We start from the raw sequence: 72,089 nt of genomic DNA, 5'->3' as shown, positions 1-72,089 counted from the left end.
ATCTAAAAAAAATGAACTAACTAAGTGTCCTTAACCCTTGTTCCTTTAGTCTTCTTAAGCTTTTCCCGCCAAGGTGTTTCTCCAAGAGTGGGATCCTTAACTGCCTCCACGCCTAAGTCACGTGGCTTCTTAAAAATCATGTTCGCAAATCGGCGCGCACGCGCCGTTGAGACGTCTTGTAATGTGCGCGGAGGCGTGATGTACGCGTGCGCGCCCATGAAGCTCCTGGCTTAGCCGCTTCTCAAGCCGGCTCTTGGCTTTGGCTCTACATTGCCCTATCCGCGCGGGCGCGCAAGGTGCGCGCACGCGCCCATGCGTAGATTTCCAAGGCTTAATCCTCATGCTTTCTTCCTTTGTACCCGTCTTCCTTCTCTCTTTCGGTCCATTCCTACTCTATATCCTGAAACCACTTAACACACAAGTCACGGCATCGAATGGCATCAAGAGAAGATTAGAAATGTATCCATTTTAGTGCGAAATAAGCATGTTTTCATTCATGAGGCGAAACTAGGAGAGGAATGCAAAATCTTGTGTTTTCATATAGAAAGTGTGTGGAATCATTGATAAAACCCCTGAAATCATACAAAAATGAATTCTCGTTGCAAGTATAGTTCCTAAACCAAACAATAATCCTTTCATACAAAAAGATTGTTTGTCACTAGTACAAACCCCTAAAATTTATAAACCGAAGTATTGGACCTCGGGTCGTTCTCCCTAGGAATTACAATAAAGTATCTTGTTATTGGTTATGAGTTATTTTGGGGTTTTGGATAAGGAGCATGAAAAGTAAATGGCAATGAAAATAAACTAAAAACTATAAAAGGCTCTTGGCAAGATGTGAGAACTAGAAGTCCTATCCTAGTTATCCTTCTCAATTGTGATAAGAATTGTTCATTGCTACCACTTAGTTAACCCTTACTAATTAAAGGAAAGTCAAGTGGATGAATGGACTTGAGCCACAAATCCTAGCCAACTCCCAAGGAAAGACTAGCTTTAGTGCACTCCAAACCAATTAGCAATCTCTCCAATTATCAATCAACAAAGGAATTAGATAACTCAAGTGTCACTAATTACTCTACCTAGGCCAAGAGGAACAAAATCTATACTAAAACTAAAAGAGACATTTCAACAAACACATAAAGTGCAAGAGGAGTAAACATTATTAAATGCAAGAATTAAAGGAATCTACAACTACAAAAACAAGAGATCAACAATAGAAAAGCAAAGAAGAACAATTATTATGAATTATCTCTTATTGAATTGGAAGAAAGTATAAGGAACAATACTAGATCTACAACAAAATATAAGAACAACATAAAGGAAATTACAACAAAGGAATAGAAGGAGAATGAATGTAGCAACAAAGAATTGAGAGGTAGAAGGAGGTGAAAGCATAAATTAAAGTCTAGATCTAAGATTATTAAACTAACCCTAATCCTAATCCTAGAGAGAAGTGAGAGCTTCTCTCTCTAGAAACTAACTCTCAAAACTAAACTAAACTAAAAAAATGATTAGTTGGTTGGGAATGATGATGATCATCCCTTGTGATGTTCTTATGCCTTCCCCTTAATCCTTCATCCTTTTATTCCTTTCCCTTAGAAATTTGGCGCCAAAAATGGGTTCAGAAACCCTCTCAAATCGCCAGGCACGTGTTGCATTAATGAGGTCATGTGCCATCATCGGCGCGTGCGCGCATGGTACGCGTGCGCGTCCCTGGTCGATTCTGCAATGTGCGGGTGAGCGCCTTGTGCGCGTGCGCGTGCATGGCTGACTTTGCTTCTTTGACTTTTTATGCTTCTCTCCACTTGTATGCTTCCTTCCTTGCTTCCTTTGATCCATGCCTAGCCTACTTCAATCCTGGAATCACTAGCAAACACCTCAAGGCATCTTATGGAATCAAAGAAGAACTAGAATTCATCAAAATAAGGCTTAGAAAGCATGTTTTTACACTTAAGCACGAATATGGGAGAGATAACAAAATCATGCTAATTCCTGGGCTAAATGTGACAAAAGGTTATCAAAATACTCTGAATTCAATGCAAAACAAACCGTCAAATTAAGGTTTGTCACCTGCCTCCACATAAACTTTCGATAATTAGATGAGTATATACTGGCCAGTGGTTCAGCCTCTATCCATTTGGTGTAGTAGTCGATAGCAACTATGAGATATTTGACTTGCCCCGGACCAACCGGGAAAGGTCCCAAGACGTCGACTCCCCATTGTGCGAAAGGCCGGGAGGACATCAATAGGCTTAGTTCAGTTGCCGGCGCTTTGTGGAAGTTGGCGTTCTCTTGGCACTTGACGCATTTCCTCACGAATTTTTTGGAGTCCATCGTCATCGATGGCCAGTAATATCCAGCTCGGATGAGCTTTCTTGCTAGGGCTCTGCCCCCGATGTGGTGACCACAGCACCCCTCGTGGACCTCTCTGAGTACGTAGTCCGTTTGGTCGGGATGCAGGCACTTCAATAAGGGTTGGCTAAGTCCCTTTTTAAACAGTTGATCTTGTATGACCGTATATTTGGTCGCCTCCCTTCTCAACGCTTTAGCTGCCTTCTCGTCGTCAGGGAGTTTTCCGTTTTCTAGGAAATCAGTGATGAGGTCCATCCAGGAGGGGCCAATCTATGTCAGGTGAAGGGCAACTGCTGGTTCTTTTATCATGCCTTGAATGAGAGACCGTGTGTTCCTTTCCCTCGGAACGTGCTGGATCGTGACCTCCTCGAATTGTTTGCTCAACTCTTTGACCTTCTCCAAGTACTTCTGCAACAGTGAGTCTCTGGTTTGGTAGCTTCCATTCACTTGCGAGGTAACGACCTGTGAGCCACTGCACACTTCCAGCCTCGTAGCTCGACTTCTCGAGCTAGGATTAAGCCGCCCAAGAGGGCCTCGTACTCCGCTTGGTTGTTCGATACGGGAAACTCAAACTTGATTGATTGTTTGTATATAACCCCGGCAGGGCTTTCCAAGATGATCCCAGCCCCTCCGGACGTTTGGTTGGAGGCCCCATCCACATGGAGCCTCCACCGTATGCCCGTTTTCTTGGTTGGGTCCCCCGTTACTTCTACCAAGAAGTCTGCCATTGCTTGTGCCTTAATTGCATGTCGGGGCTCATATCGCAAATCATACTGAGATAGATCGATGGCCCAAGTCATCTTTCTTCCCGCTAAGTCGGGTTTTTGGAGCACCTGGCGAATGGTCCGTTCTCACGACCACTTGGTGACCTTGGAAGTATTGCCGTAGTCTGTGGGAAGAGGTTAGGAGTTCCAGTGCCAGCTTCTCTAATTTGTTGTATCTCAGTTCTGCCCCTTGCAGTGCTTTACTCACAAAGTAAATTGGTTGTTGAACCTTCCCTTCTTCCCGCACCAAAACCGCTGCCAACGCTTCCTCTGTTATGGCCAGGTACAGGTAGAGCAGTTCTCTGACCTTGGGCTTCCCGAGTACAGGTGGTGTTGCAAGGATCTCTTTGAAATGATTGAATGCTTCCTCGCACGCTGGGGTCCATTCAAACGCTATCCCCTTTCTCATCAAGTTGAAGAAAGGCAGAGCTTTCGCTGCCGACGCCCTGAGGAAGCGGGATAGTGCGGTGAGCCTTCCTGCCAGCCTCTGAATGTCTTTGACACAGCCTGGGCTCTTCATTTAGAGTATCGCTTGACACTTTTTAGGGTTGGCCTCCACCCCTCTTTGGGTTATCATAAATCCTAGGAACTTTCCAGCCTCCATGGCAAAGGCACACTTGAGTGGGTTGAGCCTCATGCCGTGTTGTCGGAGGGAAGCGAACACATTTCCTAGGTCGCTTAGGAGGTCCTCAGGCCGGGTGGTCTTCGCAAGGATATAATCCACGTACACTTCCACCGTCTTACCTATGAGGTCGCTGAATATCTTGTTCATTAACCTTTGGTATGTGGCCCCAGCGTTCTTCAGGCCAAACGACATTAGCTTGTAGCAATATATTCCTCCCGGCGTTATGAACATTGTTTTCTCTTCGTCTGGCCGGTGCATCGGTATCTGAAGCATCCATAAAGCTCAGATACCGATATCCCGCCGCCACGTCGACAAGCGCATCAATGTTGGGTAGGGGATAGCAGTCCTTGGGGCATACTTTGTTGAGATCGAAGTAGTCCACACACATCCTCCATTTTCCATTGTGCTTTCTTACTAGAACTACATTCGACAGCCAGGTCGAGTAATCGAGTTCTCGAATAAACCCCGCTTCGAGGAGGCCAGCCGTCTGCTTGGCCACCTCCGCCGCTCTTTCTCGTGACATCTTCCTTCTCCTTTGACCCACCGGTCTGGCCTCCGGCTTGACGGCCAAATGATGTGACATGAGTTGGGGGTCTATCCCTGGCATGTCGGCTGGTGTCCAAGCAAACAAATCGCCATTAGCCCTGATCATTTCCACTAGAGGTTCTTTCAATTCACGTGGGAGGTTTCTGTTCACGAAGGTGAACTTCTCCTCCGTGTCGCCGACCTTGAACTTTTCCAGGTTCCCCTCCGATTCGGGTCTGGGCTTGTCGCTGACTCTAGCGTCTAGGTCGGCGAGGAACACTCCTGATGCTTCTTTAGATTTCTTTCTTAAGGAGAGACTGGCATTGTCGCAATCGACTGCCGTTTCCAAGTCTCCTTTTATGGATCCCATGGATCCGTCATCAGCAATGAACTTCATTACCAATATCTTTGTATTGATCACTGCCCCGAGATCGTTAATCATTAATGGTTTTCCTCCCTGGTCTTATGGACACCGGCAGGGAGATTATCCCGTCTGGCTTGATGAAGTGGTCGCCTAGTCCTACAACACCGTGCTGGTGAGTCTTTAAGTCGGCATCCCGTAGACCCAAGGCATCGAACACGTTGCGGAACATAATATTCGAGTCCGCCCCAGTATCTACAAGGATCCGCTTGATGAGGACGGTTCCCACTCTGGCCGTGATGACCATGGGAGGGTTTTCTGCAACCTCATCGAACCATTGGTCTTCTGGTCCGAACGAAATGGACGGAAGCCTTTTGGAGCTTTGCACGGAAGACGAGGAAACTGCCAGGACTTTGGCGTCTTTCTTGTGTGCCGACTTCGACCTCGGAGCCGCGTTCCTTGCTGTTACCACGTTCACTATGGTAAGACCGTAGTCGTTGTCCTCTGGCTCTTGAAGTCACTTTACTGAGCGGGTCTTGTCCTCTCCCTCACGGTCACGATCTCGTCTCCTCGGCTCCCTGATGAGGTGGGAGAATTCGGCTAGTTTTCCATCCTGGATTGCTTGTTCCAGCTCGTCCTTCAAGTCAAAGCAGTCCTGTGTCTTATGTCCATAGCCCTTATGATAATCACAATAGAGGCTCTTGTTCCCCCCGGTTCGGTCCTTTAAAGGTTGGGGCTTCGACAAGATTTCCTTCTCGACTATCTGTTGATAAACTTCTATGATGGGGACGGTGAGGGGAGTGTAATTGGTGAACTTCCTGACTCAAGGAAACGGCTTAGGTGTTTTGCTCGGACCGCCATCTCTGGCGTGTTCCTTCTGCCTTTCTCTGCTACTATGCTGCCGGGGTTGATTGTAGGAGGGCTGCCGCTTGTTGGTAGCCACGACTTGACTGACTTCTTCATCATTAATGGATTCCCTGGCTACACTTTGGATCTCCTGCATTGTCCACACCGACTTCATGGTGAGGTACTTTCTGAAGTCCTCATTCTGGAGTCCGTTCGTCAAACACAGTCTAACTACCGAGTCAGTTAGCCCGTCGATCTCAAAGCACTCATCGTTAAACCGGTCTAGATATTTCCTGGTCGGCTCGCCGGACCTCTGAGTCACCCCGAGCAAATTGATCGGGTGTTTTGCCTTTGCAATTCTAGTTGTAAATTGGGCCAGGAAAGCACGGCTGATGTCCGAAAACCTGGCCACCGAGCCCTGCGGGAGGCTGTTGAACCACCGTATCGTAGGTCCCGCCAAGGTGACCGGGAAAGCGCGACACCTCACCTCGTCTCCAACTCCCTTCAGGTTTATCCTGGCCTCGAAGGCCGTGAGGTGTTCCTGTGGGTCTTGGGTTCCGTCATACCTCATGTCCGTCGGCTTATCAAAGTGCTTTGGTAGTCGGACCTCGAGGATGGAACGATGAAAGGGGGTTGCACCTATTATCACGGGACGGCGTGTTCTCCTTGGCCTTTCTCTTCCGTCTTCCCGGTCTCGCTTTGTAGTGCTCCTTTCAGGTCGGGTGTATATCACGGGGTCCCGACGTCTTCTTGGGCACTCCTCTTCCTCCAAGACACTCTCAGATTCAGATCGTGGGCTACGTGTACGTCGGGAATGACTTCTCTGAGGAGTTCTTCCCCGTGTCATCGGAGAATGAGAATCACTTGGCTCGGGAGTTCGTTGACGGCGTTCTTGATCTGCCAGCTGGCGTTCCAGGTTTTGCATTCTATGACGCAATTCCTGTATCATCCTGGCGCTATTGTTGCCTGTTCCCCCGAAGGGGCGTCTCTCCTGGGATCATGTAACCGGCTCGGTACGTCGCGGTGGGGACCTCGTCCGCTCCCGGGGAGAAGCGACAGAGGCTGCCCCCCAGGGTCCGCTCCACGGCCATGGTCCCCTGGACCCTGTACGATGTCCATTTAGCCAAGTCCCCACAGACGGCGCCATCGTTCAGTAAGTCGGGTACCGGACGGTTCGGAAAGAATCCTCGGGTTAATAGGTGGGGTGCGGCCTGGTTCCGAGTCGCAAGGGGTGAAGCTGAAGTAGCTGACGTCCCGAGCTCTTCGTGTGGAGGGGGTGTCACCTGCAAAGACACTCCGACGCTCTAGTCAGTTAAGTGTGCATGCGAAAAAGGGATAAAGTGATGTGTGTCGTATCTTGGGGGAGGGGTAGGACCCTCCCATATATACTTTGTTAGAAGTGGGTCCCGTAAGAGCAGACCTACCTTCCTCGAAGCTTCCTCATACAGCTGTAGTGGAGAGCTGTCAAGGACACCTATCCAGATCGGAGGCTGAGCGTCTCGCACCCAACCGTTCGGGTCGGATGGTCTATGGGTCAGGTTGGTCCACAAGCTGTTTGAGCCAGGCCGTAACACTAACTATAAAGAATTGTCAGATTTAATTACTATTGTGCTATTCAAATTCAATTCAGCTCTTCATGTTTCATTGCTTGCTTCCTTACTGTGACCGTATTAACACCTCTCCCAGTCAACACAGTCAACAAACCTAAAAAAAAAAGGAAAGAGGAAAACTTTGAGTTCTGAATAATATATTCCATCAACTTATTCATTTGTATATTTCTTGATATGTAGTTGAACTAAAATTAATCGGATCTAATTCAATTTTAAAAATTAGCTTAATAAAGAATATTAAAATTATATTTAGCAAATATATCATATTTTCTAAAACATCTAGAATTGAATATTTAAAATTAAAATATGCGATATACATGTGACTTAACAAATATAAAATAGAATCTGATACTATATGTCTATATTATAGTTAAACAAATTAAAAGAAAACTTAAAGAATAGTAAAGATTAAACATATTTCATCATTGCTAAATTGTATTAATTATAACTAATCAATTATGTAATTTGATTTGATTAGGATAAATATTTCATAATTTAATATTTTATTTGATTCATTAAATTACATTAATCATAACTTCAAATATTTAATTTAATTAGAGTAAATATCATATTATTTTAAATTTTGTTTGATTCATTAAATCAAATTAATTATAACTAATTTATTATTTAATTTGATCGAGATAAATATTAAATTATTTAATAAATAATATATAAAGCAATGAAATAAATAAACTCAATTAATTCAATTTATTATCTTATTATTTTATATATCCCTTTTCTTCTTCCCTTTTTTGTATTTCAGGTAAAATATTTGTAATTTTTTTTTATTTTTTTATCTTAATTTTGTTAATATTTTTCTATGATTTTATTTTATATTAATTATTTTGTTATTTATTTTGATTAATAATTCTTAAAGGTATTATTATTTTATTTAAAGATAATTTAATTTTTTTGTAATATTTTTATAAAAGTTGATTAATATGTTCTTCTTTAAAATAATTTTTTTGAAATTTTTTTAATAAGATCGTATTTTAATTTTTCTCTTTCATCCTTTGTATTAATTAATTATATTAATCTTCTATTGTAATACATTTTTTATCTACTCCATATATTATCTTTTCTATCTTCTTTTATTTTTTTTAATTGCTTTTTTTACTTTATTTTTAATTATTTATTTTACTTTTACTTCTCATATAAAGATTAATTATAATTCATCACAGGTTCTTTTTGAATTTAAGTGAATTTTTAGGTTATATTTTACCATTTATGCTTTTATTTTGTTTAGTGTATTTTTTTAGTCTATGTTTAATATAATAATCTGTAAATATCTATTCTATTATATAAAAATTAAATTTCTGTACTTAATGATAAAACTGTCGTGGCATGTTTTTAATGGTGTTTTTCAATTTATTTCTTTTAACTCATTAAATTCAATTTATTATAATAAATTAATGATATCAACTAATTGATTTGGTTAATTATTTAAATATCATACAATTTATTATAATTTCTATCAATCAATTAATTGTAATTCAAATTGAATAATTATTTTGTTAAGAAATTATTATTTTCTAATCTATTTATAGGCAATACATATATTAATTATAATCGCAAATTAAGCTATTTTATATTAAATGACTTATATAATGGTCATCTCATTTATTATCATAAATGCTGAATTAAATAAGTCATTATTACTTTTGATTTATAATTAAATGAAAAAAACCAAAGATACTATTTTATTGGGCTTTTAGGGTTTAATGGGTGTCACACTCAAATATAAATAGTGACTTTAGGATTTTGGTCTCCAACACATCAAAGCTACCTCCGTAACTCTTTTTTCATAAAAGGAATTGCGATTCAACTCTATTAGGGATACAGAAGGTTTTCAAAGAACAAGGGAATGATCTAAATTTGCATGAATCTAAATGTTCGAACTTACAATCTTATTTTAGTTGGTTGTCCTTATGAGAATGACTCTAATCTATACGTGTCTAAGGACTAGAATAGATTAAATATTATTTAAATAATTTATTTCTAATATTGGTATTTGATTAAATTAGTTTTAGAGAAATTTAAATTGTTGACTCAATTTATATATTATGACTATTCTTTTTGAATATATTATTTTTATATTTTTTAATATAATTTTTTTCTGATTTTTAAGTCTATTTTCTTTCTTGGATATATGTATCACCTTTTTTTTTCTCATTTGATATTTTAGATTAGTAATGTAATTATTAAAAAAATATATTTAAAAAAAAAATATTAAAACATCACTATTTAAAAAAAGGAAAGATACGTGAAAAAAAAGAAAACGAAAAATTAAAACATCAGTATTTAAAAAAATTGTTAATATGTGTATGAATGGGGTCGGGATTGAGGAATATATATGGATATAAAAAATAAAAAATTATTGCACGATTATAGAATAAAAAATAATCGTATATATAAAACAAAATAATTATAACAAAAAATAATTAATATATGTAATTTAAATGTTTTTAGTTACCAATAACATGGAGTTTAACGCCAATGAGTAATAGCTCAAATGGCATAGTCTCCCCATACTCAATTAAGAGGTTGCGGGTTCAATTCTCTTATCTTTGGTAAAAAAAAAATAACATGGAGTTTAACAAAATATAATTCATATATTTTTTATTTATGTATATGTATACAACTATTTATGTATATGTATATATATTAAGAAAAACTACGTTATATATATATATATTTAATAAAATTAATATATACGTATACATAAATACAACAACAACAAAAAATAATTCTTTTTTTCTCTCAAATAAATTTATTCTAATTATACTACAATTAGCTCATGAATAATGCATGATTATATTAATTTAAAAAATATCTCCATTATAATTATATCAAATCAATATTCAATGCGTTATTAAACTACTTATCAATCATCGATATTTTTAATCATTCTAATCATATCAATTGATATAGCTCTAATTCTCATTCAAGTGCAATAATTTTATTATGATATAGTTGATGCACACATTAATAGTGACCCATTTAATTTGATATCAATTAGTGGATAATAATAATAATAAAAAGGTCTACACGATACATACATTATATTTTAAAAAGGTAAAATATATTTTAAAAAAATTAGGGTATCAATAATTAATTTTGATTAATATCAATATCAATAATTAATTCTTATAATTATTTTTGTACTACTAAAGGCTACATATAGTATTTTTTTTTTGTAGAATAAAAAAGATTGTGATTCATAACATTTTCGTAAAATTATATCGTATGGATACAAGATTAATTAGATAACAAATTGAATTTTAATTAATATGTTTTATTTTCTATTCATATTTTTTTATTAATTATTTTACTTTTTATATTTACAGTAAATATTGAATGTAAAAAAAATATTGAATGTTATCTATTTTATTTATTTAGAGTCATAATTAAATTTGATATAATTATAGCAAGTATCTAGAATTAATAATAGCATGATACTATAATTTTAAGTTGTATAATATAATAAAAAATATAGCAATTTATGTATGCTTCCTATATATATATATATATATATCCTTTTTTAGCTCTTTTCTAAAAATATTGGCATATAATTAATGTAGATAACATATATATTGAGTAAGTATCTCTATTGAATTAACCATAAAGGTTAATAAAATATAATGACATAAATTTCACCTAATTGCAGTAAGTATCTCCATTGAAAATATTTGTTAATTATTACCGTGTATAGTTAGTGTATGTATATGTGTATATATATATATATATATATATATAATGAATTGTTACAATTATTTATCATCTAGAAAATTTGTACCTCAGATATATATCTTCTTTTGTTTATTATTTTTCATACCTAAAGATTACTAACTACGATTTTAAGTGCTAATAGCCTTTATATTTGATTTGTTTTGTAGTGTGATAACAGTCAATATATTTGTCAAAAATTAATTTCTAAATGGATAACACAATGGTGAAGTGCAGATAAATGGATGCATGGTGTGATGTCCACAAATGTGGACCTGTGAAGATCAGAGACCTACAAAACGCAGGTAACGTTTTGCAAGCGTTGGAATAAAAAAATGCAGGCCCCTGCAAAACGCAAGCTACGATTGGTGAGGGAAGGAAACCAGCAAACGAAACGTGCCCTGCATGCCGACAGGAACAGTGCTTGACCAACTTCGGACTGTGCAAAACGCAGGATGCGTTTGTCAGTAAATCAGAGCCAAACGCAGGTTGCGTTTTGCAGGCTCCCTAGCTGCATGCGCGCCACGTGTTCTCGGAGGGGGTTCAGCTGGGTCCTTATAAGTGAGAAATGCAGATTGAGAGGGAAGCAAAGTTACTGAAGCAAAACTAGTTACTGAAAAAATAGTTGAGGGAGAGTGAGGAAGCTGTGAAAGAGCTTGTTGAAGAAGAACAAGTACACAGTATAAGAAAAAAAAATGGTGCGTGACTATACCAAATCAGAAGATCATATTATTGAGTATTTGGATCATCCTCAATTTGTAAGTAATTTTTTTTAATATGTAACAATAAATATAAAGATTTATTCGAATTTTATTTATTTGTGTTGTAATTAATAGTATTGAGGTTATTAATATTATTATAATTAATATTATATTATTATTAATTTCTCGTTACGGTTTAATTTTTTTAATATTGTTATTATATTATTATTATTATTCATAGGCAAATTAATCTCTGTATTGTTAGTGACATTATTATTATTATTATTATTATTATTATTATTATTATTATTATTATTATTATTATTATTATTATTATTATAATAATAGTGGGTATGTTAATGAAAATAATTTATTAATAATTTTTAATTAATGTGTAATAATTTATTATTATTTTTTAGTGATTTATTATTATTTTATATGATAGTAATAATAATAATAATAATACTGTTAACAGTAAATGGTTTTTTTTAATAATGTTTACGTAGAAAAAAGATTTATTACGTTTAATACTTTAGTAATATTTTGTAATAATAATTACGGGCCTGCTACACATACAAGCAATAAGGCCTTACAAGTGTTACAAGCCCCCAGCCCACAAACATTCCACACGTGCACTAATTATATTGAATGGAGCGTAACATTCACGCGCTCCCACTCAAACGGTTACGCTTCGCTTCGAGTAAACCACCACTTAATGGGAGACTCTTCCACTTCTTCCACTTCTCAAAGCAATTCAGAGAAAACGCAACCCTTCCATTTTCGAGCAAAATTCGAAACTCAAGATATACAACTCGTCGCTAACATTCGAAACCTCCATCAACACACCATAAAACTCTCGATCAAGAATCTCCAGAGAAAACAAAGCTATAATACTCAAGGTACGTTACATTACCATTCCTATATATTTTCTAGATTTCAAACTAGGTTTTACTGTTCTTCTACGTTGTTGTATGTTTTACTGTTCTTCTTGCTCTACGTCTCATTTTACAGTTTATAATGTTCTAGGTTTTACTGTTATTCTTGCTTCTATGTTACACTGTTCTTCTTCGTTCTTGTAGGTGTTACTGTTCTTGTTGTTCTAGTTCTTCTGGTAACTGATTTTTGGGGGGTATATTCCGTAGATTGGTGGGTGTATATGGAGTAATTTGTTGGGTGTATATGGCATAAAATGTAGGGTGTATATTTCTGAACTGATATACTGTAATAGTCAGCACTTGCTTATATTTGCTTGTCCATGGGTGTATATTGCTTGACCTTGTAATGTTGCTTGATATTGATGCATGTTTGAGTGATACCTGACTGATATATATGGATGTATCTGAATTATATTTATGGGTGTATCTTACGGATATCTTTGGGTGTATCTGACTCATATATGGGTGTATCTTACTGTTATCAATGGGTGTATCTGACTCATATATATGGGTGTATCTTACTAATATCTTTGGATGTATCTGACTCATATATATGGGTGTATCTTACTGTTATCAATGGGTGTATATGACTCATATATATGGGTGTATCTTACTAATATCTTTGGGTGTATTTTTCATTTCAGAAAAAATGGCAGCGAGAAACCAACCTAGAAGAAATGTAAGAACAAATATATGTCTTACATGAAATCAGTTTTATATAATAGATATATATCTGACTATAATTTTATTTTTTTTTATAGCAAACCAAAGACCTTAAGTGTGCAACACATCTCCTAAGTGATAAATTCAGAAACATGAGTGACAAGAAGAAAGCGATTGTGAGGGATCTGGGATTCGGTGGCTTAATGCACATCCCACCACTAAGGGTGCATCACCAAGTGTTAAGGGAGCTGGCTAACAACTTCAAACTAGGGGAGAACAGACTGGAAACAGGATACGGTTCTTTTAAAATAACACCAAGAAAAATAGGTCATGCGCTTGGCATCAATGCAACAGGTAACTCGCTAAAAATTATAGGTGTATATTAACTGATGCTTGGGTGTATTTAAGTTGATGCTTGGGTGTATTTGAACTGACTTTGATACTTTGTTGTTTTCCTTTTTGTAAGAGATCTATTTCCTCAGAAAGTCGATTATAAGAAACTTTCTGAGGATGACAAAGTAATTTTTAGAAGATTCCAGGGTAAGACCCTCAAAAGTCTTACAGATGAGTAATTTCTTTGTCGAGTTGGGTGTATTTTGTGGAACCATTTGGGTGTATTTTGTTGATCAAGTTAGGTGTATGTTGTTTATTAAGTTGGGTGTATTTTGTTTGTTGTGTTGGGTGTATATTATCCATTCAGTTGGTTGTATCTTGTGCATTCATTTGGGTGTATTTTATATCTTTAGTATGTTCTAAATAATGATTGTTTGCCTTCCAGAATGGACTCCAGAAAAAGAAAGAAGAGTCAAGAGGATTCAGATTCTGATTCAGAATCTGAATCAACTGATGAGTAATGTTCTGAAATTAGTACTCCTTTCTTTTGGCTTCATTATAAAGATTTCGTGTATTAACTGAAGTGTCTCTTATTAACTTATAGAAATGAAGAATCATCACCGGTGGAGAAGCAAAAGAAAAAGACAAAGACAAAAAGAACACCAAAAAAGTAAGCACTTCTTTGGATAATATTCTGTGATAAAATTAATTTTTTATTTCTGATTCATACTTGTTTTTTCCACCCAGAACACAATCCAAAAAGAAAAAGGTTGTTGTTGAGCATTCATCTTCTGAAGAAGATCAATACTATGATGGGTACAGTACCTCGTAAGCTATATTACCATCTATCATCATAATTATTTTTGTTAATATCTTCTTTTATGAATGTAGTGAGAGATATGAAATAGCAAGTGAAGATCTAGATGAATTGCTAAGGGAAAACGATGAAAAATCTGCTGCAGAGGGGTATGTCTTATTGGGGTGTATATTTCAGATTTTAGTGTGTTTTCTTTGCTAATAATTGTTTCTTGTTTCGCAGGGAGAACGAAGCTGACCTGCGATCGACAGAAGGTCGCTATGTCTCCTCTGAAACGTAAGAAGCTTTATTTAATAAAATCTTGTTATCATGATTTGGGTGTATTTTGTGGAACCATTTGGGTGTATTTTGTTGATCAAGTTAGGTGTATGTTGTTTATTAAGTTGGGTGTATTTCGTTTGTTGTGTTGGGTGTATATTATCCATTCAGTTGGTTGTATCTTGTGCATTCATTTGGGTGTATTTTATATCTTTAGTATGTTCTAAATAATGATTGTTTGCCTTCCAGAATGGACTCCAGAAAAAGAAAGAAGAGTCAAGAGGATTCAGATTCTGATTCAGAATCTGAATCAACTGATGAGTAATGTTCTGAAATTATTACTCCTTTCTTTTGGCTTCATTATAAAGATTTCGTGTATTAACTGAAGTGTCTCTTATTAACTTATAGAAATGAAGAATCATCACCGGTGGAGAAGCAAAAGAAAAAGACAAAGACAAAAAGAACACCAAAAAAGTAAGCACTTCTTTGGATAATATTCTGTGATAAAATTAATTTTTTATTTCTGATTCATACTTATTTTTTCCACCCAGAACACAATCCAAAAAGAAAAAGGTTGTTGTTGAGCATTCATCTTCTGAAGAAGATCAATACTATGATGGGTACAGTACCTCGTAAGCTATATTACCGTCTATCATCATAATTATTTTTGTTAATATCTTCTTTTATGAATGTAGTGAGAGATATGAAATAGCAAGTGAAGATCTAGATGAATTGCTAAGGCAAAACGATGAAAAATCTGCTGCAGAGGGGTATGTCTTGTTGGGGTGTATATTTCAGATTTTAGTGTGTTTTCTTTGCTAATAATTGTTTCTTGTTTCGCAGGGAGAACGAAGCTGACCTGCGATCGACAGAAGGTCGCTATGTCTCCTCTGAAATGTAAGAAGCTTTATTTAATAAAATCTTGTTATCATGATTTGGGTGTATTTTGTGGAACCATTTGGGTGTATTTTGTTGATCAAGTTGGGTGTATGTTGTTTATTAAGTTGGGTGTATTTTGTTTGTTATGTTGGGTGTATATTGTCCATTCAGTTGGTTGTATCTTGTGCATTCATATTTTGTCTGAATAATATGAAATCTGTTTAGAATACCGGATGTGAACTTGGGAAGTGATGATCCTTCCTCTCAAGGACGCATAGAACAAAGTAGTGTAAACAAGCCGGCAGAGAGCATGTAATTTCTCTTTCAAATAACCGTTACTTTTGTTCTTCTATTACCTTCTACTTCTAATTCTGTATATATTTTTTTTAGAAAAAAAAGCCCTTTATTATTTTATTCGAGAAAAAAAAGGCAGGAAAAAAAAGCAAAAACTGCAAGTATATAAGTTCTCAAAAAACAAAGCCTGCCTTCTTTTTGAATTATTCGGGTGTATTTTTTGACTTTCTTTGGGTGTATTTTAGATTGAGTCCGGTTCAATAGTCAGCCAGTGAGCCGGCTGATTCAAATATGATGGTTGTGAGGGAACAGACACCGTCGGAAGCGCTTGCAATGTGAGTTTTTCAAGAATATTTCAACCTTATAACCTTATTATTTTCAAAGGCGTTGTTAACCTTTCATTTTTCTTCTTGTTTAGAGTTCCGATTCAAGTTTTTGTGCCAGTGTCCCAAACAACCACTGTGCCGGAACTTGAAGAAACACCTGAGACAGATTTTGAACCAACCCCTCTGCTACAAATTGAAGGAACTACAGAAACGTAAGAAATAGTATTAGGTGTATATTTGTTTAGAGTTTGGGTGTATATTAGGTTACAGTTCGGGTGTATATTTGGTAACAGTTTGGGTGTATATTGTTCCTGAGTAGTTTTTTTTATGCCATGATTAATTTTGTGTAACTGTGCAGCACTCCTGAACCCCCCAACAACTTGAAGAAACCACACCCATGCTTCCCCCAGCTCTATCTAAAATGTAAGTTCATCAGACTAAAATCAATCTTTACTTATCATCCGTATATTCTTACTCTTATAATACGTTATACATGATGACGTAGTCATCCAGCCACAGAAGACGTTGCTGCCCTGATGATGATGGCACGGACAGCATCCTATGTTCCTAAAACAGATCCAATGCCATCATTCAGCCTTGGCTTGACTGATTCAAGCCAAGAAGAAGAGGCAACGCAGGAGGGAGCATCAACGCAGGAGGCAGACAGGGCAAAAACTCCAGAAACTGTAAATTTGCTAGAACAATTAGAGGATTTAGTACAAAAAATAGCAAGCAGTGCGGCGAAAGAAGAAAGTAAAAGTCCACAAATTCAAAAGGAGACTGGCGGAGAAAGTTCTGGGAAGTTTGAAACTCCTGAGGGAATAAATCAGATTACGAATGATATGAAAGAGAAGTGCTACATCTGGGGTACGTGAGTGAAGACATACGCAGATGGCAGTACTAACGAGTATGACAACATGTGCACTCTGATTGCCCAAGATGAATACATTTTGAAAAGAATGCACCTTGCATCCCTCCAGGCAGAAAGTTATATAGAATCTGAGGTAATATTAGAATAACATTAATGTTTTAACACCAAAGTCAACTGCAATGTTTATTAATGTAAATTGATTTCGGCATATATTTCTAGATTGTATCTGCCATGTGCCTCATCCTCAACCAGAAAAAAGATAAAGTGTTACTTCTACGAATTTTGGGTGTATTTTCTATATTCCTTAGGGTGTATATTCTCTGATCAAAGGGTCTGTTTTTGTATTCGTTTGGGTGTATTTTTTACGTTCAATTGGGTGTATTTTCTGTATTCATTTGGGTGTATTTAAAGTATTCACTTGGGTGTATTTTCAGTATTTCATTTGTTGTTTCACAATTGTTGCAGAGCATGGCCGTTTCGAAGCACCCAAATGGGGAATTCATATCACCTAAAACCAATAAAGAATTCAGGGTGGAAGACTACCCGAGTTTTATTCCCTTCATAGATGCAAAAAAATTAACTTCGCATCCATATGTAAGTTTTCATTTGCTAAATTTGTTAGTACCGTTCTTTACTTATATGCCAAATAAAATAACACACTGTTGAAATGTGGCAATCGTTCAGATTTTTGCACCTGTTTACTACTCGGGCCATTGGTGGTTATGGGTGATTGATACAAGAAAGCGGAGATTTCATATACTTGACCTGTTACACAAGAAAGCTGCAAGCGATGAGAGAAAGCAGCTTAATAAATTCACTGTAAGTTGCCTGTGTTCTTTACTTTAATAGATAGGTGTATTTCAATTCAATATAAGGTGTATGTATGTTTTGCTTTGGGTGTAATTATGTTCTCCTTTGGGTGTAATTTCTTTGTCGAGTTGGGTGTATTTTGTGGAACCATTTGGATGTATTTTGTTGATCAAGTTGGGTGTATGTTGTTTATTAAGTTGGGTGTATTTCGTTTGTTGTGTTGGGTGTATATTGTCCATTCAGTTGGTTGTATCTTGTGCATTTATTTGGATGTATTTTATATCTTTAGTATGTTCTAAATGATTGTTTGCATTCATTTGGGTGTATTTCATTCAGATGTATTACTGATTTGTTTTGGTATTTAAAGGATATGTAATTTCAAGAATGAGAGCATATGCCAGTGGGGAACCTCTGAAGAAAGACGAGAAGGAGAAGGAAATTAAAGCATCATATGTTAATATATCAGGCCAAAAATCAAGGTATAAATTTGTGACTCTGAACATTAAACTTTCCTAAATGAGATTTGTAATTTATTTTCTTCGTTTTTAGCTATGACTGCGCTATCTACGTTATGAAGTGGCTTGAGTTAATTGAGCCGGAAAACATTAAAAAGGGGAAGTATGAATGGGATGATTGGAAACAGGTAACTGTCTTTAGAACTATATAACTCTGTATTACTTTACTGAATTAATATTGCTGTTTAAACAGAATATACTTTTTAATTGTAGGACGAGGTGGACTACTATAGAGTGGAGTATGCTTCGTGGATACTATTCAGTGAAATGAATAAAGAGAGAGATCAAGCAATTAGAGCGAGTAATGCAATAAGACTGTCGAAGCCATCCTCCGTATTATTGAGTCCATTTTGTCAGATAAATTCTACTGGTATAGAAACTGCGTAATCCAACTGCTAGCTAGTTTGTAAATTGAACAAATGCTGTAAAAATTTTCCATTTATAAACAACTTCTATTCAATGAAATTTTTTTCCATAGTTAAACTATCTGTGCTTTTAACCGTCTGTGCTGTATTCAAAAGCTATATTACGGGTGGTAAAATATGAAGGAAAACATCAAGGCAAATCTAAACACAAATTATAAACTTTTACACCCAACGGAAGTTTAATATACACCCAAGATTGCTTAAAATATACACCCAAACTGTCTGTGCTGTTAAACTGTCTGTGCTGTATTCAAAATGTATGAATTACAGGTACTAAAATATGAAGAAAAAATTCAAATCAAATATACACCCATAACCTGCGATTTTTTACACCCAAATAAAGTTGAATATACACCCTGAAATCTATCCCCCCTGATGCTTTGAGACTAAAACCCTGAACCCTAAACACTTAAAATCTAAACCCTTACCCCTAACCTGTAAACCCTAAAACCCTAAACCCTAATATTATATATATGTATCTATATGTAAAATGTGAATTCACAAAAATACACCCAAAAGAACAGTGCTTTTACACCCATATTCTGTAAAACTATACACCCAAAGAGTTATCCCCTGCTGCTGGTACCCTGAACTGATAATTCATAACATGTCCTTGATATTGACTGGAATTTAAATGCACCACTGATGCAGCATCAAACAGGTTTATTGTAACACCCTAACTACCAAAGCTCACACTTCCGGCTGCGCGACTCTGATAGCTCGGACATTACGACGACACTTATACTATTTAATACTAAAATATGAGCCTGTTTAAAACTTTAAACCGCAATACCGCTCCCAAAAATACTTTCGTTCGATAACATACATTCACAGAATACCATACAACTTACAAAAGTTCATAAAGAGTACATCCATATATATACACATATATATATAAATAATATTACAAGCATTAGACAATACAGTTCCTATCCCTCTTACAGAATATCTCAAGATAAAGGCGAGGGTACAAATAATAGTCTGAAGCAATACAGAGTATTTCAACAACAACTAAATAAACTCTTCGTGACTTCTGCGCCCATATCCTGAAAGGGGAAAAATGTAGGGGGGGTGAGAACATCATCCTCGAAAGGGTTCTCAGTAGAGGGTTTTTGGGAATTACTGTAATAGGATACGTGAAGATAAACCGTACCAGTGATTAATAACTGTCTTATGCCTCTTTTCAAAAACAACGGTTTATAATAAATAGAAATCTGAAATCTTTTCTGAAAGAGGAACAGTTCAATTCTCAAAAACTCAAAAGCCTTTCAAAACGGTTTATCTATGCTGAACCAAAATAGCCTTTCATATTCTTCCAAACCAAAACACAACCAAAACCAATCATCGGTCCATCTCATTTCAACCACGGCCCTAGGCCAAACAATCCAACCATCAACCAATCACCACAATCCAACAGAGTCCCAGCCGCAAACACAGATAGGAAGTCAAGCACAAACAAACAGTTACAGCATGTAGAACAAATAGCAGTTAATCACAAGTAATCACAAGGGCAAACCAAATACAATATGTACACTCAAATAATGTCACATAGATGCATATGATGCATGCCTGTCCCTAGTGGCTGATGATATCATCTGTCGGTTATAGAGCCAACCCGACAAGTCCTGGTAGCTAACCATTGGACTGTCCCTCTGTCGCGCATCCCCAACTCGAGTTATACTCAACATAATCGTGATCATAATCATGATCCATATCCATCACCCTTACTGGTGAATATTCACGGGGGCGAGCTCATTGATGTGTATTTTCGGAAAATGACTTCCAAACACACAAATCTAACCGGCAAGTGCACCGGGTCGTATCAAGTAATAAAACTCACGGGAGTGAGGTCGATCCCACAGGGATTAAAGGATTGAGCAATTTTAGTTTAGTGGTTGATTTAGTCAAGCGAATCAAGAGTTGATTTGAGTGGTTTGTATTCGACAGAAGCTAAATTGCATGAAATTAAAAGGGAGAGGGATAGATTGCAGAAAATTAAAGAGCAAAGAAAGTAAATAAGCTGAATCTTAAAGAACAAGTAATGTAAATTACAGAAACTTAGATTGCAAGAAATGTAAATTGCCGAATCTTAAAGTGCAAGAAATGTAAATGGCTTGAATTGTAAAGGGAATTGGGAAGTGGATTTGCAGAATTTAAACAAGGAAAAGTAAAATTGCAACAAGCAGGGAAGTAAAAGATGGACTTAATTGCAGTAGATCTTAAACAGAAAATGTAAATCGCTTGAAGAAGCGTTCAACAGAGAAATAAAAAAGGGAATTTCAGATCTCAGGACCCAAAAGACTAGATAACTAAGTCTAGATCTCAATGCCTTCCTAGATCCAATCCAGAAATCAATTGCAAGAGAATTTAAAGATCAAGCAGTAGAAGAAGCAAAACCAAATTCAAATTCCAAAAGTTGCAGTAAAGTGAGACAGAGAGATCTCAAGGTGAGATTGAGACAGAATTTCCTCAATTCTTCAACCCAAGATCCAAGACAAATGTAATTGAAATTGAAAAAGAGAAAACTAAGAAGAAGAGAATTCAATTCTCCTCTCCGAAATTCAGAAACTCAAAACAACTCAAAACCAAAAGCTCTCAGCAAAACTAAAACGGAAAATTCTCAAAGGAAAGAAAAACTCCACAAGAACTTAAATCCTAAACTATTTATACACTTTCTTCAAATGGTCTTCAAGCCTTGAATTAGGCCTTTGTTCTTGATGGCATTGGGTTGATAAAGGCCTTGGTTGATTGCTCTTGGAGTTGGAGAAAGATCCATTGTGAACCGGGTTGAAAAACATAAAAGCTTGAGTAAAAGTTTGAGTAAAAGTTTGAGGTCAAACTTTTACTCAAACTTTTTATACCAGATGGCTTCACCTTGCTGCTACCAACGTTTGAGCCAAAGTTTGAGGTCAAACTTTTGCTCAAACGTTGGCCCCCTTGTAAATGTGTGTTGCGCCAACGTTTGAGCAAAAGTTTGACCTCAAACGTTGGCGCAAGCTTTTTCCTCCAGGGTGTGCAAGTGTGGCGCCAACGTTTGAGCAAAGGTTTGACCTCAAACGTTGGCACAAGCTTTTTCCTCCAGGGTATTGATTTTGTGATGCCAACGTTTGCCAAAAAGTTTGAGGCAAACGTTGGCTCAAGCTTTTCTCCCAAAAGTTTGAGCTAAAGTTTGAGGTCAAACTTTTGCTCAAGCTTTTTTTCCTCTGGAGTGTTTTCAACTCTTTTAAAAGTTTGAGCTAAAGTTTGAGGCAAACTTTTGCTCAAACTTTTTGTTCTCTCTTGCTCCTAGCCATTCCTTCTTTCTTCAACCTTCTTCAAAACTCTTTTCACCTATCATCAATCAACCAAACACATCAAAGCTTTGCTTAAAATCATGAGTTTGTTATTCTTTCATAATATATGACAATTATAGCATAAAATCTCATGAAATTGCATTAATTCATACATGGTTGATTGAATCAAAGGAAACATGGAAATCTACCCAATTGGCTTACTTATGGCTCAAGAAAGTGCATAAATCAATCGAAAATAAAAGAAAAAGGCTAGTGAAACTAGGCTAAGATGACTTGTCATCACAACACCAAACTTAAAGCTTGCTTGTCCCCAAGCAAGAAAAGAATTATTGAGAAGAAAGAATGAAATGGAAGAGGATGTTCATGCTAGCAGAGTATTATTGGTAGTTTATGGGGTTTTCTGTGGATATGTAAACACTCACTTCTTATTGACTTTTAGGCCTAGAAAGCCCCCTTCAAGCATCAAGCAACACACTGCTATGACCTCTCATTATTCCTTTGTCCTTGACTATTATTTTTTTTCTCTAAAAGCTTTAGTTCAGTGTCATGTGTAACAAGTTCTTTTCTTTCTTTATACTTGACACATTATTCACTATAGACACTTGGCTCACATTCCTTCTTAAAACATTGATGCCCAGCACCTCTTTGGGTTACTAAATGCCTTGTAGTTAGGTTGCTCTTGATAGTGGACTTTCAGCTGATGATCCCGGGTTAGTTAACCCAAGTCACCAAGTGTTGATGCACTCCAAAGAACTTAATAATCCAAGCAGATCCTAGTACAAAGACACCACAGGCATATATTCTAAGGTTCAAGCTATTGGTGTCTAGCTTTGTTTCTTTTTTTTTTCTTTTATTCTATTTCCCATTTTTGGCTTTTTCTTTTCTCTGTTTGTTTTTCTTTTTAACCAAGGACTTTTATTTGATTGAGATTCATAGACAGTAGGCCACTTTCTACTTAGAAGGAGACATCCTAGTTCTCTTATTCACTAAAAGTGAGCTATCATACAATCACACATACATACCACCACTTACTTTTATTGTACTTCTATCTAACAGAGAACTATCTCACTTCACATTCAAACATTTCTTTTATTGAATTAAAGATGCAGAGGACAAAGCATGCTTTTTGTTAAGTGAAAGTAAACATACAAGCACACACTTAGACTAGCTTACTTATTTTAAGAAAATTGAATCTACTTGAACTAGATGAATACTTTAGCAAGACATAAATTAAAGCATTTCTCAACAGCAAAAGTTAAGTATAAATACAACCTATTGGTTTGCAGTTCTTTTGTTCTTCCTTCTGTTGTGCCCCTTTTGAGTCATGATGCATAATGTCTTCAAATGGTGGTTCGTTCCCTGCACAATTCTCAAAAAGTGCTTGCTTCTCAAGCCCTTAGGTGACTGGTTAGTATGCATGAATTGAGTGTGACTTTTTGGATTCAATTTGGTGTGGGAACACCAAACTTAATTCCTTGCCACTGTCTCTAATGCAACAGGTTGTACATTTATAAATTCTTTTGGCCTTGCTAAAGGTTATGGAACCAAACTAAGAAGCAATTAACTGGTTGAATAATTTGTCTGATTGCTTGGAGCTATCATTATGCAAGAGGTGAGAGTATGCTTTTAAATGAGATTTTGGTGGAACACCAAACTTAGAATCCTTCATTCTCCCTTAAATTGTTTTTGTGTGCAACACCAAACTTAGCTCCTTGCAATACATACTTAATTATTCAACATTTTTATTGAAAAAGCTATGAAAAGAAAACTACCTCAGGTTGGGTTGCCTCCCAACAAGCGCTCTTTTAATGTCACTAGCTTGACATATTGTTCTTTGATCATGGAGGTTGAAAATCATAGTGCCTCAGCTTTTCTCCTCTTACTGTGAACTTTCTTCCGGTCTCCTCTTTGATTATCTCTAGGTGTTCAAGTGAAAGGACCCGGTTCACAGTGTAGTATTTAGATGATTGTGGGGACACCTTCATTGGTTGGGTGTTTAACACTACTTTATCCCCTGGTGAAAAGCCTTCAGTAGGGATCTTCTTGTTTCTCCACCCTCTTGGCCTCTTCTTCTTTTCTTTCTCAAAAGATACTCCCTGCCTTGGTGGTTCCTTATCTGAGATGTTGAATTTCTCATCTGGAGGTTTTGGATCTAGTTCCTCCTTGATTTCTTTGGTCTGTTGCACCATCTCTACTTCTTTCAAGCATGGATTTGAAAGTCTTGGAGCTAACTCATTGACTACCTCCTTCAAACTTTGATCTCTGGCCTTATCCTCCGTACACTCTTCTTCTTGAGTGGGCTCATGTGGGGTTTTAAAAACATGGAATGCTAGGTGCTCATCATGCACTCTCAGCAACAATTCCCCTTTTTCAACATTTATCAGTGCTCTGCCCGTAGCAAGAAAAGGCCTCCCTAGGATGATGGGGGTGTTAGGGACCTCCTCCATATCCAGAATGACAAAATCAGCTGGGAGAAGGAATTTCCCCACTTTTACCAGTACATTCTCTACAACTCCAACTGCTTGCTGGATGGATTTGTCAGCCATTTGAAGGAGTATTCGTGTGGATTTCAGCTCACAAATTCGAAGTTTCCTCATTAGAGACAAAGGCATCAAGTTTATGCTTGCACCAAGGTCACAGAATGACTTTTCAATTGTTATGTCTCCTATGGTGCAAGGTATATAAAAACTCCCAGGATCATCTTTCTTCTCTGGTAACTCTCTTTGCAGAATAGCACTACATTCCATTGTCATCTCAACAATTTGTCCTTCTTTTAGGGACTTTTTCTTTGTCAGCACTTCTTTCATAAATTTGGCATACACTGGCATCTGTTCAAGCGCTTCTAAGAAAGGAATATTGATGCTGAGGGTCTTGAATATGTCCAGGAACTTTGAGTATTGCTTATCCTCATTCTCTTTTTTGAACCTCTGAGGGTATGGAAGTTTGGGGATATGTGGCTTCACCCTTTCCTTCTTCTCTTGTAGTTGTGTTTCAAGGATGTCCTTATCTCTCTTTGAGCTTTTTGCATTCTTGATTTTCTGATCCTCTTCACTTCTCTCTTCTGTCTCTTCTTGTGGAACTTCTCTGTTGTGTTCTTCCTGATTGATGGCTTTCTTCTCACTTTTCACTATGATTGCTTTGCACTCCTCCCACTTTGTAGCTTTTCCTTTGTCCCTTGGGTGGTTTTGAGTGGCACTAGGGGATGCATCTGTAATTCGTTTAGCCATTTGTTCCATATGCCTCTCGAGATTTCTGATTGAAACTTCTTGGTTTTTGCTTGTTGTGGCTTGATCTTTTCTTGCTGCTTCTTGATCTTGTCTTGCCATCTCTTGATTTTTCATGAGTTTCTCCATCATTGTCTCTTGGTGCTTCATCATCTTATCCATCAATATCTCCAAGTTGGAGATCCTTTGAGTGTCTTGTGATGTTTGTGGCTGGTTGTGGGGTGTTGAAGGTTGATGGTAGGTGTTTTGGTTAGTGGTTTGGTTATTGGGTGGACAGTTGCTAGAATTTGGGTGGTTGTTTTGGGGTTTTCTATATGGATTGGGGTTAGTGTTTTGCTGGTTGTGGTTTTGGTTGTTTCTTGAGTTGTTTTGGTTTGAATTTCGTTGCCATGGTTGCTGGTTTTGAGTGTGGTTATCTCCCCATCTTATGTTTGGATGGTTCTTCCAGGATGAATTGTAGGTGTCACCATAGACTTCATTTTGGCCGGAGCTTTGGTTATGCACATATTGAGGTTGTTCCTGCTGCTGATCTTCTTGGTTTTCTTCATTTTGCCCCCATTTGGTTGATGGTTGGCTTGTATTCACTGCTGCAACTTGCAAGCTATCAATCTTTTTAGCCATCTGCTCAAATTGTTGTTGAATCTGCTCCTGCATTATCTTGTTTTGAGCTAGGAGGGTGTCAACCCCTTCCATTTCTAACACTCCTTTCCTTTGTGATGGCTGGCATTGTCTCTGATGAGCAAAGAAATATTGATTGTTTGCCATCATATCAATGAGGTTTTGGGCCTCTTCAGCTGTCTTCATGAGTTGCATTGAGCCTCCTGCTGAATAGTCAAGTGCCTCTTGAGCTTTCATTGTCAGTCCTTCATAGAAATTTTGGAGTTTATCCCATTCATTAAACATCTCTGGTGGACACTTCCTAAGTAAAGCTTTGTATCTCTCCCATGCTTCATACAATGACTCTCCATCCATCTGAGTAAATGTTTGAACCTCTGTTTTGAGCCTGATGATCCTTTGAGGAGGATAAAACTTTGCTAAGAACTTGCTCACTAGATCCTCCCAATTGTTGATGCTTTCTCTTGGAAATGACTCTAACCATTGAGTAGCTTTGTCCCTCAGGGAAAATGGAAACAACAACAATTTGTAACTGTCAGGATGTACACCATTGGTCTTCACTGTGTTACATATCCTCAGGAAGGTGGATAGGTGCTGGTTTGGATCTTCCAAGGGGCCTCCTCCATAAGAACAGTTGTTCTGCACCAAGGTGATGAGTTGGGGCTTCAATTCAAAGTTATTTGCATCGACATTTGGGGTAAGGATGCTACTCCCACAATGCCTTGGATTAGCAAATGTATATGAAGCCAAGACTCTCCTCTGGGGTTGACCATTGTTGTTGGCCATTCTCACTGGTGGATTTGTTGGATTTGTTGAGTGTTCCTCCAATTCATGATATTCTTCATCTGATTCTTCCTCTCCAGCAACATTTTTTTCTCTTGCTTCTCTTCTTAGCCTTCGGAGGATTCTTTCGTCAGTTTCATGAAAGGTAGGGATCTCTCTTCTTGCATCTGACATACAAGCAAAACACAAGAATCACACAATACCAAAAAAGCAATAACACTTCAATCCATGGCTGAAGTGAAATATTAGTTAGCTTAGGCAAAAATTCAAACAGTTAGCGTGTTAGTCAAAAGTTAAAGAAACAGAAAAGAAAAAGTGCTTGATCTAGATCTCCACTTCACTTAATCATTGTCAATCTAATCAATCCCCGGCAACGGCGCCAAAAACTTGATGTGTATTTTCGGAAAATGACTTCCAAACACACAAATCTAACCGGCAAGTGCACCAGGTCGTATCAAGTAATAAAACTCACGGGAGTGAGGTCGATCCCACAGGGATTGAAGGATTGAGCAATTTTAGTTTAGTGGTTGATTTAGTCAAGCGAATCAAGAGTTGATTTGAGTGGTTTGTATTCGACAGAAGCTAAATTGCATGAAATTAAAAGGGAGAGGGATAAATTGCAGAAAATTAAAGAGCAAAGAAAGTAAATAAGCTGAATCTTAAAGAACAAGTAATGTAAATTGCAGAAACTTAGATTGCAAGAAATATAAATTGCCGAATCTTAAAGTGCAAGAAATGTAAATGGCTTGAATTGTAAAGGGAATTGGAAAGTGGATTTGCAGAATTTAAACAAGGAAAAGTAAAATTGCAACAAGCAGGGAAGTAAAAGATGGACTTAATTGCAGTAGATCTCAAACAGAAAATGTAAATCGCTTGAAGAAGCGTTCAACAAAGAAATAAAAAAGGGAATTTCAGATCTCAGGACCCAAGAGACTAGATAACCAAGTCTAGATCTCAATGCCTTCCTAGATCCAATCCAGAAATCAATTGCAAGAGAATTTAAAGATCAAGCAGTAGAAGAAGCAAAACCAAATTCAAATTCCAAAAGTTGCAGTAAAGTGAGACAGAGAGATCTCAAGGTGAGATTGAGACAGAATTTCCTCAATTCTTCAACCCAAGATCCAAGACAAATGTAATTGAAATTAAAAAAGAGAAAACTAAGAAGAAGAGAATTCAATTCTCCTCTCCGAAATTCAGAAACTCAAAACAACTCAAAACCAAAAGCTCTCAGCAAAACTAAAACGGAAAATTCTCAAAGGAAAGAAAAACTCCACGAGAACTTAAATCCTAAACTATTTATACACTTTCTTCAAATGGTCTTCAAGCCTTGAATTGGGCCTTTGTTCTTGATGGCATTGGGTTGATAAAGGCCTTGGTTGATTGCTCTTGGAGTTGGAGAAAGATCCATTGTGAACTGGGTTGAAAAACATAAAAGCTTGAGTAAAAGTTTGAGTAAAAGTTTGAGGTCAAACTTTTACTCAAACTTTTTATACCAGATGGCTTCACCTTGCTGCTACCAACGTTTGAGCCAAAGTTTGAGGTTAAACTTTTGCTCAAACGTTGGCCCCCTTGTAAATGTGTGTTGCGCCAACGTTTGAGCAAAAGTTTGACCTCAAACGTTGGCACAAGCTTTTTCCTCCAGGGTGTGCAAGTGTGGCGCCAACGTTTGAGCAAAAGTTTGACCTCAAACGTTGGCGCAAGCTTTTTCCTCCAGGGTATTGATTTTGTGATGCCAACGTTTGCCAAAAAGTTTGAGGCAAACGTTGGCTCAAGCTTTTCTCCCAAAAGTTTGAGCTAAAGTTTGAGGTCAAACTTTTGCTCAAGCTTTTTTTCCTCTGGAGTGTTTTCAACTCTTTTAAAAGTTTGAGCTAAAGTTTGAGGCAAACTTTTGCTCAAACTTTTTGTTCTCTCTTGCTCCTAGCCATTCCTTCTTTCTTCAACCTTCTTCAAAACTCTTTTCACCTATCATCAATCAACCAAACACATCAAAACTTTGCTTAAAATCATGAGTTTGTTATTCTTTCATAATATATGACAATTATAGCATAAAATCTCATGAAATTGCATTAATTCATACATGGTTGATTGAATCAAAGGAAACATGGAAATCTACCCAATTGGCTTGCTTATGGCTCAAGAAAGTGCATAAATCAATCGAAAACAAAAGAAAAAGGCTAGTGAAACTAGGCTAAGATGACTTGTCATCACTCATCCGGGGCTTTCACAGTGCCCGGCCACACTTACGACATAGGGTCAACAGAGTATCAAGTCTCAACCTGGAGCACGTGGTGGCTAGCCACTGCTACTACCCAGGAAAACTCGTATCTCAGATAGTGGAAGTGCAAAAATCACAATTATCAATATCTCATCATATATGCATTCATTCTCAGCCATGGATCAACATCCATCTCAGCCATCCGGCTCACGGTTCAATCCAGAACCAGCCAATATTGATAATCATACACAGCCATTCCGGCTCACGGTTCAATCCAGAACCAGCCAACATTCATAAATCATACACGACCATTCCGGCTCACAATAAAATAGCACTTCCACCATTCAACATCATTAAATTCATAAAGTCGGCATTTAAGCCATAAATCATTTTCTCAATTCATTTCACTTTGAAATCGAGTTTCAACTCTTTTCAACATTGGCTTTAAAGATCTCATTTCTCAAATCATCTCAGGCTCATAAGCCACTTTTACTCAAGGTAAATTCCCCTTTGAAAACAATGCCACTCTCGGCATCCTCTTTCCAAACTTCCATAACCATGGCAAGGTAAAGATTTATTTTGAAACAATCAAAATCACCCATTCAACAATGGGATTTTATAACAAAATTTCCTTGGCAGAGTCCCAAGTCTTTAGGGGAGGATAACATAACTCATTTCGCCAAATTCATTTAAAATCATTAAAACCTTGGCTTTCCGATTTGAGTAATAAAATAGGATCTAAACCAAACCGAGTCACGTAATCATTTACTTCTTTCAAAGCCGTTCCCTTTACTTAGGCAAAACCAGCTTTAACCCCCATGATAAATTCTAAGCGTTTCAACTGTTCAAAATTGTTTTAGTCTTGCAAAAATTCAGAATTCAAAGAATACTTAAAACCTTTCGCAAAACATTTCAAAATGAAACTTGTCAATAGACATTCAGGTTCTTTCAAAGTCATTGAAACTTCTTTAATTGAAATCCCCAAGTCAAATTCAAAGGCATAAACCCTTTTTCACATTCAAACAGCTTTAAAACACAAGTTTCATCTAAATAACTTTCTCCTGAAAGAGATACAATGCCTTTCTTAAGAAGCAAGACTAAATCACAATTTTCTCTTTACTAATTCATTTCGAAAACACGAATCATCCTTTTCTCGATAATTCAAATAAAATAGTAGAAGTCTTTAACTCATCATTTTTCCAAACAACATTTCAATAAAGACTCGAATGTTATAGAAATTTCGGCAGCACCTTCCCTAAAACTTGGACTTTGCCACCCGGTTCGGGTCCCAACTAAACCGTTTCACAATCCTTTCGACAGTCCAAATTTCAAAATCAGTCCAAGGCAAGCCAAAATCCAACAGTCATCTCAATCCCATATTTCAAGAAAACCATTTCAAAATCAAATTATTATCAGCCGAATAAACTCATTTCTAAAGCCTTAAAGAAGCGGTTCAGCAACAATCATTTATTAAAACCAGATCATTTAAAGCAGGCCAGGCTGAATCCAAGAATATATTCTAGTTTGCACATCATCAAGAAAATCAACTCAACTCAAATCAATTCCCAACGGATTAATCACCAAATACAATAACCAAATACACATTCTCTCACATTAGTATCCATATGTAATAATTTCAATAATAAACTATAGTTTTCAGAAAGCGCCCCTACCTCAAAACGCAAATTCCATAACCCAAACGTCTCACAGAGTCCTTTACGCCTCAACCCGAACTGACGGCAACCAAGACCTCAGCTCCCAGCCACTTTCGCAATAACCATAGAAACACTAATCGCAACATACAATAATCAGGACTCGACCCCACGTTACCAAAACTCATATTCATTAACCAAACACAACCGAATACTAACGCGAGGCTTTTCAAAAAAATAATTTACTTACTGAGCTAGCAAAACGAAGCAGCCGCAGCTCCATATCAACCCGGCAGCAACTCCGTCAGCCACCTCAAGCGGCAGCGGCGATGAAAGACTCCGACAACCACGACTGCACAACAACGTCATGGCGATAAAACCCAGGAATAGAAAGGAATGAAGACCAAATGCAAGGACCCTTACCGGCAGTGGTTTTCCGGCGACTAAGCTGCGTTCTCCGGCGGCAGAGATGGCGAAGCAGCTCGAAACGGCCAGCAGCAGTGGCGGCGCTAACCCAGCACCAACATCCATCACCGTTTTCCGGCAACCAGAGGCACTGCGGGGTTTCATGGCGGCAGATCCAGTAGGAAAGGGACCCTCAGCGAGGTGGAACGGCGGCGGTCAGTGGCGCGTCGGCGGCGACTGGACGCAGCTCCTCCAGCTCGCGTCTCCTTCTCTCCCAGCGTCGCCCAGTCTCGGCCTTCCTCCTCCTTCGAGTTCGACGGAAAGGGACCCACGGCGGTGCTGTGCTTCCACCACGATTGCGGGCCCGACGGTGGCGCAGCAGTGAGGACGACGGAGCTGGCGGCGAGTCCCTCTCTGCGCGACGCTGACAGAGCGGCTTCTCCCTTCCTTCGACTCGGACCTGACGGCGGACCCCAAGGCGGCGCGACGACTGGGCGGTGGTCACAGCGCAGCCCTTCCCTCTCTGCCCGATCTCCCTTCTCAAGCTCCCTCTCCCTCTCTGCCTCAATTTCTTTCTTTCATGGGAATGGGAAGCCGTGTGTGTTGTGTTCTGTTGGGAAAAGGGAGAAAGATCTGCTGCTGCTGTTGAATGTGTTGGTTTGAGGAAGAAGGGAAACCATGGGTGTTGCTCCGTGGGTGAAAGGGAAGACAGGTGGGGTTTCGGCTGCTGGGAAGGAGGCCTCAGGGTTTCATTCATTTTTGAAAACTAGGGTTAAGGGCATTTTTGTAATTTCATGTAAGATTAGGGATAATATAGTAATTAAAACCCAAATTAAATCCAACACTATTTGTACATAGAAAATACTATTTGCTCATCAATTTTACAAATTATTTTTAATAAGATGCCCAAATCCAATAACTAGAAATAATATAATTAAATCATTTATTTTCCAAAGCAGCAGTATTAATATTTAAAATATTAATTATTTAATCCAAACCATATAGAAATCTTTATTATTTCACAACTACCAATTTTATAATTTGAATATAGAAAATAATCCAATAATTGTAAAATTGGATAATAATCTCAATTTATTTCAAATTCAATAAATCAAAACTTGCTTTAATTTTCTTTAATAAAGAAATTTCCGAAATTAAAGCTACAGAAACACTGAATTTGAAATTAGCTAATGATAGCCCTTTTTCAAAGGTCTTGGGTCTTACATTTATCTGAATATAACACTCACATATTAGCTAAACTATTAACGAGAAAAATAAACTCAATCGCCCAAATTTAAATAACATTACTTTTATCTCGCTTAAAACTTTCGTTTTCTTCTTCTTTGTGGCATTTGCAATCTGTTTGTCCAACTTTGAACCTAACCTATTTTTTGGACGTCCTCTTGTTCGAATCCTTGGCGGGCTTTGAAGTTCGTTAACGGATTCCAAGTTGGCGTCTTCGTGGGATAAAGAAGATGTCCCCTTCCTTTTGGCTTTTAATGATTCCATCTCAGCCATGACGTTATTGTATGCATGGTGCAGACTTGCAGTCAGCTCCTCCGATTCGGATGCAAATTCGCAAATATTTTGCGAACGAAAAACCAATTGGTCGAACCTCTTGCTTCTTGGCTCCATCAGTGGCTCGTCATGGCTGCTCTTGATGTGTGTGTGTCGCCTCTTTACCTTCTTGCTCCATCGTTCCAGTATATATCTAGGTGACACTTGGCTTACTTGTTCAAAGCTTAACACGCTTAGTGCGTGACGACACAGTATCCCTCTCGACTCGAATAATAAGCATTGGCATTTTACCTCGGTTGCAACTGAGTCGTAAGTAACCACAAACTTGTTGAATATTGAGCTGGAAACTTGTTCTTCGACTTCGTATACTGAATAGCCTAGAGCGGAATTCGTTAATCTGGTGATGCAATTCGCCTTTCCTCTGAATTGCGCTTGGACTTCCCTAAACTTTTGATGAGTGTACACATCTTGAAACTGAGCTTCAATGGAGGATTTGGTTGCACACGGTATGACCGTATGAAAATCTGCAGCATCTGATTCTCTTTCTGCTTGCTCCCTGCTTCCGAGGCAATTATCGTATTGTTTGACGAACTGAATAAGCGAGCTGTTCCGGGTGATAAACTTGTTAAAAAATGAATGCATGCTCTCGCTCCTTTGTGTGCTTCTCATCCCTGCCCAGAAGTGGTGATTCAGATAGATAGGAACCCATATATGACGGTCTTCATACAGATCTGCAGAATACACCCAAACACAGACTATAAATACACCCGATAAAACATGCAATTTACACCTCTGCTGCAGATTTTAAAAAAACATTACCTGAAAGCCACTTGTTGTCCACAAGACCAAAATTCAACAGAAAATCATTCCAATTCCTATCGAATGAGTCTTTGCTATGAGAGTTCCAAACAACTTGGCTCATTTCTTGTTCAATATATGCATGTCCCTTGTACCCGTTTAATTTGCTTGGAATCTTCTTCATGATGTGCCAAATACACCAACGGTGAATTGTTGTTGGCATACAGACCTCTAAAGCCCTTTTCATTGATGCGCATTGATCGGTGAAAAACCCTTTCGGAGCGTTTCCTCCCATGCAACGAAGCCAACATTGAAATAACCATTTGAATGATTCAATTTCTTCGTTTTTCATCAAAGAGCATCCGAGAAGTGTTGACTGACCGTGGTGATTCACCCCGATAAAAGAACCACAGACCAAATTATACCTGAAATAAATTACCATAGTGCAGAATGCAAAATCATTAGGTACACCCCAACAAATGCTTCGTATACACCCAAAAAACAGCCAATATATATCTCTGCTGCAGATTCATAAAAATACATTAATTTAGCATCATAAACAGGGGCAGTTTGTTACCTGTTTGTATTGTAGGCGGTGTCAAATGAAATGACGTCTCCGAAATACTTAAAGGCAGCTCTACTTCTTGCATCGGCCCAAAAAGCCAGCTTAATCGATTGATCCTCCTCGAGTTCAAGCTCAAAAAAGAAATTATGATTCTTCTCTTTCATTCTTAACAAATATTTCTCGAATTCCTTTGCATCTTCTTGTTCGGAAACATTCCGCACTTCCCTGGTAATGTAATTCCTCACGTCCTTTTCGATAAAATTTAACTCGCGGTGACCCCCGGCAGCCGCAACAAATGATTGGTAGGTTTTTCTTGGTCTGATACCGGCCTCCTCGTTATTCTCTATTGTACGACGAATGGACATGCTTAGTTCCCTGTGCTGTTTGAGCATCTCTGCTTTACTTGGACAGCAGGGGTGTGAATGATCCAGCACAACCTTTGAATGATCCAAGCACCGACATCCTTCAATGTGTGTATATAAATTCTTGCAGGACAGTTTAAACCGGCTGTCGGATTGGTCTTCTCGGTCGGAGATATTTTAGATTTCCATTTTCCCTCTCTGCTACATGTAATCAATTGATTCTTAATCTCGTTTCCCTTCCTATTTGTGCTCCGAACTCTTGTAGAAAAACCTGCAGCCTTGGCGTAGTTCTTGTAAAATTTTCCAGCATCTTCAAGGGTGGTAAAGGTCATTCCAACCTTCGGAACAAATTGGTCATCAACAACCGAGAGAGGCTGCAGAATACACCATGTCAAAAACTGTAAATACACTCATAGATATGATTCAAATACACCCATATATATGATTCAAATACACCCAATCATGTCTGATATGATACACCCGAACCGCAACAACTCAACTAAAATGACAATAAAAGCCATAAACTGTAAATACACAGGCTGCAGAATACACCATGTCAAAAACTAAAAACACACCCAATCATGTCTGATATAATACACCCAAACAACAACAACTCAATTAAAATAACAGAAAAAGCAGTAAAGTGTAAATACACCCACACTTCTAGCAAAAATACACCCAAAAAAGATCTGATCTACACCCGAGCGTCTGCTATAAATTCCAGATAATTAATCAAAACTAATACATTACATTCAATCCACAGATTTATCTTCATGCATTATTTTGACAGTCAATGTTCACGAATTATTCACCTACACATTGCTATACAAATTACTGCAACAAAATTCATAGTAATCCTATGTAAATCAAATCTCAGGAACTTCGTTAGATTCAAATTCATAGTCCACTTCGCCTGGATTCAGCTGACAATCTGAGGTTAAATCATCTATTATCTTTAAAATGAGTTCAAACTTTGATTTCAGAAAACGAAAAATCAAATAGAAAACGAAGCTGGAGTTAGAGAGAGAGGAACTAACGTAAATGATGAAGAAGAAACGAGTGAGAAAGGAGGGGAAAAGAACGATCGAAGAAACCAGGGGAAGCTTCGCGAGAAGAAGAACGAGCAAATCTGCAAATAACGAAAACGAAGAAGGAAATAAATCTTTTAAATTTGGTAGTTAGATATACGCGGGATCCCTATATAGCGTGTGCATACAACGTAACCCTTGGAGCGCGTTTTGGGGTTTTATTTGTTAATGAACTTGTAAACCATACAAGTCATTAGGGCTTGTATGCAGAGCTTTTCTGTAATAATTAATACTGTATGTTTATAACAAACCGTTTAGGTTATAGATATTATAATAAATGGTTATTATTATTGTTATTGTTGTTATATTTGGGTTGTTATTATTATAATTAGAGTATTATTATGGTTATTCTGTAATACTGGTTATGATATTGAGAATAAGTTATTATTAATTTTTAGTAATTAATAATACTATTTAATAAATAATAGATAAATATTTATGATTTTTTAATAATTTATTATTATGTTATAACCGATATTATTTAGAATTTAATAATTATCATTTTTTTTACAGGCTATCAGAAATTTGTTGCCCAGAAAATTGGATCCGCCAGATACCTTTAACGAGGTAGCTCCAGCGACATTGGCATTGACTGGGTTTCAACACGTTTCGCGAGTAGGCGAAATGAGAGGTCATTTTGCACTACTGAGTGCTTTGGTGGAACGCTGGAGGCCGGAGACTCACACGTTTCATCTTCCGGTCGGTGAAGTGACGGTGACGTTGGAAGATGTGAGTTATATTCTTGGTCTCCCGATTAATGGGGAGGCCATTACGGGTAGATCAGATAGCAGCCACTAGTTTTTGGTGGAGAACTGCATTGCGTGTTTTGGTCGGGAGTCCGGTCCGAATGATCACGTGTTGGGAAAGGTTAATATTGCTTGGGTTCGGCAGTGCAGAAACACCGAGCCGTGTGATACTCAGGAGTCTCTCGAGCGGTACATCCGAGCGCACATTTTCTGCGTGCTCGGTACAATTGTGTTTCCGGATAAGTCGACCGTTTCATTGAATTCGAAGTTTCTACCGCTACTTCGGGATTTCTCCCGGATTTCAGGGTATAGTTGGGGAGCAGCCAGTCTGGCACACCTATACAGATCGTTGTGTCATGCCTCACGATACAACTGCAAGAAAATGGATGGCCCACTAATACTGCTTTTTGTTTGGGCATGGGAGCGTATGCCGTTCCTGGCACCTATACCCCGCGATTAACTCGGCGATATTGGTATTCCACTAGCGCGACGGTATTGGCTTTTATCGTTATTGTTATTGTTATTGTTATTGTTATTATTATTATTATTATTAAGCTTATTCATATTGTTATTATTATTATTATTATTTTGTTCTTCTTATTAATATTGTTATTCTGTTTTCGTTAGGTGGAGTCATTGGCGCCGACATACGAGATATATACGGCGGCCTACTGCGCATTTTAGGCAAGGACTCGACGACATGGGAGTTGACGACGTAAGTTGTACCATTAATGTCCAATGTTTTTATTCAGAAGAATAGTTTTTCTAATCGGCCTCTTGGTAACTATTGTGCAGTTTATATGGCGGCCATATATGGGAGTGGGAATTCCGGATGGCCTCGCTCCCCATATGGTTATGTGCTCCACCCAGTCGCCTCTAGTGTCATTCGAGTGCATAGAGTGGCACGCGACAGACCGGGTCAGACGACAGTTCGGGATGCAGCAGCTACCACCAGGCCCCGCGTTCGACCTTGGTCGTGATCACTGCAAGCGGTTGACAGGAGCACAGAACCATGACTGGCAGTGGCGGATCGACGGGAGGGCCTAAGGTGGCCATGGTCCCCCCAAAATTTTTTTTAAAAAAATAGTAAATAGTAATAATTAATAATATTAAATTTTTTTATATATAATATTAAAAAAATATAAGTTACAAAATTTTATAAATTAAAATAACTAAAAACTGCACTATGTATTGGATATTTGAATTATTGTTGCTCTTGTTAACAAATAGCCCATTCTAATAATTAATAAAAATGGTTCTATTATACTAGCCCAAGCCCATACTATTAATTAAAGTAACACTAGTACATTTTTCAAATATTTGTTTCAAACCATCAGAGGCATCAGCGCCACTTTTCTCTCTCTTTTAGTGGTTCCCAAACTTTTGGTCTTCTACTCTTCTCATTCTAATTTTCTTTCCATACCAAAACAAGACATATGAAGAAAAACCATTGAAGAGAAGTGAACAGCAAAATATTAACCATTGAATGCACAACAAAGATTCAAAGAGGTATATTTCAATTTTTTTTAAGTTAATAACAATGTCAAGTATTATTTACATTATTTATTTAAAATAATTAATTTATTTTTTTTATAACGGACAGTGTTCAAAGATTGAAGTGAGGACAAAAACTCAATAGAATTATTTTTGGGTGAGACTTGGAACAAAAAAATATTCAGGTAAATCAATAACTTTATTTTTGGTTATTATATATTTGTGTTTCTAAAATTATTTGTTATTGCTCAATAGGTTTAATATTTTTTTTTAAGAAAATAATATATATGCAATTATTTTTTTTTGTTAGATAGTTCAAGTTAAGTTAAAAATGTCAAAGATGAAAACAATTCACTCATTTTTCAAGAGAAAAGAGAGAATATATGATGAACAAAATTCAGCTTCAGATTCTTTGAGTAATGTTCAAAATATTATTGAACAACCTGTGACACAACTTGTTGAGCAAGATATTCAACCCCCTGCTTCCAAAATAACAAGGACTGAAATAGATCAAGTTAATATTGATACATTGATGCGTGATCCCAGAAAGCGTCCGCAAATTTGGAATTATCCTATCAATCAACAAGATGAAATCCGTAGAGCATACATAAAGTTTGGACCATATCAATTTATTATGGATGAGTACCCTCTTTCTGGTCTAGAAAGTCATCCTCGTCGTTTCAAAGCTCATTGGTTTAAGAGTTTTTCTTGGCTAAAATATTCGCCAGAAGTGGATGCTACATTTTGTCTTCCATGCTATTTATTTTCTAAAAAATCAAGTCCATTCACATCAGGAGGATTTCGCAATTGGAAAAAAGTGAATAATGGAAAGGATTGTGCATTTTTATCTCATGTGGGTAAATCTCTTAATTCTCCTCATAATATTGCTGTTAAGTCTTGTAAAGATTTGCTTAATCAATTATGTCACATTGACAAAGTATTGGCTAAGCAAAGCTCACAACAAGTTTTAAGCAATAGATTGCGTCTTAAAGCCTCTATTGATACTGTCAGATGGTTAACGTTTCAAGCTTGTGCTTTTAGGGGACATGACGAGAGTCATAAGTCTCAGAATCAAGAAAATTTTTTTGAAATGTTAAAATTATTAGCTTCTTACAATAAAGAAGTAGATGCAGTTATTTTGGATAATGCTCCTCAAAATGCAATATACACATCACCTTCTATTCAAAAGGAAATTCTATATGTTTTTGCTAGAAAGGTGCAAAATGAAATTCGCAATGAGATTAGTAATGCAAAGTTTTGTTTGATTGTTGATGAAGCTAGAGATGAATCTAGAAGAGAACAAATGGCACTTGTTGTTAGATTTGTTGATAAGCATGGATTTGTCAAAGAAAGGCTAATAGATGTTGTTCATGTCAAAGATACTACTTCTGCTACTCTAAAACAAGAGATTTGTTCTGCATTATCTCATCACAATCTCAACATTCAAAATGTTCGAGGTCAAGGGTATGACGGAGCTAGTAATATGCGTGGAGAGTGGAAAGGGTTACAAGCTTTAATTATTCAAGAATGTCCTTATGCATATTATGTTCATTGCTTTGCTCATCAATTACAGCTAGCTCTTGTTGTTGCGGCTAAAGAAGTTGTTGATGTTCATGCTTTTTTCCAAAGTTTGAGTAATATTATTAATGTTGTGTGCTCTTCTTGAAAACGCAATGATGAATTACGATCTGCTTATGCAACTGAAATTTCCCATTTAGTTGCAACTAATCAAATTGAAACAGGAAGGGGAGCAAGTCAAATTGGCACATTAAAAAGATTAGGAGATACCAGGTGGAGCTCTCACTTCAACTCAATTTGTAGCCTTTTACGTATGTTTGGAGCAACAACTTCAGTTCTGGAAGATTTGGCTACTAATGGATCTACATATTCTCAACGTGGTGATGCTACTTATGCTCTTAAATCTTTATTATCATTTGATTTTGTTTTCATTTTGCATATGATGAAAGAAATCATGGGAATCACTGATAAACTTTGTCAAGCATTGCAACAAAAATCTCAAGATATTTTGAATGCTATGCATTTGGTTTCTAGTACAAAGTCATTGATTCAACAGTTAAGAGATAGTAGTTGGGGAGCACTTTTGGAGAAAATTAGTTCTTTCTGCAATGATCATGCTATTCAGATACCTGATATGGGTGCTTCTTTTAGTGACATAATTCGGTCTCGTCGTAAAAAGGATGTTGTCACTGTTGAACACCACTATCGTGTTGACATTTTTACTAGCGTGATAGATTTTCAATTGAAAGAGCTAAACAGTAGATTTAGTGAGCAAGCAACCGAGCTCCTCATATTGAGTACATCTTTAGATCCTAAAGATGCTTTCAAGTTATTCAGTGTTTGCAACATATGCAATCTTGCAAAGAATTTCTATTCTTTAGATTTTTCTGAGCAAGAAAAGATTCAATTAGATAATGAGTTACAACATTATGAACTTGATGTGGTTAAAGCTCCAGATTTTCAAAATTTGTCTACTCTTGCTGAATTGTGTCAAAAATTGACAGAGACAGGAAAATCAAATATATATCCTTTAATTGATAGATTAATTCGTCTTGTTTTTACTCTTCCTGTGACAACAGCAACAACTAAACGGGCTTTTTCAGCTATGAAGATTATTAAAACAAGGCTTCGAAATAAGATGGAAGATGAATTTTTAGCAGATTGTATGATTGTATATATTGAAAAGGAAATTGCTTCAAAATTCACTTCAGAGATGATAATTGATGATTTTAGTTCCATGAAGCATCGTCGAGCAAGTTTAAAAATATCAAAATCTTAAAGTATGTAGTTGAACATTGACTTTTATATAATAAAATTACTTTTTTTATATATATGCTACAAATCATATTTTGTTAATTTTTTGTTATATTTTATATTTAATTGGCCACCCTCTTATGAAATTTCTGGTTCCGCCATTGATGACTGGGGACAGCTTTCTGCTTTGCCAACCAAGCCTTGCGGTAACTCACAGTGTAGTTGAACCTGCCTTGAATTTCTGTAATAACAGACTTCACCTTTATCGAGGGGTCTGCTTCGACCAACGGCCTAATGGCATCAGCAATTGTGTCTGAGTCAAACTTGGCATGATCTTGTGAAATCGTGCCCATGGTGCACGTGTGCTTGCCATTGTATCTCCTGATCTCCCAACAAGCTTTTTTTCGAATCAAGCTAGCTCGGATAAGCCAGTCGCACCCTGCACCATACCCCTTGCATTTCGCATAGAATGTCTGCAGCTCAGACTCATACACAGTGTAATCAACTCCTCTAGAGATGGTATAGCTTTTGATTGTAGATATCACCGACTCTCTCGAACCAAATTTTATTCTGACACTAAAACTCACTATCTTCCGCCGCAACATTGCCTTCACCTACGACATGCGCACCACTATCAGTCAGACAAGGCAAATAAATTAAGCACTATAGGAAACTTGAGTTAATAATCATAACATACCCGTATTCGCATACTCAGGAAATTTTGCGGCATGCATGGCTTCGAGATCTAGAGTCCGCATAAAAGACGGAACACCAAACGGGTGTTGGCTTATAATGGCATCCGCCTCATTCTGCACCGCCAGATTGCCTGCCAAGTCTCCGTCATCGTTTTCGTCATCGACTTCATAGTTAGCTTTGAATTCCTCTTCGCTGTCATTATTATCTTCTTCCCAATCTATATCCGCGAGCTCATCAACATGGACCTCGTCGCCGACCGTACCCATCCTCGACTGCTGTTCAAACTCAACGTACAGCTCTATCACCGGCACGTGAAATCGGGTTTGTCGATAAATATAGAACATCTGCTGCATGCTTGCATCGTCAGTGATGGACATTATTTGAAACTGTATCATCCCACCAAATACTTGCAGAGGATTCCTGTACAAAATGTTGCTCACCCTTTTCGAAATGTGACTTTGTATGTTCACACAAAGGCCATTTTGTAACTTTACAAAACTCGTGCTGTATGGAATAGCAAATGAAAATGGACATTCACAAACAAAATCCAATCCTTCGTGTGTATTCGGTATAATCTCACCGTTATAATACACTCGTATATTTGTAATATCCTTCATATTCTCACTTTTTTTACCCTTCTAATAACCAAAAAATCTCACAAGCACAAGCATCAGATACATGAAAGAAAAGGGAATGGGAGTACAAGTGAAGAAGAGAAGTGAGATGCGAGTTGGTATTAGCTGTGTTAGCTATTTATATGCAAGGCTCTTTATTAAAATATTATTTCGCATACAAAACGTAAGCTGCATTCTGTACATTTCGATAGGGGTGTGCATGGCCCGGCCCGGCCCGAAGACCCGGCCCGGTCCCGAACACTTTAGGGGCTAATTTGATGTGATTTCATCGGGTCTAGGGTCGGGTATGGGTTTTAAAAGTAGACCCGGTCATTATTTCGGGTCGGGTCCGGACCATAGCTCGGGTCACCCGAAATCGGCCCGGTGACCCGGTCATCATACATAATTAATATTTTGTATTATTAGTGATGGATAATGGCTATTATTATGTGAAATTTAAGTATTGTAAACCTTAATATTTTGTGTTATTAGTCATTATATATAAGACTATAAGTTAATGTTTTATGTTTAAAATGCATAAGACTTTAGACTAATGCATAATCTTGTGTTATTTGTATTGATTTAAATATTTGGTGTTATTAGGCAATATTAGTATTGATTATGGTTATACTTTAATTTTAGAGAAGAGTTAGTTCTTATTATATTTTTCTAAGTGAATTTATCATATCAAATAATGGTTGGAGTCTTGAAAATTTGGATATTTTTACATGCTAACTTACAAGAAGGTATCAAGGTAATATAATGTTAACGGCCCGGTTTTCACCCGGTTTTTACCCGGTATAATTGTGGCCCGAAAGTGTATAGATTTCATCGGGTCTAGGGTCGGGTTCGGGTTTAACAAATAGGCCCGGTATATATTTCGGGTCGGATCTGGGTCACATCAAACCCGGTTTCACCCGGCCCATGCACACCCCTACATTTCGAAAAAAAATTAGGCCCAAATAAAACGCAATCTGCGTTTTCTCTTCTTCCAAAAAAATTTGAACAGCCCATCTGACAAACGTAGCCTACGTTTTACTTTTTAAAAAAAAAATTAATAAATCTTTTCTGACAAACGCAACCTGCGTTTATGCTTTTCTCTTAAATAAAAAAAAATTCAAATGCAAAACGGAAGTTACGTTTTGTTTAATTTGAAACAAAAAAAAAACGAAATACTAGAAAATGAAAAACGGAAACTGCGTTTTTTTCCTTACACCCATAGTAGTGAAAATTTTGGCTGTTGCTCCATTTCATGGTGATACACCATGAGCTTCTCCATTTGTAAAAAAATGAGCATATATGTCTGATTTATTAAAAAAAATATATTATTAAAATTAATTAATAATTATTTTAAAGTTAATACGATTAACACTAGGTTAAAAAAACAAATAATACATAATAGATTACTTTTTTATTAATCAAATTATTATAATTTAAATTAATTTTAAAAAATAATTTAAAATTATAATTTTAATATGGGAAAGTATAGAGAGCCAATGGTTTAAGCGTACAATAGAGGTTTAGGAAGTATTAAAGATATGACCATTAGTGTTACATTGTCCTGTCAAATTACACTTTTGAGATGAGTGGTTTTAGATATAATATTAGAGTTCTAGATCTAAAAGGTCAATCCTTGATGAACCCAAAATCAGTTTAAGCGCTTAGGCCCTTTCATCCAGATGGTTATTCTCGAAGCCATCCGTTAATCCAATTAATTATGAACACATGTAGAAGAAGTTAAACAGTTCCCTGCGTTTCATATTCTTCGAAGGGAGAGAAACAGAGAGACATCACTTAATATGTTCCGTACCTTCCGTAGACCTTCAAAATTCTTAGAATATTGTTGGAAGAACCACAAGTACTTACTGTGTTCTTTGGGTTCTTCAAATTTAAGCTTTCTCTCTCTTGTTAGTGTAATCTAAAAAGACTTTTTTTTGTCTGTGGATCGATGGGAAGCGGAAGAGTGCAGTTGAAGAGGATCGAGAACAAGATTAACAGGCAAGTCACGTTCTCAAAGAGAATTGTTTTTCTATTTTTTTTTTTTCTAGCAGCAGAGGAAGAAGAAGAACAACTCGAGCATGGCACAAACGCTAGCGATGCCCGTAGCTCCCTCTCTCGCCCTAATCTCAAACCCTAGACCTCTTTCCAGAGCCGTCTATTTCCCTGTTCTCAACCCTCCCAAGGTAACATAAAACAAACTCTACCTTACATTTCTGAAATTTCTTTGTTTACTTTCGAATTTGTGTGCTCAGGTGAGAGGGTTAAGCATAGAGTGCGCTCGAGTTGGCGGAGTGGAGATTCCGAACAACAAGAGAATCGAGTTCTCGCTACAGTACATCCATGGAATCGGAAGGAGCAGAGCTCGCAAGATTCTCTGCGATATAAGCGTGGACAACAAGGTCACTAAGGATCTCAGCGAAGAGGAACTCATCACTCTTAGAGATAAAGTCTCCAAATACGTCATTGAAGGCGATTTGGTTAGTTTCCTTTCGCTTAAACCATTCAATTAATTAAGAAGAAAGTTTACTTTATTGATGTGTTTATTGATTTTCTCAGAGGAGGTTTAATGTGCTGAATATTAGGAGATTGAAGGAGATTCAATGTTACAGAGGATAGGTAGATAGGTACGTTTGCTGAAGAAGGCAAACGAAATCTCAGTGCTATGCGATGCCGAGGTCGCACTCATCATCTTCTCTACCAAAGGCAAGCTCTTCGAATATTCCAGCGATCCCTGGTTCGTACCCCTTCATTCTCTCTCTCTCTAATCCAATATCACCTTTACTTAATTTCACTGCTCATAAATATACATAATATGGATCTTGATTAATTAGTGAAATTTTAATTTCTGTGTGGAAATTACTTAATTAAGAACGCCACCGATTATCTGTTTCACATTAAGAGTACTGTCCACATGCAGTAGTAGGAGTATATATGCTTTTACATTTCCTATTTCCTCTTATATATATGCTTTCTGTGTGTAACAAACTCTGCTTTATGCTTGATTAAATTTGATTAGCTTTCATATTCCTAATTAAGATAGTATTTTGTTGAACCAGATTGGGGTTGGGTGCTTATTAGAGAAGCTAATAAGGCTAATAATTTGAATTTTTCTTTATGAATAGGGATGGATCATATCATTGAGTCTTCAAGCAGGTAACCTCCTAATCGCCGATTCCGATCCATTAAGAACTCAGTCGCCACACACCAAAACCCTAATCTCTCTGAGAGCGACTTCGCATTCCACTTTCAGCAGGTTCGTTCCCTCTCAGTTCCCTCCGTTAATGTCTATTCTCTTCACTCTTCGTGTTTCCTTCAATCTTCTGCGATTTCCAGATCTATTGCTTGTTGATTTTCATTCCTTGTTTCGGCTTCATTTCTTTTCTGTCACTCTTTTGATTTGTCCGTGTTATTCTTATTATATCTCGTGATCTGATTAGCTTGTATTCAGCATGTTGTGTGGAAAATTGGATTATCATTGTTAAAAAACATGGGAAGTTCTCTGTTCTTAGTATGAGTTTGATGTAAACGGATTTTCATTGTTAAAAAACATTGGAAGGACCTATTTTTTTTATTGTTTTAGAGAGCTTGTAGTTTTCTTATTTGAAACACTGAACATTTAGCTTTTGAGTTGGAGCTGAAATGTGTCAGTATAATAAATGAAACTAATGAATTCTTTGTTGGATGTTAATTATAACTGAGATTTTTATTTTGAATGAATGGAAGAGATGGGTGAGGAGGTGAAAGCAATTGTTCCCGAGTCTGTGCTTAAGAAGCAAAAGAGGGAAGAGGAATGGGCCTTGAAGAAAAAGGAGGAGCTTGATGCTGCAAAGAAAAAGAGAGCTGAGAGCCGCAAGCTCATTTACAGCAGGGCAAAGCAATATGCAAAGGAATACCAGGAGCAGGTTGCATTTCACCTTAATCTATTTCCCTTTTTCTCTATTTTAATGTTTGTTTCTGTTTTCTTTTATTGCGCTTTGCATTTTTCTCCGCCACATTGACCGGCTTTTATATTACAGAAAAAGGAGCTGATAATTGAAGAGACTACGATGCACTGCATTGCCATTGATTTGTCATTGCAGTGAGGATTTTAGGTTTCCTTTGTAAGAGACTTCATAATCCAAGAGACTAGGATGAATTGCCATTGATAAATAATTGTAGTGATATCAAAACACTTAATATGTTGCTTTACTTAATTGTCGTGCATATGTGATATCAAAACTTAAATCTACCTAATAATTTATACTTATTTAAATATTTCATGTACAGATATTGGATTAACAATATGGAACACCAAAAAAAGGATAACTAAATAAATTAAAATAAAATTTAAAGAGGTTGAGAAGGTTGGTGGAAAGGACTTGCCACTATGCAAAGAGCAATATGTGGCCTTTTTGGACTCGCTCATTCTTGGGTTGGACTCGCTCATTCTTGGGGAGGTAATTATGAAGTTTTGATGGTGGCAGATTTGATCAACATGTTTAACATTTTCATCAGTTTTGTTGTTGTATGTACTGTTTATCATGTTATGTGCTTAAGTTTTTGTGCTTTGGTGTTGTAGTGGGAAGATCGGATGCCGAGAAGGCTTTTTCGCTATGACGTTACTGCCTGTGAAACTAAGGTCTGATTTCTCTGCCCTCTTTATTTGATGTTCTCTAGTTATCTTCATAAACTACTTGCTCTGCACTAGGCTTCATGTGAATGGTAACTAAATTCACAAGGATAATTAGAAAAGATAAGATAAAGGAGTAGTTTATGCCAAGGTTAATGATACCAATAGGGCATGTTCTTTCCCAAGGATAAGATAAAGGTTAATGATATCAAGATAAGATAAAATAAGATAAGATAACTAAATTATTAAGTATTCATATTTAACAAAATCACGTTAAATTACAGCCCAAACTAGAACAAAAAAATGTTCAAATTTGCTTTTTTTTTTTTAAAATATTTACAATTGATAAATACTAAATAAAATAAATTTAGACTATTTTTACTATTTTTTTTTTGTGTGTATCTCAAACATTATTGCTCGTTAAAATTAATATTAAATTTTCAATTAGCATAAATGAGAAACAAAATAAATCTATATTTTGGTTAAAGATTTTTCTTTTAACACTAAATTTTAGAATATCCAAGATCTAACCCATATTATCAGTTCTCAACAAATTTCAGATTAATCTAATTATAACAGAAAAGTGAAAATAAACAACTTGAAATACACATTAATCTGTAGAAATAATTAGCTTTAAAATAAATAAAGCAATGGTTGAGAATTGATTGGTTTAAGCTTTCACACACCAACTTCTTGCTAAGCAAACCATACAGTTTTGATAATTTTTTTCTTATCAAACAGAAACTGTATCATGTAAAGATATTCTGTTAATAGTTTTTCTTATCCTCAAATGGAAAGAGTAAGATAAATAAGAAAAATTAGAAAATTTGCAGAAATAAGAGAATGTACTTTTATGTCAATGTATCTAAATATTTTACTAAAATATTCCAAACGATGCAGAAAAATCAGAATCCAGACCCATATTTAATTCCAAGTTCCAACAAACAAGAATAAATTAAACTAAACTACCTCCAATACTAACTATAAAGAATTATCAGAATTAATTACTCTCTCCATGTTTCATTCCTTGCTCTCTCACTGTCACGCTATTAAGACCTCTTCTAGTCAACGCAGTCAACAAACCTGGAAAAAAAAAGTAAAGAGGAGAATTTTGAGTTTTGATGAATAATATATTCCATCAACTTATTCATTTTTATATTTCTTGACATGTAGTTGAACTAAAATTAATCGAATCTAATTCAATTTTAAAAACTAGCTTAATAAAGAATATCAAAATTATATTTAACAAATATATCATATTTTCTAAAACATCTAGAACTGAATATTTAAAATTAAAATATACGATACACATGTGACCCAACAAATATAAAATAGAATATGATACCATATTATAATTGAACAATTTAAAAGATAAAGAATAGTAAAGATTGAACATAATTTACATAGCAATACACATCACCGGGTATAATTATTATAAAGATACATACATACTCTAAAACCCCATAAACAACCAGTACGAGAAACTAACATACACCTTTAATCCAAAGATCAGATAGGGTGATATGTATTTGATTGTAACATTAATTTGAATGTATAAACAATAACTGTGATTTGTGAAGCTAGTTTGTAAAATTGGATTGTCAAATCAATAAATAAAGCTAACATTGTTCATTCATCAAATTGTTATATATATATATATATATATATAAAACAAAAAAAAAATCAGTCTTTTCACATACCTTATGGATTAGGCTTTTTCGAATCAGATGGATTAGGCTTTTTCGAATCAGATTGATTAGGTACCGGATAATAATTATGACTCCCAAAATACTCTGGATACTGATAATAATCATTAATAAAATAAAAAAGGTTAATGATTGCACTAATAATCAAGAATTATAAAAGAAAAAAAAAAGAGAACTGGTTTGAATTGAATTGAATTAAGAGTTTTACCTCTCTAACGAAAAACGACCCAGGTTGAAATTGATGGTGGCTTTTTCTTCCTTGTTGGTTTAAAGAACTTGAAGAAGAATTGGAATTCCAACTCCAAGGAGTAAGAAAAGATTCATCTTTCTCAAGAAAAGATGTCAGACGAGGAGCAATGTCCACTGCCTTTGGCGTCGTAGTTGCGCCACCACCACCAATGGTTGTTCTTTCTTCCACAGAGTAACCACTTTGTTGTTCTTGGTTCTTCTTGTTCTTAGTTTCTTGCTCTTGCTCCTCTATTATCTTTATCAATTGTTGATGCTTGTAATTCTCCATCTGTTTCTCTTCATTATAGCGGTATTCCATTCATAACAAGGCAGATACAATAGTTTAGTAAAGGACAAAAAAAACTTACATCAATATGTAAACAATAATTGTTCAAAAGTTATAGCATATAAAGGAATATTATTTAAATATTTAAGACATCTAATAATAGGTACATGCCATGATGAAGAGAAAAAAAAAAGATTTTCTGATGGATTACTGAATAATTATTTTTGCTGTTGTTTGAAATTATTTTTGTTATTTAGAATTATTTTATTTAATATTTAATTAAATTGATTAAACTTCAATTTAACCAATAAACTATTGAACTAGTAATTTTATCGGTTTATTAACTGGTTCAAAACTCTCATGACCTTAAAAGAGTGGGGAGAATTATTGATTCAAAGAATGGTAAATAGTAACTAAATTTAATAAAATAATGGGTGAAAATTAGAAATACATTTATTTTTCGAATCACCATCAATAGATTTTTTCACATATATATATTTATAATTTACATATAAATACTTAAAAGAGGAAGAGCTTTAGTTACCTTGAAAAAACTCCTTCAATTCAACAAAGTTGCTATGTATATCCAAGAGTTGCATACACCAGTTCTTTGCTATCAACCGTTGAAGTGATGTTGCGGTGTTGTTGTAATCATATATATAGGCATAAAAAATTTTCTAATTTGTTACTATCTTATCAAATAAAAAAGATTATTTGAGTGAATTTTTTAAAAAAATATATTTTTAAGTTATCTTTTTTCAAAAGATTTTTACAAAAGAATAAAAATAATTTTATGTTTGAATATTTTATATAATTTTTTTTATTTATTAGTTATGCTTAGATATAACTATATAAAAATATTTATTTATTTATTTATTACGTAAAAAATATTTTTTAAAAAAATTAAAAAATATAAATTATAACTTTAAAAAAATATGTTTTTTTTCTACCATTTGTGGATTTTTTTAGAAATAAAATAAAAAAAATTCATATTTTTCTAAACATCATTTTTAAACTTTAATTCCTCAAATACGATTTTTTTTATTCTATAAAAATTATACAATTCGCCTTATTCCAGCAAATTCTCTTTAAATTTTTTTAAATTCGCATTTTTAATCCATTTTAATCCATTATCATCTCCAAATAGTATATAGATTTACAAACAATATATAGGAGTACACAAAAATACACAGACAGCAAATATAGCTTCTTCAAGAATTTTTTTTAAATTATAAATTAAAAAATAAGTCACATTTAACAATAGCAACCATTATCATGGTCTTCAAAAATACATTGGTACACTAGAATAAGTCATATTTAACAAGAATTTTTTTAAATTATAAATCGTATTTTATTTTGAAAAAAATTTTAAAAAATATAAATAATTTTTTTCAAAATAAAATACGACTTATAATTAAAAAAACCCTTGTTAAATATAACTTAATCTAGTATACATGTGAAGACGATGATAATGGTTGCTATCATTAAATATGAATTATTTTTTTAATTTATAATTAAAAAAAATTCTTAAAGAAACCATACTTGTTGTTTGTGTATGTTTGTGTACTCCTGTATACTGTTTGTAGACGATGATAATGAGTTAAAATGGATTAAAAACGCGGATTTCAAAAAATTTAAAGGGAGTTTGCCAACGAACTTGCTCTAATCCCCAAAAAAAAAAAAAATCTTATTTGAAAAATTAAAGTTCAATAATGGTGTTTAAAAAAATATAAATTTTTTTTTATTTTATTTCTGAAAAAATCCCTACATTTGTCGTGTCACTTAAACCAAATACTTGCATAATGAACCTTAATTAAAATATTTCAACACATGCTATAGCGTTAAATGTTTAGTACTAAATTTCAACAAAATAGTACAAAACATCCTTGATGGCAAATATGAACGATAGGCCATTAGGAACATAATCACAAATACCTTCCGTTACACACAAGTTACACCACTTCCATTCTTCCAATAAACTTTACAACAACATAAGCATAGTTAGCTTCACATGCAAATCCACCATGGCTGAAAGAATGTTTTTGCCATTTAAATGTAGATACATGACTCATCCTTCACCTGCCCCGGACACTCGTCGGAGATTGACCACCTCTCTCACTGACGAAATCCTCATCTATTTCACTACTATCTAGACAGTGTCCATTTTGATTTACACTAATTTCAGAACCAGCGTTACTGCTTGTGGCATGAGGTGAGCCCGAGACACTGACAGTACGGCTACGCTGAGCCCCCGTGCGCACACTATACATTGAAGATGCTGGAATGTTTGTCATCAATGGTCGTAAATTGCCTGGAACCCTTTGCCGTATATCCTGGTCAAGAGAAACAAAAAAGTGTAAGCAATAAACATATATCTAGACACAGTTTTATTCACTTTGATCTGCTTAACAATCATTCATCAAATATCAAACGAGTCCAGTTAGGGAACAAGTTATTGTAGCATTTCAAGAAGGGATTCGAATCAGATGCATTACAAGTTTATTCTTACGAGATCCAAACTAGTATAGAAAATATGAAGAAGCGTACCATATGCCTAATAGCCATATCCAAGGATTTCTTTGAGAGTGTTCTTCCAAAACCTGAGCTATCTGGTGACGAAGATGACTTCCCAGAAAGATTACCATGGGGAGAGTTTTTGTCATCCAGCCTTGGTGGTGCTAATTTCCGCATATTTATTACCCTCTCAACCATCTTGGTGCCAATTACAATAGGATTGACATTGTCATTTGCTTTTGAGTACCCACGACTGACAGCAGGCATAGAGCTTCCTGTAGGATGAGAACCGCCAGAGGACCGTCCTCTAGAAGGAGAACATGATTGCCGCCTTGGTCTGCCGCTAGGAGCTGGCTCAACAGATGAAGACCGAGAACTGGGTGCTCCAGGCCTCCCCCTAGTTGCTGACAGTGGCCTTTCTGGTAGTGATGTCCTCAAATTGGGTGGAGCATCAAGTGAAAAGCCAGGCATCTCAGATGGATTCCATGGTCTTGATCTTACAGTTGGTGAAGTGCCATGTGAAGATGCTGGTTGCCGTGACACCACCGGAGCTGGCTTGGAGATTGAAGAAGCCTTAGCTGAAGGAGCAGATATGCTGGGTGCACTTGATGGTGTGGTTGGTCGCCTAGTTGGAGTAGATGCCCTTGATATGGACCTGGATGAAGGTACGGTAGGCCTGCTAGTTGGTGTTGAAGATCTTACAGTAGATCTTGACAAAGGTGTAGAGGATCTAGCTGGAACTGTGGGTTTAGTTGCAGCGACCGTAGTCTTGGAGGCAGAAATCATACTCTTTGTAAGAGAAACCACAGGCTTGGTTGTAGAAGATGTGGTCTTGTTTGTAGCAACCGCCGTCCTAGCTGAAGATAAGGTAGCCCGAGAAGTAGGTGTTGAAGATCTGGGTTTTGAAGCTGTGGTCAATGTAGGGCGTCCAGTAGGAGTTGCAGGTCTTGATCCTGGATTTCCTGATGATGATGAGGGCCTCCTAGTTACGCCACTAGATGAACTTAACCCGGGCGAGAAAGCTGATTGTTTACATACTAGGCTGCTCCTCCCACTAGGTTCTGACAGAGAATTTGCCAACTGAAACCATGAAACTGTTTTTAAGCAAAGAGACTTCATGACTACTGCCATGAATAAAAGTCTAGAATGCCAAATTATAAATATAAGTTAAAGCATGAACCAATTATTACCAAGAATGATCACGTTAGTCAATGATACCTGCAAAACTCAATACATTCTTCATAATCCTCGATACTTAAAATAAGAATCCTTTAATTTCTGCTTAAGTCAAGTTTATCGTGCACGGTGCGTAGTGAATATAATCACATTGCTCATTAACTTTCTCCAAAATCAGGAGGGAGCTTACATGGATAAGAACAATTTCATTAAGGAATTCAAACAAAACACAGAACATGTACACGACAATTGCCATAAAATGATTGGTATGATCGAAAACCTTGAATAGAACTGCTTACTCTAGATTTTAATACATTGGGACGTGAAGTTGGACCACCAAGCTGACTCATAACAGTTTTTTGAGTTTCCATCTCCAAAGATGGAAAAAGTGGAGTTCCCGGAGGAGTTAGAAGCCTGACAAGACAATAAGCAAGCTAAGCCCTAATTTGAAAAACATGCATTCCACTTTACATTAGAAACATTAAAAGTCATATCAATTATGTATAGCATGTGGCCAAAGATAATGCATTATTATTAATAATAATGAAAGCCTATGTCTGTTCATACGAAGAGCATATATGCAAAAAAGGTTTACAAATGTGATTTGAGTAGCGTTGGGAGAAAAATTGTGAAGACAATAATACTGCTAAAAGTGTGTCATGACAGTACTAATTACTTATGACTTAAAAACAGAATTATCTAGAATATTAATTGTGTAGTTAACTATACCAGTTTCCATAAATTTATCTAGACATAATTCAACTACAAAGAAGTAACTATAAATAGTACTAAACATTATGTGTGTCAAATATCAAGTGTGAAGACACAAGATTCATTAGCATGAAAACCAGCGTAATTGTACACTTCATGGAAAGATGAAACACTATACCCTTGACCTCTATATTCAAGCAGTATATTGTGGACCTTCATCTAATTTGCTTAAACTAGCCAATGTATTAAATGAATGGTAGCTGCTTACACTCATGAGCTTAATGTTTCACATTCAAGAAACTAACCAGATGTACTTTTTTTCCCTCCTTCAATTTTGTTTAAACCACCAATTTCTAGAATTTATTATACTTAGCTGGTTCAAGCTGAGTTGACCCAACATGGTAATAAAATATCTCACAGCCTTATTATTATTATTATTATTATTATTATTATTATTATTATTATTTTCAATTTGCAAAACTTGAATCCAATATCTAACTATCTAGCAGTAAGAGAAATAAGATTCACCTATGACCAATTTATCATTCTATCTACCTCACTCAGAATTAAGAAATGTATTTGGTTCAGCTCAAGTGCTCAATAAACTATCAGCTACTATAAACTGTAAAACGTTCCCTTTACAAAAAAGCATATTCTCAAGGAACTACATTAAACATAAATAGAAAGATGCAGCAGCACATACCAATCATAGTCATTCTTATCGTTCTCCGAATTGAGAAAATCATCAGCACCAGTCTTCCTCACAGGAGCTGGCGTGGCTAACGGGATGTTAAACAATGGAGATGTTCCCGGGTTCGACCCTGCAATAATACACACCCAATTCAATTGACAACAACAACAATAAAAGAGTTAAACAATATCCAAAAAAGCTTGAATAAGAAATGCAGTAAGACCTAAGGGTGCGTCAGCATGGAGTTCATCAGAGGCGCGAAGCAGCGAATCGGTTCGCTCCTTCTCGCGTTTCCTCATCTCAAGGAACAAGGCGAGTTCTTCGTCCCTGTCCTTCATCATCACCGAAGAAGACCTCAACACCCCCAATTGGTGGTGCCTCTGGTTAAACGCAGCTTGCATCTGCATTTCATGACCCCTGAAACCACTCCGATTCATCCCCAACCAAAAAAATTTTAAAAAATAAAAAATCGAAAACTCCAACACTCGAAACTTCAAACTGTGCAGTAATAATAATTAGGGATCGAAATAAAAACAATAATGAATTATTAATGATTAAGCTGCAACCAAAGAACCTAACTTAGTTCCCTTGTTCACTTCACCAAACCCTCTCACCCTCACACCAACCGATAACACTTTATACGCCAAATGCTAAAAGAATAATAAATAAATAATAAATAAAGAAAAAAATAGTTCAAAATAGGGAAGAAAATAAGCAATGTTAACGTAGCGCGAGGTTCAGAGAAGGAGGTGGTGTAAGCTTAAGCTCGAAGGAGAAGGCACAGAGATTGAGGTTCCAGAAAGTTCGATTTGTTGTGAAGAAAAGGAGGGAGTGAGAGTGAAGACTGAAAAGAGAAGAAAGGAGAGGGGAGGGAGTGGCATTTTGGTAATTAGAGAGAAGTTTGGAGTGGAAAATGGGGAAAGCGTGGAGTGAGAGAGAGAATAGATTCCGTTTGATGTTACTATCACTTGAAGACTACGTTACGTGTTTTCAATCTTTCATGGATGGTTTGGATGGATAATCACCATAATGCCCCTCGTTGCTTCATTCTCAATCTCGTGTTCTTCTTCTATTCCGCTTTTGTTCTTTTTGAATCCTTTTCCAACGGTGACTTTCCAATCATAACCCTCACCTTCTGTTACGCTTTTAGTAGCAATCCAATTATTGGATTTTCTTTTGGTACTTAGATTTTTCTCCTATGTATTTTAAGAATATTAAAATAAACTTTTTAACAAAAAAAAAAGTTTTGATGTATTAATATTATTAAAAACTTTAAGAAGTTATGTTCTCTATAAAAAAATATTATTTTAGATTTTTGGAGAATAATAATACATTTCAAACAAAATAAGAATAGAAATATTTGATAACAAAAAAATATTAGCTCAAAACTAACAAAATTTATTTTTTTTTTGTTTTATTTAATACATCATGCAATAAATAAATACTAAATAAGATAAATTTGTATTATTTAGGCCAATTATTTTTTGTTTTTCTAATATTACTGAACAAGAAATGAAATACTCCTACTTGCTATTAAAGGTAAAAGAAAGAAATAAAAACAAAATAAATAGATTAAATTCTGAAGTCTAAACTCCTAAATTCTAAAAATTTAAATCTGAATTATCAATATAAAATGTAAGAAATAAATAATTAAAATTTATTTAATTAAGAAAAATTGTAGTACTCTTTACCTAGGAAGTAAGAAGTGTTTAAGGATAAGATTTATTTTCTACAACTTTTTAAGCAAAAGCAATTTTTAATTTAATACTATGTATACATAAAAAAATATGCTATCAAATTAAACATCGTATATTTGTATATATAAATACATCTATTATTTTATTTTACATATTTTTAATATGTATTTATACTCTAATATATATTTTATATAGATGACTAATTTCATATATACATGTTCCATGCCGGTTTAATTTATTGGAATTTTTCGGTACCTGAATAATTGAATATCCGAAAAAAGAAAAAATTATTCAAATTTAGGTAACTGAAAATATATTTACTTCCTCTTTTTATGACATTGTTTGATCAGTTCAACTTATATCATCTTATCTTATATATCTTGATATGTGAAATGCTTATTCTGTGTGACTTTGAAAATCCAAGTGGAATATACTCTCCTAATTCCAGAAGTTCCCAGTTAAATCACGAAACCACACAAAGTTTGATTGCATTGCGACACAAGTTACACACACTACATTCAGTACACAACAATATGCGTAACCTTCAATTAACCATAAATAAACCAACCTCACCTTGAGTACCTGCATTTGCAATTTAATCTTGAAACTTTCTACATAAGCAGCTACAATTAATCATAATTTGGTTTATTCATAGTACCCTTTTATCTCATTGCCAAGAAAACGTTAAAAGATACTGAACAAAGAGATTAACCACAAATGAACAACTTGATAGATCAGAAGTGTGCGCATTAGTGCTTCTTTTTACATGAGAATCAACAACCAAATGTACTGTGTTTTTCTTTTTTGGGGGGGATGCTGATTTGGCTAATTTTCCCCTACAAATCCACATAGATTGAACAACACAGAGGGAGTTAAAGGGTATGTACAATTTAATTGTCAACGGTGGGTTTATTTATTACTAAGCATCATCTACATCACTCCCACCAACATGTGCCTCATGGCTGACCCAATAATTGCTGCCATCAGGACCTGAAACCTTGTACCTGCACACAAAGTTCATCGAAACAAACTACATCGTCGGTTACCATTACATTTCGTCATTGGGAGCCTATCTTTCACAAGTGCCTCACGATAGAAAATACAGAGACGTGTGACAAAGACAAGATAGGAATGTTGTATCTTTGTCCATGTTCCCAATTTTCCGAAGAACAGGAATCCAAACTGTCACAACATCCCTATAGGGTACAAGGACAAGATACGACACACATTCACACATTAGATTAAGAATGTTTTGTCACAGAATATAACTACTAACCGTTCAAGGACAGATTTTCCTTCCTTGTACTTCTGGGTTTTTTCATGGGCAGTTTCCTGAAAGAAACCAATAGAGTGAGGTAACGCGGTTCATTGAAAGAAGAAGGATCATACCAGTGAAGTTTCGCAGAAAAGCTTACATATTTCCAACCCACAATCGATCCACATCCAACACAGAAAATGTCTGCCACAGTATGCCACCCGGTCATCATCTGTCTCTCCTCGTTTTCACCAAGAGAAACGTTCACACTGTTAAAATCAACAAGATTTCAACGAGTTAGGGAGCAGAACCAACAGCGAATATAATGTGGCTAGAAGCGATGAATAACACTATTATTCCGTTCAACACTTTCAGTACATATACAAGAGACAATAATCACACCATCCACAATAAACTAAATGTCAGTAGATGAGAGACTTGAGTGTGTTAGGAATTATGGTTTTTTCTGGTTATGTGGTTGTAAACTTGTCATGCACCTATAATTTTCATTTTTCCACTGGCAAGTCTCTATATCACAATCATGAGAGAATTCATGATAGACTTGCACACCCAACACAATCGATGACGGCAACGAGTAATGAATCTCCCTTAACCAAGCTCTCTTTGCTTCTATTTTTCATTTTTCGACAAAGTGGCAAGTACAAAATTACTATGTTTTACTGATGATAATTTGGATCCGAACACCAGCAAGAGCGTGTTTCTTTATATTAGTGATTGCACAACCACAAGGTGCCAAAAATCAAGGATAACTTACACCTTACTGAAGAGATAAGCTTTCCCATGTCTGCAGTGGAAAGACTGAATAAAACAACACAGGCAAAAATGGTAGTTAGAAAATTTGTTCTTAGGAAAAAGCCCAAATAACAATGGCTTGGTCTAAATCAAACATTACCATAAAGGATCTAGAAACAAAAAAGCTAAATTTTGAGAAACTTTTACACGAAACATATATCTTTTTTGAAGAATAGATCCCCATTTCACCATCTCTCAAATTTTATAATCAAAATGAAAATCCATCAGGTATTACTAATTAACAGAATTGAACAATGCATAAGTGTGCCATAGGCAACAAGTCCCAACACATGTAGATGCAAACTGAAGAGCTGGTGCCAGCAACTGACACGCAAGCAAGTATGCAAGTGGAAAGCAATGCAATTGCAATCAGTTGAATTATTGTTCAGCATATAACAGATATGCATTTAAAACAATGTTTCCAACTTAACAGGGGAAATGTCATTACTTGTAGGAAGATTCACCCCCAAAAAAAGGCCTAAAACACTGTCACTTTATTTAAAAGCAAGGCATGAAGAATCAAACTCATAATATCATGGCTTTTAATAGCTCCAGTATGGCAGAAAAACCAGCCAAGTTGCGGTTTGGTTTTTGTTTGTAACAATCAAATTCACAGAAAATCTCTACCTTTTTACCATTTTCCAGCAAAGTGGAAGTGATATATTTCGTGATTGATTTATTTTCCGTTTCATTATTCATTACCCATTCTGTTTGTTATGTTTTGGCTTCTGAGATCTAAGCAATTTATTTAGTCCGTTCACAACTGGGAAGAGTACACAAAAAGAAAAACCCAATCTCATGAAAAACCACACCCAAAACCAAGACAAAGCATCAAGGACCAGCACCATACGAATGCCCAACTCAGCTCCAACCTCAAGATCAGTGATTGATTCTATATCTAATACATGAGAATCAATAAATATTTTTAAGCCAAAAGGAATACATATTTTTCACCTTAAGCCATCACCAAACAGAACAATCAATAAACACGCACCTCAGCTCCATTTCAAAGTAGATGAGCAAAGAAAAATAACTCTAGAAAGTGGATCAAATTCATCATCAAGTTAAAGTCTTGTATTGGTCAACAACCATGAGACAATACTTGACGAAGTAACACAAATCAACCATAACAGAAAAAAAATAAATAAACAATAACACGAGTAAGTACTTAGTATTATAAGAGGATGATTATCCCTAACCACATTAGACCACAAACTCATACAAAAATCTAGCTTGTAAAAAGCTACATACCCAGAAGAAGAAATGGTTAAAAAAGTTTAGGTCATGGATCAAAATCGTACCTTGGAGACGATGTCTTGACAAAGAGCTAGATGGGTGCGGCAGTGCTTACAGCTGTAGAACTTCCCTTCAAGATGTGTCACAAACACCCTCCCCATGACTCAGCCTCTGAAGAAAAAAGCTATTCTGCAAATGAATCTGAAGATCCACGAAGGATCGTTTTTGAAATTGGAAGAAAACGACCCAGTCAGAGAGAAATCACAAAAGGGCCAAAAGAAATTGAAGCTATGAGAGTGAATTCTATGAATCGGAGGATTAAGGGGTAGATTGGCGGAATGAGAAAAGTGAAGATTGTGAGGAGAAGAAGACTAAGAGTGAAGAAGAAGGGAATGGGGGTTGAATATTACCTGCGTTTATGGTTTGGTACACGCAAGACGCAACACAATGGAGTTTGCGAGAAATGTGGAGAGAGAGAAGCAATCAATGAATCGTAGCTTTCTTTTTCTTTATTTTTTCTATTTCTGCAAAAAGTAGACGCGACAAGACGTGTGTTTGTGTGTCATGCAAGGTTGCAAGAACCGGTTAATGAATCAGTAAAATGACTAGTTTAATTGTTATTGGGCCAACCGCAGAGAGCTCTCGATTACTCAGTTAATGTTAATGGGTCTTTTATTTTATAAATTTTTTATTTTTTTTATTTTTTTTGATATGAGACTAACTTCAACACTTCTCACACTTGTAACATTAATAATCTCCCCTTCGTCTCCATATCAAGCATCAACTTCCTTCTAACTCCTCCACCACATATAAGTATTTGTCCATCACACCACTGTAAAACACCGCGGGACACGCCATTCGGACTGTGAGATATATTTTTAAAATATGTAAAAAATTATTTTGAAGAGTTACATCTCTTCATAGAGTTGTGACTTATTCAAAAGTTATGCCTGTTAAAAGGTTGCAATTATTTGAGAAGTTATATCTGTTGAAAGGTTGTAACTATTTAAAAAAGTTGTGTCTGTTGAGTACGTAACTGCATGTTGCATGTACTTCGTCTCTATAAATTTTCTTCATTTCATTATTGCTAAAATCCATCTCAACACTTTCTTTATACGCAAAAGAAAGAATAGAGAATATTATTCTGTAAATTATCATTTAGTGTAAGCTTGACTGTGTGAGTGCATAAACAAGTCAAGTGTTCTTTATTGTATCCTACAGAAAATTCGCCAATAACCCATTTTGCACACCATTGTATATTGGTGGGGGCGAATTAAGCCTAAAGGAAAGTGTGTGTAACACACGCCTTGAAGAAGAATTACGCTATTTGATTCACTATCCCCTCCTCTCTTAACTCACAATCTTTAGGCTTAATTATTCACCAATAAAACAAAAATGGTCACTGCATCAATTAAGGAGATGATGTCGAATTTTGTCAAGTTATAAAGATTTGATGGTGAAAATTTCATACGATGGCAAAAGAAGATGCACTTCCTTCTCACAACACTAAAAGTGGCATATGTTCTTACCATACTAAGACCACCAGAAGTTGAAGGAGAGGCCATTGCAAAAACATGAGCCAGACAAAAATGGGACAATGATGACTATATATGCACCGGTAATATACTCAATGGCATGGCTAATGCACTGTTTGATGTCTACCAAAATGTTGGGAGCACAAAAGAATTATGGGACAAATTAGAGGCAAAAGATATGGCCGAGGACACAACTAGTAAGAAATTTTTTGTCACTCGTTTTAATAGTTATAAGATGGTTGATGGTAGATCTGTCATGGAACAACTGCATGAAATTGAGCGTATTTTAAATAATTTTAAGCAACATAACATGCACATGGATGATACCATCATTGTATCTTCAATTATTGACAAACTCCCTCCATCATGGAAAGAATTCAAAAGAACTATGAAACATAGAAAGGATGATGTCTCTCTTGAGCAAGTAAGTAATCACCTTCGTCTTGAAGAAGAGTATCGTAAACAAGACGATACTAAAGAGCAAAGTGCTCATGCTAATCTTCACGTAATGGAAAATGAAAAATCCAACAAGCCCAACAAGAAGAGATACTGAGATTTTAATAAATCTCAAGGTAACAATGGTGATTTCAGAAAGAATAAAAAGAAAGAAAATTATTTTCATTGTGAAAAATTAGGACATTTTAAGAAAGAATGTCGTTTCTTAAGAAAGAAGAAAGAAAAGAACGACACAGCAATAAAAGATAATCTTATTGTTGTTATTTCTGAGATCAACATGATTGAAGACATTGGATCATGGTGGATAGATTCTGGTGCAACTCGACATGTATGCAAGAATAGAGATTTTTTCAAGACATTCAAAGAAGAGAATGGGACAATTCTGTACATGGAAAATGCATCAACTGTTCAAGTAATGAGCAAAGAAACGGTGGAACTTGAATTCATTTCTGGAAAAGTACTGACTCTTACTGATGTATATTATGTACCCGAAATTAGAAAAAATTTAGTTTTTGTCCCTCTACTTAACAAGTATGGGTTTAAGTCTGTATTTGAAGGAGACAAATTTATTCTGTCTAAGGGTGGAGTGTTTGTAGGTAAAGGATATTTATGTGAGAATATGTTTAAATTGAATATTGTAAATAATAATAATAATAATATTTTTGTTTATATTGTTGAGTCCTTTGTTTTATGGCATAATCGTTTAGGACATGTTAATTTTCATAAATTAAATGATATGATAAAATATGATCTTATTCCAAAATCAATTAAAAATTCAGATGTATGTACAACTTGTATGTTAACTAAGATAACAAGACTTCCTTTTTAAAGAGTACAAAGAAATTCAAAGTTATTAGAATTAGTACATTCTAATGTATGTGATTTGCATAGTTGGCCTACTATAGGTAAAAAAAAAATATTTTGTAATTTTTATTGATGATTTTAGTAGATATTGTTATATATATATATATCATTCTAAAGATGAAGTCTTAGATAAATTTAAGATTTTTAAAACCGAAGTTGAAATTATAATATGAAATCTTTATTAAGTGCTTAAGGTCTGACCGTGGAGGAGAATATTATAATCCTAGTTATTTTGAGTCCACTGGTATTATTCATCAAACCACTGCACTATATTCTCCACAACAGAATGGTATTGCTGAAAGAAAAAATAGGGTGCTGGAAGAAATGGTTAATACTATACTACATTATTCTGGTCTAGCAAAAGGTTCTTGGAGTGAGGCTATGTTAACTGCTTGTTATATTTTAAATAGAATTCCTAATAAAAGGAATAAAATAACTCCATATGAACTTTGGAAGAATAAAAAGCTTAATCTTAAATATCTTAAAGTTTGGGGCTGTAGAGCAATAGTAAAAGTTCCTGAACCTAAAAGAAAGGAATTAGAAAAAAGAGGTATAGAATATATTTTCTTAATTAGGATATGCTGAGAACAGTAAAATTTATAGGTTTGTAGTTATTGAATCTAATGAATCATATTCTGCTAATATAGTTATTGAATCAAGAGATGCAATTTTCTTAGAAGATAGATTTAATTCAACTCCAAGATCTGAAAGTAAAATTCACTTAGAAATAGAAGAAAATGTAGAAAATAAGCCCGTTAAAAATATTAAACCTAGAAAAAGTAAAAGAATAAGAAAATCAAAGACTTATGGACCAGATTTTTTTATGTTCCTTGTGGAAGGGACAGGAGAATCAATAGATAGCATTGCACCTATATGCCTTCATATGGAAGGTGATTCTGAGACCTATGAAGAGGCTATAAGGTCTCGAAATTCATATTTTTGGAAAGAAGCAATACAAGATGAGATGGACTCAATAATGAGAAATAACACTTGGGAATTAGTGGATCTTTCTCGTGGGTCAAAAGTCATTGGTTCTAAATGGATTTTCAAAAAGAAAATGAAAGTATATGGAACTGTTGATAAGTTCAAAGCACGGTTAGTTGCTAAGGGGTTTGCACAAAAATAAGAAATTGATTACTTTGATACATATACACCAGTAGTAAGAATTGCTACAATTAGAGTGCTTATAGCACTTGCTTCAATTTTTAATTTTGTCATTCACCAAAGGATGTTAAAACAGTTTTCTTAAATGGTGAACTAGATGAAGAGGTGTATATGAAGCAACCCGAAAGATTTATAGTTGCTGGTCAAGAAAATAAAGTGTGCAAATTAGTTAAGTCTTTATATGGACTGAAATAAGCCCCTAAGAAATGGCATAAAAAATTTGATGAAACTGTTCATGCTAATGGATATAAAATAGATGAATCTGATAAATGTGTGTATAGTAAAGCTGTTATGATTTGTTTATATGTTGATGATATGCTTATTTTTGGTACTGATTTAGAAGAGGTAAAAAAACTAAACATTTTTTATCTAGTAATTTTGATATGAAAGATATAGGAGTTGCAGATATAATTTTAGAAATTAAAATTGTTAGAGATGATCATAATTTAGAATTATTTCAATCTCATTATATAGAAAAAATATTAAAAATATTTGATGAATTTGAAGGATATTCGGTGAGTACTCCTTTTGATCCAAGTATTAAATTAGTACCCAATACAGGTTCGTCTGTTTCACAAATTGAGTATACAAAAATAATTGGATGCACTGCTTAATGTATGCTATGACTTATACTAAACCAGACATAGCATATGTTGTAGGTCGTTTAAGTCGGTATACAAGCAATCCAAGTAAAGACCATTGGCATGCTGTCCGAAGAATATTAAAATATTTGAAAGGAACAATAAACTATACTTTGTTGTATAGTGGTGAACCTTCTGTTTTAGAAGGATATACAGATGCCAGTTGGATAAGCTATACAGAAGATCATGCATCAACAAGTGGTTGGATCTTTACCCTTGTTGGGGGTGCTGTTTCTTGGGGATCCAAGAAACAAACTTGCATAACGGACTCTACCATGGCGGCAGAATTTGTTGCTTTGGCAGCAGCAAGCAAGGAAGCTGAATGGCTTAGAGATTTATTACATGAAATTTCAGTTTGGCAAAAACCAATGGCACCAATCTCTATACATTGTGATAGCCAAGCAATATTATCAAAGGTTTATAACAAAGTTTATAATGAAAAATCTAGGCATATGTTAAAAATCTTATTAGTAATGGAGTTATATCTATAAATTTTATAAGGTCAGAACAAAATCTTGCAGATCCTTTGACGAAAGGATTGACAAGGAATTTGGTGTTTAAAACATCAAAAGGGATGGGACTAAAATCCGTATTTTAAATAATTACCAATGGTGGAAACCCAACTCACACTTGAGTAACATCAAGTCTTGAGTTTAATGCGGTAAAGTATACTATTAGAGTAATTGCAAGTACTCATAATTATTTCTTTCATTCCAAAGTAAAAAGTACTTGGAACCATAATGGTATAAAGGAACAGGATGAGCTTTGCTCTTAATAGACCTATAGCAAGTATATTATTGCTGAAGTATTTAATTATGGAATATTTTTGATAGAGTCTACCTATATGAATGTGAACTGAGGCCGATTCTTAGAGTTAAGATTTTACTCTTAAAACACTCACGAAAGGATACAAGACACAAGGCCATGTAGTATACTAAATGTGTCATATTTAATATAACATCTAAATGATACCGAAATTTTATGTGTCATCAGTGCATGCTTGTTCATATGAGTTAAATGGTTCAAAACTTGTCTACCATTTTAAATTCGGATGAGTGAATACCACTAGTTACTAGGTAAAGGTTCAAATCGCAAGATACCTCTACTGAAAGTATAAAACTTCCAGAATGATAGGATTGAAAATGAATTTTGAAAATGGTGGAGGATTGTGAGATATATTTTCAAAATATGTGAAAAGCTATTTTGAAGAGTTACATCTCTTCATAGAGTTGTAACTTATTCAAAAGTTATGCCTGTTAAAAGGTTGCAATTATTTGAGAAGTTATGTCTGTTGAAAGGTTGTAACTATTTGAAAAGTTGTATCTGTTGAGTACGTAACTGCATGTTGCATGTACTCCGTCTTTATAAATTTTCCTCATTTCATTATTGCTGGAAATCTATCTCAACACTTTCTTTATGCGCAAAAGAAAGAATAGAGAATATTATTCTGTAAATTATTATTTAGTGTAAGGCTTGACTGTGTGAGTGCATAAACAAGTCAAGTGTTCTTCATTGTATCCTACAGAAAATTCGCCAATAACCCATTTTGCACACCATTGTATATTGGTGGGGGCGAATTAAGCTTAAAGGAAAGTGTGTGTAACACACGCCTTGAAGAATTGCGCTATTTGATTCACTATCCACTCCTCTCTTAACTCACAATCACCTTTACCGGGAAGACTTTCGATGCTTCACCTTGAATACCCCTTAAAACTACCAGACCGATTAACCAGGCTCTGATACCACTTGTTGGGCCAACCGCGAAGAGCTCTCGACCACCGAAGGAATTTCGAGGAGGAATCAAGTGAGATAACAAAAGATGAGAAGACACCACATCCAACTCAAAACCTTAAGGTTGTAAGTTAATGGGTCTCTCATATTATAAACTCTTCATTCTTCCTTGCTTTCTTTGATGTGGGACTAACTTCAACACTTCTCACACTTGCAACATTAACAATAGTTTAGTGGTTCGATCGGAGTTTAATCGAAGTTCAACCGGTTATGGGCATGCGTACGCAAACACACACGCGATGTGGACTCTGGGTTCTGTCCAGACGCCCCGCGTACGCGGAATTGTGCATGCGTACACAAAATGGGAGAATTTATAGGCTCGCATACGCGGGCAGTACCACACGACGTGGGAGTGCTTCCCTGTCCAAGGGGCTCTCGTACGCGGACAAGAGTCGCGTACGCGAGATGCGCAAATTTATACTCTTGCGTACGTGAGACATAACATGCGTACGCAAAACCCCTGTTTTGGGAAAAAATGTATTTCTGTGTTTTAAACATGTTTTCTAACTTTTAAACATCTATAGTTACCTTTTAAGATCCCAAATTTAATTTCTAATCATAGGGAGAGGGGTAGACCTAGAGAGGGAATTAACTTTATAATTAAGAAAGATTATAAAGTGATGATTCAAGTTTGAGAAGTACGAAATATTGATCATGTAATGAATAAAGGCTGTGACGAACATGAATGATTATACGACTTATTACATTTCAATTATCTGAGATACGAGTTTTTCTGGTAGATGCAATGGCTAGCCACCACTTGCTCCATATTGAGACTCGATACTCGGTTGACCCTAAGTCGCAAAATATGGGCGGGTACTTTAACTCCCTGGAAATTCTCCCAATGAGATGAAAATTAAATGATTGAGAATTATATGCATAGATTATTGGGGATACGCGCACGAAGGGACTACCAGAGTTAGCTACTGGATATGTCAAGTTTGGCTATATAACCGACAGATGAGACTCATCAGCCATAGGGCAGGCATACATTATATGCATTTGTCTGTTTTGTTTGAGTGTACAATATTTGGGTTTGCCTATTTGATTATCTATGCCTATATGCTATATGTTCTACCTGCCGTACATGCATTCTATCTGGGTTTTCTTTGTCTGTATTGTATGTCTATGCGACTGAGAGATCCCTTGTCTGGCGAAGGAGTGACGAAGGTAGTTCTATTGGTGTTTTGGAGGGTTGGAGGAGGCAAAAGTGAAGTGTTGAATTAGGGTTAGATTCAGAACTTGAGAACCTTAGATAGTTTACCTAATATCTGGTTTAGTTTATCCGTTAAGTTTAATTCTTAGTATCGGAGTTCTAGGATTGTCTCTGGCTTTTCCGGGACATTATATATTATGTACATTGGCACCTTTACCATGCTGAGAATCTCTGGTTCTCATTCCATACCTATATTGTTGTTTTTAGATGCAGACCGAGAGGCACCTCACTAGGCGTCTGGAGTTTCTTGTGCAAGCGGAGTTTGACTTTTGGGACTGTTGTGCTTTGTTCTTATGTTATGTATATAGTTTCTATATATATATATATATTATTCATGTTTATCCCTCTTAGAGGTGACATGGAGAAACAGGATTGTCAATTTTTTCTGGTTTGAGATATTTTGGGTTGTATATATATGTATATATGTATTCTCCGACCGATCTTGATTTTGCAGGTCAAGTCTAGAGTTTGATACTATGTATTTTTGGATACTTTGCTATTTATGTATATATATCCTTACTTTTCTTCCGATCCAAGTTTCCGTTTACGTGAGCGATGCGTTTTTCTTTTTGCGATCTTTTGCTTAAATTTCCTTTAAGGCTCCTCGATTATAAATTTCTTTCAACTACTACTATGTATAAATTTTATTTTTAGATGTCATAATACCTCACTACTTCCATTTTACGACTTAAGCGTAAAACTCTGCAGAACTAGGGTTCTTTGTTCTTTGAATTTCAAATTTTCACTTCAGTTTCAGAGAGGTGAGGGGTGGGGTTTGGGTGCATTGGGGATTTAGAGTTTTCTTTTAAAAAAAAAAAAAAAAGTATAAAACGGCACCGTTTGGAGGGGTTCATCGAATCAAGAATTCTTTAAAAAAATTGGCCAGTTTCGACGATTCATTGGTTAACTGCCAGTTCGACCGATTCTTTGACTGATTTTTTATCAAGCGATTTATGAGGCTAATCGAACTGGCCTGATGACCGATTTTCAATTGAAACGGTCGATCCAATTTGATTTTTAAAACTATGATGTCATGGTTACTCATATTATTTATTTACGTGAAGAGTTTTTACAATAAAAATATTATTGTGAAATTCCAAATCAGAAATTAATTTTTAAATATTTAGCCAAATTTATATATTTAGATAATTTTTTAAATAATAAATTTAAAAATTAATTATTTTTGTCGATATATTAATAAATAATTATTTATCTTTGTAATAATGTATGAAATTTAAATTCTAAAATAATATTTCGTAATGTTGAAAATATATCATAGTGCATCGTATTTTAAATGTTATTAAAAAATGTACCATCTTTTACAAATAAAGAAAAATTAAAAGACTAACTTTTTATTAATATAAACTAATATTTTGAGTGCAAATTAAAGCTCAGGATCAATCTGACTTTGATCTATGATAGATATAAGAATAAGATGATTCATATGAATTCAATTTTCGGCAATGCGTAGGTAATACATTATTCCAATAAGTGGACTAAGCGCTATAAATTTTTTTTTTTTTTACTAAAGATAGGAGACTCAAACTCACAACCTCTTAATTGAGTATGAAGAGACTATGTCATTTGAACTATTACTCATTGGCAGCGCTATAAATTATTTGAAACCCATTGTAGGGCATAATTGTATTAAATATCATCTATTATCAAAGGAGCAAAGAGAAATAAAGGCATTATCACGGGGGAAATAATCTTGAATTATTTCACTACCTAGCTAATGCATACAACCACCACACCACCAACACGCTTTTTCTTAAATAAATCATCATTTAAAGTTACCTTTGAGGCATTAGAAAAGATAACACTATCCTTGTTATTTACAAAATATATAAAAAGTATAAACCCAATTATTTTAAGTTATATACCAAACTCTCTTTATTTTAAAGAGTAAATTACTCTTTGTTACATATGATATTGATTGAAATAGGTTAATTTATCATAATTAAATTTAATCATTCATTTAATTTAAAGTATAAACCTAATTATTTTGAGTTATATATATATCATATGGAGAAAGAGAAAATTAGAGCTTATTTAATTTGTATTTTTATTTTATTTCATTTTAATATTTCTCAAAATCTTTTATTTGTATCACACCTTGCTCTCCAAAAATGATCAACAAATTAATTTTTTTAAATTAATATGTATTTTGAGAGTAAATGTTAATATTATTAAATATTTTTATAAAAAAAACACAGAAAGTTAACATTTTATTGTATTTATTAAAATAAAACTTTAAAATTTTTTTACTAAAAATACGTACAATCACATTAGCTAAATTTTCTTGTTTTGGACAATAGAATAAGAAAGTTTGGGCCATAACGTGGGAAAAAGCAAAGTGAGTGATGGATTTCGTAAGCCTTGTGACTTTTTGAAAGGTTTTTGTGAGTGTGACCTAATCAAACGTAAGGTTGTTGAAACTTAGGCTCAACTAAATTATGAGTATCTAGTACTTGTACTTTCACCACTGTACTTCGAAATCTACAAAAACTAAAACACTGTACTTCTCCACCAAAGTAAAAGAGTGTGTGTACTTGAAATTACAGTGGCATATGTAACTCCTTCCACACACACAAAATAAAAAATAAAATAAAATTCTGAATATATTAGAATAAAGTATTTTTTTATTATTAAAATTTGTTAAAAATTTTAAAAATATTCTTAAATTTTATTTTATTTCAATTTTGTCCTAAAAATTTTCGATTTATATCAAATGTATCATTCAAAGCCAATTTTTCAAAAAATTTAATATTAATTCAACAATAACTTCATAAGAATAACTTTTAATACAAATAATATAACTGACTCTTAATTATCAAATGTTGTTGTTAAATTAATTCTAATTTTTTTAAAAATTTAACAATCAATAATATATTTGATGTAAATTAAAAACTTTCAAAATAAAAAAAAAAAACTTAAAGAGTATTTTTAAAATGTTAGACAAATTTTAAGGACAAAAAAATATACTATCTATATATGCACACACTATGTTCAGAGGTTTTAAGGAGTACTATTACTAAAAGTCTTTATTTCATTTTTTATTATTAAATAAAGTAATTATTTTAACTTCACTTGTAGTAACATTTCTAAACACAAAATTCTCCAATATATATATATATATATATAGGTCTTGCAATGTTATTTATTTTCATGAATTAAACTTTTTTTTGGGTGTAATTTTCATGAATCAAACTATTTCGTGTTTCCTCACATTTTATGGCCTGGGGCTGATTTAGACACCTTGGTCCAAAGTGACTTTTCTGAAGAAAAAAATAAGAGAAAAAGATGGGTTTGCCACAAAATTTGGACGGGCCATTCACAAATAATGTCTGAATAATGAATAGGTCTGTAAAGCCCATATGCACAATGCCAATCAGCCCCAAAAAAAATGCCAACTCCTAAAGAAAAAGGTTACATTTGATTTATATTTATATTTATATTTTCTGTTTTTATTTTTAAAAGTTTGTGATAAAAAATAAAAATAGAATGTTAAAATAAAAAACAAAATGTTATTATTGTTTTTTAATTTTCTTTTCACAAAACTTAAAAAAAAAATTAAAAATAAAAATGCAAATCAATCAGACTTTAAGGATTTCATTATGATGTATTCATGTTGTTCATTATATAAATATAATATTTTCATGACAAAAAATAAATAAAATAAAGTATTTGATCATACAATCAAATTCTTTCATATATAAATGATATTTATAGTAACAAGCGTAAGACATGAATATTATGTGATCATTTATAAGTTATAACTAGACCACCTTCAGTAGTACATCATCAATTCTTTAAAAAAAATGTGCACACACACAAACAACAATTTACTCATAAAAAATCAGTTATTATATATTTGTGTATAAATATATATAATATTAAATTTATTTTTAATATATATTTTATACGAATAGTTAATTTAATAGCTGATTTTTTATTTTTTATTTTTATTTTTTTGTATATGTGTTGACATTGTTTACACATACATAATGAGTTTAAATGTTCTAGATGGGAGTAAGGGAAAAACTAAAGAAATATGGATGCACATGCAAAAACCAAAAGATGGAGTTATCATGGCATGTCGTTAATTCCTACTTTTGTCACGTGTAGTGGTCTTATAGAGCACTAACCTCAGAATTGTAGCAGCCATGTACACTATTTATTATAGCTAAGCAACAATATGCGTCCATTTGGATCATGAAAAAGTTGATGTATCTAATTGGTTGCATTATTAAAGGTAAACCACTTTCCTAACCCATTATAGTGCTCTTGTCAATTGATCATCACAATCATGTACATTGTAGGCTGTAAAGAGTGTCACAAGAATGGGATCATACACAAACATTGATTAGCCTAAATAAATTACAAATTCATCTTCTTTTTCTTTTTTCCAAATGTTTGATGTGGGGATTCAGTAAAAGGTGTTCCGTCCCATCATAATTAACACATGTTGATGTTGAAGTATGCATCTCTAAAAAATCAAGGAGAAATTTGCATTCTCTTTTATTCATTACATACATAATAATAGCTCATTAGCTTTGTAGTGATTCAAAACATGGCAATGAATAAATAATAAAATTAATTAGGGTATATAATTATGTATACTGAGTGTCGGTATTCGATTCTCGTCTTCTATATGCAATACATTAGTTAGTAATAAACCTTTTAATGGGACTCAGATTCGCAACAGATTAATTATTAACCTGTTGGAGTGAAAAAAATGCCGTAAAAAACAAAGATATTTATGCTTTTAAATCTTTTATATTTCTCAATTTTACTCCAAAAATCAAAATTTACAAACACGTCCTTAAGGATATTTACTAAAATTAATTAAGATAAAATGGTAGATTTAACCCTTATTATTAAACAAAAATTTAGAACTTTTAGTAAGCTAAACTCATTTAAACACTTATCAAGTGTGTTATGCTATAACTTGACTTTCACCTACGAGACTATACTAACCCACAGCCAGTAAAAATAAATTAACAGCTTTCTTTTTATTTTCTCAGTGATATTAAAATTCAAGAATTTCTGGAATTCCATCCCCAAAAATTGCAAAGGACATTCCAATAACAAGTGGACTAATAAATGGGTTCACTAACAAGAAAACAAATTAAATATAATAAAAGGACAAAAGTGGGAATAGAAAAAAGCTTATCCCTGAATGGCTAAACCCTTTATTTTTCCAGGTGTATTTGTGTGCTCCTAATGATGATTAATACAAGATGGTCCCATAATTAATCATTCCCAATGTCAAATCCAACTGTTACTAATCTACGTCATTAGTGTACCCATTTTTTTCTTTGTGCACTACCCATGTCGCTGTCTTGTCATCGTAATTGCACGTGTGATGGCTCTACAATTTTTTGTTGGCTTCCATTATTATTGCTTTGCTTACTTTTTTTTTTTTTTTTTTAAGATAAGTATGGATTTCAAAAGTAGAAGGAGATTCAACTTATTTTTAGATTGTTTTCTTATTTATTTGCGAAATGCGACAGATAATTTTTTACATATCAATTATTAAAAATGAAGTTCCCACAATAATTATTGAGAAAATTATAATTTAATTTTTATTTTTGATAACGTCACTCTTTACATAATCTTTTTATATTATATATTTATATAAATTTATAAAAAATAAGTAAAATTATCAAACTAAAAATGATATTATCATCTCTCTAATTATTCAATTACTTATTAAAAGTCTTGCATTATTTGAAGATAAAATGAAAATACTTTTCATAAAGTAATAAGAAATTATTATTATCTCTTAAACTAACTTTAAAAATTTCTTAGGCTTTTGCCTTTTCCTTTGGCTTCTGCTTGTTTTCTTTTGAAACAAAAATATTAAATTTTAAATTTGAGTTAGGATTATACAATTTTTATAACAATTATATTGCAATGAATTAAAAATGTGCACGAGGAGACAATACAATTTTCCTTTTTTTAATGCATTTAATGAAATTATAAAAGACATTATTATTGTATTTTGAAAAACAAAACAAT

The 72,089-nt window shown here is 35.1% G+C and overlaps 5 protein-coding genes across 23 annotated transcripts; 3 read left to right on the top strand and 2 right to left on the bottom strand.

Moving 5' to 3' along the window:
- The first annotated feature begins 38,028 nt into the window (after positions 1-38,028).
- Positions 38,029-39,060, top strand: LOC112762780 (uncharacterized). The gene has a single exon (XM_025808620.1). It carries the CDS (start codon positions 38,029-38,031, stop codon positions 39,058-39,060), a length of 1,032 nt encoding a protein of 343 aa, XP_025664405.1.
- Positions 39,061-39,225: 165 nt separating this feature from the next.
- Positions 39,226-40,499, top strand: LOC112762779 (uncharacterized). The gene is made up of 3 exons (XM_025808619.1): positions 39,226-39,855; positions 40,345-40,372; positions 40,420-40,499. The coding sequence occupies exons 1-3, from the start codon at positions 39,226-39,228 to the stop codon at positions 40,497-40,499; spliced, it is 738 nt and encodes a 245-aa protein (XP_025664404.1).
- Positions 40,500-43,108: 2,609 nt separating this feature from the next.
- LOC112765281 (small ribosomal subunit protein uS13c-like) lies at positions 43,109-48,448 on the top strand. 19 transcript variants are annotated; one of them, XM_072222363.1, is made up of 10 exons: positions 43,149-43,334; positions 43,433-43,659; positions 43,729-43,953; positions 44,033-44,210; positions 44,599-44,729; positions 45,200-45,378; positions 45,493-45,576; positions 45,743-45,912; positions 46,035-46,094; positions 48,065-48,448. In XM_072222363.1, exons 2-4 carry the CDS (start codon positions 43,555-43,557, stop codon positions 44,090-44,092), a joined length of 390 nt encoding a protein of 129 aa, XP_072078464.1. In that variant the 5' UTR covers positions 43,149-43,334; positions 43,433-43,554; the 3' UTR covers positions 44,093-44,210; positions 44,599-44,729; positions 45,200-45,378; positions 45,493-45,576; positions 45,743-45,912; positions 46,035-46,094; positions 48,065-48,448. The 19 variants fall into 19 exon arrangements, with proteins under 19 accessions (XP_072078463.1, XP_072078465.1, XP_072078468.1 ...); XM_072222366.1 differs by having other exon boundaries at positions 43,158-43,334; positions 48,023-48,448; XM_072222377.1 differs by having other exon boundaries at positions 43,193-43,334; positions 44,059-44,210.
- A 1,693-nt stretch (positions 48,449-50,141) lies between these two features.
- On the bottom strand, positions 50,142-54,515 carry LOC112764654 (uncharacterized). The gene is made up of 6 exons (XM_029294547.2): positions 54,423-54,515; positions 53,621-53,814; positions 53,410-53,527; positions 52,295-52,409; positions 50,853-51,899; positions 50,142-50,638 (listed from the first exon to the last, which is right to left on the bottom strand). The coding sequence occupies exons 1-6, from the start codon at positions 54,443-54,445 to the stop codon at positions 50,381-50,383; spliced, it is 1,755 nt and encodes a 584-aa protein (XP_029150380.1). The 5' UTR covers positions 54,446-54,515; the 3' UTR covers positions 50,142-50,380.
- Positions 54,516-55,801: 1,286 nt separating this feature from the next.
- On the bottom strand, positions 55,802-58,981 carry LOC112765366 (protein yippee-like). Its single transcript, XM_025811265.3, has 6 exons — positions 58,809-58,981; positions 58,464-58,599; positions 57,125-57,168; positions 56,510-56,618; positions 56,371-56,426; positions 55,802-56,098 (listed from the first exon to the last, which is right to left on the bottom strand). The coding sequence occupies exons 2-6, from the start codon at positions 58,557-58,559 to the stop codon at positions 56,014-56,016; spliced, it is 390 nt and encodes a 129-aa protein (XP_025667050.1). The 5' UTR covers positions 58,560-58,599; positions 58,809-58,981; the 3' UTR covers positions 55,802-56,013.
- Between the last annotated feature and the right edge of the window lie 13,108 nt (positions 58,982-72,089).

This window comes from Arachis hypogaea, chromosome 17, assembly GCF_003086295.3.
Source record: "Arachis hypogaea cultivar Tifrunner chromosome 17, arahy.Tifrunner.gnm2.J5K5, whole genome shotgun sequence".
NCBI classification, from domain to species: domain Eukaryota; kingdom Viridiplantae; phylum Streptophyta; class Magnoliopsida; order Fabales; family Fabaceae; genus Arachis; species Arachis hypogaea.
This window is presented reverse-complemented; position numbering and strand designations above follow the sequence as displayed.

What these genes read in the sequence shown, in the direction of transcription:
- LOC112762780 (XM_025808620.1), top strand. Translation starts at nt 38,029, where the DNA reads ATGGATGAGTACCCTCTTTCTGGTCTAGAAAGTCATCCTCGTCGTTTC.
- LOC112762779 (XM_025808619.1), top strand. Translation starts at nt 39,226, where the DNA reads ATGTTTGGAGCAACAACTTCAGTTCTGGAAGATTTGGCTACTAATGGA. An exon ending in AACATTATGAACTTGATGTG is followed by an intron (nt 39,856 to 40,344) that starts GTTAAAGCTCCA and finishes GACTGGGGACAG; the next exon opens with CTTTCTGCTTTGCCAACCAA. An exon ending in TTTGCCAACCAAGCCTTGCG is followed by an intron (nt 40,373 to 40,419) that starts GTAACTCACAGT and finishes CTGTAATAACAG; the next exon opens with ACTTCACCTTTATCGAGGGG.
- LOC112765281 (XM_072222364.1), top strand. Translation starts at nt 43,555, where the DNA reads ATGGCACAAACGCTAGCGATGCCCGTAGCTCCCTCTCTCGCCCTAATC. An exon ending in CTGTTCTCAACCCTCCCAAG is followed by an intron (nt 43,660 to 43,728) that starts GTAACATAAAAC and finishes TTGTGTGCTCAG; the next exon opens with GTGAGAGGGTTAAGCATAGA. An exon ending in ACGTCATTGAAGGCGATTTG is followed by an intron (nt 43,954 to 44,032) that starts GTTAGTTTCCTT and finishes TGATTTTCTCAG; the next exon opens with AGGAGGTTTAATGTGCTGAA.
- LOC112764654 (XM_029294547.2), bottom strand. Translation starts at nt 54,445, where the DNA reads ATGAAGCAACGAGGGGCATTATG. An exon ending in AAGCAACGAGGGGCATTATG is followed by an intron (nt 53,815 to 54,422) that starts GTGATTATCCAT and finishes GAGTGGTTTCAG; the next exon opens with GGGTCATGAAATGCAGATGC. An exon ending in CCATGCTGACGCACCCTTAG is followed by an intron (nt 53,528 to 53,620) that starts GTCTTACTGCAT and finishes GTATTATTGCAG; the next exon opens with GGTCGAACCCGGGAACATCT.
- LOC112765366 (XM_025811265.3), bottom strand. Translation starts at nt 58,559, where the DNA reads ATGGGGAGGGTGTTTGTGACACATCTTGAAGGGAAGTTCTACAGCTGT. An exon ending in GCTTATCTCTTCAGTAAGGT is followed by an intron (nt 56,619 to 57,124) that starts GTAAGTTATCCT and finishes TGATTTTAACAG; the next exon opens with TGTGAACGTTTCTCTTGGTG. An exon ending in GGAAAATCTGTCCTTGAACG is followed by an intron (nt 56,099 to 56,370) that starts GTTAGTAGTTAT and finishes CTTTGTGTGCAG; the next exon opens with GTACAAGGTTTCAGGTCCTG.